Source organism: Lissotriton helveticus, chromosome 7 (assembly GCF_964261635.1).
Source record: "Lissotriton helveticus chromosome 7, aLisHel1.1, whole genome shotgun sequence".
NCBI lineage: Eukaryota > Metazoa > Chordata > Amphibia > Caudata > Salamandridae > Lissotriton > Lissotriton helveticus.
This window is the reverse complement of record NC_136068.1, coordinates 292181378-292253466: the sequence shown is the minus strand read 5'-3', so window position 1 is coordinate 292253466 and position 72089 is coordinate 292181378.

Genomic DNA, 72089 nt, shown 5'->3' with positions numbered 1-72089 from the left:
TTAAAATATACACGAAAGCATACAGAGCCGCGTGCTCTTACCTTCGATGCTGCCTTTCATTCATGATGACGCCTGCGGCCTCCGAGTGGTTTCCAGCTTCTCCTATGACGTACCAACACGCTACAGTCATAAAGGAGCACAAACTCATCTTGAACCACCCGGCTTGCCGTCGCCCTACGTGCCTCCATTTTGCTTTGCACCACCGGACCTTCAAGAATTTCATGTATGCTGCCAACCACGTTATTAAGATATGGTTAATCTCCTCAAACTCAATTTTGGTTTACCTCAGCTGCACATTATTATTCAACGCAGGTTGTACCTTATTAAATTGACGAAGGTGTTTTACTTCACAGCTGTCATTGACTTGCACTTCTATTCCATTTTCCTTGATGGTGATAGTCAACGGTGACTACATTAATTATTTTAGTTTCTTATTTTATTATTCTCACAGGTTCTCCATTAGTATATTGGATTTTATAAGCTATGCACAGTACAAGTGATTATTTGGTGCATTCTTTTCTGCTTATTCAATGTTTTGTTTAGTATAAAGAATATTTTAAAGTAAATAGTTCTGTTTCTCTTATGAATTGAATACATTTTCCGGTTTATTAATTGATTACTGACGTCAGTTTCAAGGGTTCAGTGCACTATAAATTATTTATTTGATTATTTATTCAAAGTTTAACTTGGTGTTGACATTTATTTTTATTGAATTCAACATTTTTTGCATAATTAATGAGTGGACACTTTTGTCTACACCCATGGGTTTAAAGTGATGTTTTATGACAAAAAATTCAATTTATGCAGGTTATATATGTAAACACTAATTGTCTACGCCTATTGGTGTAAAATGTTAATTTTAACATTATTCAATTTATGCATATTTAATGAGTAGGCACTATTTGTCTACGCATTTCAGTTTAAAATATATTAATGTCATTTATTCAATTTTTTACAAGTTGTAATAGTGGACACTATTTGTCTACGCCTATTGGTTTGAGATTTAATTCATACATAAATGTCGGGTTAGAGTGATAAAAATTATCATTATTTTATTGATGCATGCTTTATTATTGGACAATATTTATGTCTACAGCTAGCTTAGTTGGGTTAAAATGAAAATGTTTTTCATTATTTAATTGATGCATACTTTATTAATGGACAATATTTATGTCTACAGCTGCCAGTTTAAAATAAGAAAATTTTGACGTCATTCTTTGAATTTAGCGCTGTTTTATGATAGTTTTGCTCGAGCTCTCTCTCTATGTTAATATTATATCTTCTTTTTGCGCAAAATAGTTGTAATACTTTTGATTAATTCCTGGGCGTAGACGTACGTCACATGGAATTTTGGTTTTATGATATTCGTGATACTTAAGTTTTCATGCTTTAATAATATTGCTCTATTTATTATTATTGCTGTTTACATTTTCTTATTCTGTTTAGGTGTTATTCTTTTACTTTACTTGAATTTCACCTTTACTAGAATTCCTTATTATATTTATTCATTCTGGTTTATCTCTCACTACCTGGTTCATAGTTTCACTATTACGCCAGTCTGGCCAATTGGTGTGGTTAACGATCCCGTGAACCATGTATTCTATCTTCTTCTTATTAATGTTTTTCTGCAATAAGAAAAGGGGATGTGTGTTCCTTGTGTCTTGTATTTTATTTCATTAACTTTTTCTATATTATTCCTCTTCTAGACATATCTATTCTAATTCTTATTAGTTCTGTTTTCTACATTACCTCTTCCTCCTGTTTAGTGCATACCGTTATTCACATCTCTCTTCTCTAGTGTAAGAAAAGGGGATATGTTGTATAGTGTATTTTAATCTCCCTATCTGTCATCTATCTTCTCATGCTTTCCAGCTTGCCTGTATTTAGAATGTTATAGATGTCATAGAATACTTACTAGAGATGAGCCTTCACTTGATGATGGAAGGCTGAGCATCCAGGAGGGCAGCTCCTGGTGGGGCTAACTTAATTACTTATTCAACCATTTAACTACCATCTTGATTCACCTGTACCATCTGTAACTTCAGCTACAATAAATGACAACTTGGAACTACACCCTGACTCCATGAAGATTATTACATTATTACATTATTACAACTTGCCTGTTGCATCCTGCTACAGCAAGTGCCGAATGAAGCCGACCCTCCAGCAGACGCACTGAGAGAGACGCTGTCTTTTCTCTTGCCGAGAAATCCAGCTCCAGTATTTCCAAGCTCCCCTTGCGGGGTGTTGGATAATCGAGTCCCGAGACAGAGAGATACCAGATCTCCTTCATTCGAAACCAAGGTACGGAGCTAAAGAGGATAGATTCTTGGCAAAGAATACTAAACTTATGCTACACCTCACTTACTTCTTCTCTCGTACTAGTCTTAGGTTAGGTACATCGGGGTAGGCATATTTTAGAAGCACCAGTTGAGTACTTATTATTTTATAATACTCTTCTTGTTGTATGCATTATACTTTATAGCCAGTCTTACGATTGTAGCAGTTCATTTCTTCTGCATGAGAAAGAAGACTGTTCAATAAATACTTTTATTGAAAACACCTGTCATTCTATTTCTCTGCACCTCTGGTGAAACAAAACATGCACGAATGACTGAGTAAAATATCTATCTATGGTTTCCACGACTCTGAAGATCAGTTTTATCTTGGGGAAACAAAGTTGTCATGTTTATGCAGTTGTCAGAAACGAATCCCTTCTTGTTTATTCGAGAAAGTTTCTAGTGACCTCTGAGCTAGCTGGCACTCACAATTAAGTCTAATATATTCGATAGAGCACTAGTAGAAGTAAGTCCTACGTCACATCTATAGGATATATTATTCCAATGCGCAGAGCCTATTGGAAATATAGGAACTACACTACTTGGCCCCCAACTTTTGGTAAGGCGCTAATTTAACGCTAGATACTAGAGTAACTCAGTCGTGCTTTTCACGGAGACCCCTTTTTCCCGTAAAATACTCCAATAGACGTCTGGAGTGGATGAAAGGTTAAAATATCCGCCATAACTGTGTAGGACGAAAAATCCTATGTATTAGTTTTTGGTTTTGTTCAACGTTGAAGGATACAGTGTTCCAAAAATATTGTGCTCCTTATCTTTGTTTCCTTGAAACTTGCTCTGCAAACTTTCAGTCAACAAAATGTTGGATAGCGACACCGAGAATGGTGGAGCTGCAAGAACTGTAGCCCAACCGGGTTTAGACGGTACAGGTTTCCAACAAAATGACCCGGATGCTATAATCATCCCGGAAAACTTAAGAAAAACAATAGCTATAAAGCTTGTAGAAAATGGCCTATCACCCAGAGGTGGTAGGGTTATATTTGTCATAGAGGCACATGAATATCGGCAGACAGAGGTATTTTATTCATGGATTATCTTTCCACAAGCAATTCCAACAACACATGTGTTCCACTTCTATAAGATAAAGGAACATCCAGCGGAATACATTCCTTTGTAGGACATTGAAATTCCATTAACTTACCAAGAGCATCCGCTCTGGTTTAAAGGCACCCTACAACATCAAAATCACATTACCAGGCTCGGTCCACTAGGTAGACCAGGAGCAGCATGGCCGGTACCAGCCAGCTATACACCACATCCTGTTATTGAACAAATGACAGAACCATAACTGTTAGCTCAGCGAAAACAATTAATTAAAATACATAGATAATTGGTACAATATGTCATGCGGACTCTAACAGTCCAACCTGCTATAAGAATTCCACAGCACACCCCTCATCAGGAGAAAACAAACAAAATTAACCACAGACTATACAATAAGTCATTGGTAAATTACCCACAAAAAGGGAACACATTCCATTCTGGTTAGCTCAAAAAATTACTCAAATCAAGGCAGTATTTCCCGGTAGTACACCTCATGAGAAACACAGGATTCTAACAATCTGTTTACCAATGGGGATCGCACCACACCTGGAGGACTGTGTCGCTTGGGGTACAGTCTTTGCTGCAATATACACAAAAACACATGGTGTTCCGTCTATGGGGGTAATACCAGATGTCCTGAAACAGATTCAAAACGAATACGGGGCAGAGCCTGCTTTAAATTTCGGTATGAAGTTACTGAAGGATTTCAAACAGGTCTCAGCTATAATATTAGCTAATATTAAAGGTGAAGTAGCATCCGTGGCAAACCGCCAGAAACTAAAAGAACTTGATGTAACTGAGCAACCATATGAACTGGCCAGAACAATAGAAAAATCATATGAAGAACTAGGTAGAGATAGTTTGGTTGGGAAACCAGTAAACCCCGAACTAACGGAAAATCCTGAAAAAGTGTTTATTAAAAACACTCTCACTACTCCTAAAAAGAAAATATTAGACAGACACTTCCTAAAGAGAAGCGTTCTCGAACCAGTGGTAGGTCTCCTCAAAAGGAGCCCTCTGAAAAGAGGTATAACCTCAGAAACAGGGATAATTTGAGAAAATCTGATAGATATCAAGATACTGATACACGTTCCTCTCGTACCTTTCAGACTTCCTCACAGAAATCGTAAAGAAGAGGGCGATCAGAACAAAAGGAAGAATGCGTGAAGTCCAAAGACGATCAACACGTTCCGAAAAATAAGAAAACTCAATTCACCAAAAAGAAGGTACATAGGGCCAGATGTAGGTAATTCATATTTACCGACTCTTAAATACCGAATTTTACCGATTCGGTATTTAAGAGTCGGTAAATATGAAGGGGGGAGATGTAGGTATTACAGATTCTGTAAATACCGAATCTTTAAGATTCGGTATTTACCAAATCTGTAAATATCGAATCGGTATTGCCCATTGATTCCTATGGGCCTTGAAGCCCGTAGGAATCAATGGGCAATACCGATTCTGTAATTACAGAATCGGTAAATACCGAATTTGGCAAGGGTGCAGGGGGGGTCATTTTGACACCCTCTGGCACCCCAAAAATAGGAATGTGCGCCATGTGGCACACAGACATGCCCTAAGGGCATGTCTGTCTGTCACATGGCTAGGTGTGCATGCACACATGTGCATGCACACCTGAATTCGGTATTTTAACACCCAATTGGATTGTGTGTTAAAATACCGAATTTGTAGGGCCTTTGGGACCCACCTACATCTGGGAATTACCGAATCGGTAAAAATACCGATTCGGTATTTTACAGAATCGGTAAATTTACCGAATCGGTAAGTTTACCGATTCTGTAAAAATATGCCCCTACATACCAATTCTTACATACCGGTCGGTAACGGCCGAAAATACCGATTTTCGGCCGTTACCGACCGACCTACATCTGGCCCCAAGTCTTTTAATCAGACATGTAGAGGATCTTGAGGACACAACTCAAGAATGCGGAGTTGGCCTAGACAATGCAGGACAGCGCAGCAGAAGTTACCATAGCTCGCAAGATCCTGTAGGATCATCTGGAGACAGTGGACCTGAATGAATACATTCAGGTTGAAACTGCTGAAACCAGGGTTAGTGTACCACATAAATTATATGAAGTAACACTCCAAATAGAGGGGGACATAACGAGAAAAATAAAAGCACTCTTTTGGGAAAAACGATCTAAGGGTTATGACATCCTTTTGGCTGAAAAAGACTGGCCACCTGAATTTGTCAGGGAGTACTCACATGGCGAAGAGATCATTATGCCAGTCTTCTCCAATCATATTCCTAGTCATAAAAAATACACCTATGCCAGAAAATGGGCATAGCCCAGGCTCCAGCATTATATAAAAACAATGTGGGATGGGATGAGGATTCTCCTCACCATAAGATCCAGTTAAAAAATCAACCAACTGCTCAGAAGCAGTATCCAGTTAAACAAGAATCAAAAAACAGGTCATGAGATCCTAGATCAACTTGAATACCAAGGGGTGATTGAAACATGCACCTCGTCCATGAGCAATCCTTTGTTTCCTGTTTCCAAACCAGACAATACATATCGTCTAGTTTTGGACTACATACATTTAAATTCCTGTTGCAAATCCTTTGCAGTACAAAATGCACACAGTGCACCACTGATGAATAACATAGTGCACAAAAAATATAAAACCACATTAGATATTTCAAACGGTTTCTTCTGTCAAAATATCGCACCTGAAAGCAGGTACTTGACCGTTTTCTCAGTTACGTGGACACGGCGTCACTTCTGTCGTCTCCCCCTGGGATTCAAGAATAGTCCAGGGTTATTTTCAGCCAGAGTAACAGAGTTACTACAAACGTATGATGATGAGGCATTATTGTATGTCAATGACATCTATCTTACAGACGATGATTTGGAACGGCACTTGAACAGGGTGAACACCATAATACTTGGCTTCGCCTCTGAAGGGTACAAATCAATTAAAAAAACCTCAAGGATTGCCCACCTCGGGGGGTGCTAGAGGGTGCACAAACGGAATGGCTGCCTGGTTGTGGGGCTCCTGATCCCTGGAACAAATATCCTGTATATATCCTTCGAAACTGGACTGTAACCTGGCCAAAACGACGGATTACTGAAGATTAAAACGTGACCCCAGACTCGACCCGCTTTTGAGAGTAATCGGACATTGTATGCCGGCTGTGGAGAGCGTAGACGTCTGCCTGGGACTGGTGCTGGAACTGGTGCGGCTGAGGTGGGCGGCGACTGACGCTGGGAGAGCCCAGGGATCGCCACGAGGGTGGTAGGCCCAGCCTAATAGCCGCGATCGGCCGCGCTGCTGCCCCCGATGTCTCGACTGTGATGTTGCCACCCCGTTTGCCGGAACTAGTTGGGCAGTGCATCGGACAGTGGGGAGGTGAATGAAATGAACAACGACAGCAGTGTCCTGTGGCCCTGTAGGCTGATATTGGCCCCCGGATGAGCGTTGCCTAGCGCTGACCTGAGGAGCAGGCGTTGTGACCCCTGCACCTCCCGCAGAGAAAGGCCGAGATGATCGCTGTGCCCACACAAGTGCTGGAGGAGTGTCGCTGCCCCCCCCTGGCTTCGTGGATAGGGCGACGGCGCTGGATGGCGAGGTCTGTGGCAGTAAACCCTGATATATGCTGGGCCTGTGAATGACCTAGGATCGGCATTTAACAGGCCTGACCCCTCTACGCTGACCTCCTTGCTGCAAATAAGGGGAAGTACACCGGTCCGTGGACTATTGGGATGTCCTATGGAGGTTGGAGCTCCGATCATCGCGGAGGGGGAGACAAGTGACTGAGCTGATTTGCGGCTGTGACCGGCGAAGTGTGTTTTGCTATTTACTGGATGAGCAACCCCCCCTAGCGCTGCGCCTTCTACTCAGAGGTGCGTTGGTGGTCCAGATCGAGGAACGGATTAGCGACTGCGACACACCTAACGCGGCAGATTTGAAAATTGGATACCAGTGGATGGCACATTACGGCGCACTACAATAAGAGGAGTGGAGAAGGTGTTACCCTGCGACAACAGCATTCAAAGCAGTGCGCACGCAAGTACTCTGGGACCTGTTGGCAATTGCGCGCCCCCGATATTCCACCCTAATTACTGGACTGACCTAGCTGATCAGCTGTTTATGATCAGCTGCCGCGGGGGAGTGAAAGTGCCAGAACCAAGATCAACAAATTGGCGAAGTGGTCGGTACGGCCGCCCGGGCTGGTAAAAGGAGGCCTGTGAAACTAAAATTGGCTGGAATCTGGTTTTTAATTTAAGCGTGGGCGTACATTCCGTTTTGCGGGCAAATTTGCGGATTATTGACGATTTCGCGATTCGCGAATCGCGCGAATTTACCCAATAATCCGCAAATTCGCAAGCTGCGAATTATTTTGCTTGGTCTTGGCTTGAAAAATACAATATCGCGCGCGGCGTTGACTTTGAGTCTGCTATGTTGTTTTTCTCCCAGTTTTGCGTGTGCTGCGCCATTTTTGATCTTGCTGCGTGATCGCGCTAGAGTTTTTCTAACACAATTACGTCATCACGGCTTGCCATCTTGCACGGCGGGAGTTTGACAATGCGAGTACGTTATAAAGACCTGCGACGGCGCGCAACTCACTTCCGGCGGGAGGTTTGAACAGCTCGCGTTCCCAAAATTGGAAAAATTGCAATTCTGCACAAGAAATCCACCGCAGGAAGCATAAACCTGGTGAAAATGATGATTTTGATCAGAATAACTACTCAGATTGACATTTGGCTGCGCTTTTTGCTGCAAGAGTCAATTTTTTGGGGGGGGGAAGGAAGTGCCCCAGAGTCTCCATCTTCCTGTTCCTGTCCCGCAGGCTCCTCCCAGTGCTTTGTCCATGTTCTGATCACTTTTCATTTGGCTGTGGAGCTTGAAGGATTACTTTTTCTGGCTGATGGTGGATATTTGTAGACTTTTTGGACTTTGAAGTTTGGATCACTTTTGGACTTGAGATTTTACAAGTAAGTTGGTGTTGTTTGTTTGGGGCATTGCAGTTGACGCAACTCCAGTTCTAAAACTTTTTTCACAACTTTAAGAAAATATATATTGTGGTGGGAAGCTAGCCACAGTATCCAGTGGGCCCAGGGTTACTCATGGGTGCATGATACAATTGTTTCTGTGATTTTTTTTTTAAACTGAATTCTCATTTAGGTCATGGAATTTTAGCTCACTGTTATATGTTGTTTTTTGTTTTAATTTTGGAGTGCCTGTAAAGCATCACTAGCCAGTAGGCCCAGGGGTACTCAGTGGTGCATGGGCCTAGTCTTTCTCTGGGGTGTCTTGAATTTAAACATCATTGAGGGCATGGATGGCATGGGATTGTGGTGATTTTTTGAGTGTTTTTCGATTTTTGGGGGTGTTGTTGGGCCTGGCCATGTGGGTGGGGACCATCTTGAGAATTTAAACATCATTGAGGGCATGGATGGCATGGGATTGTGGTGATTTTTTGAGTGTTTTTCGATTTTTGGGGGTGTTGTTGGGCCTGGCCATGTGGGTGGTGACCATCTTGAGGCCTGGAACAGGCAGGGCCTGGCCATGTGGTGGGGGTCAAGTGTTTTTTGATTGTTGGGGGTGTTGTTGGGGCCTGGCCATGTGGGAAGGGGCAATCTTGAGGCCTGGTACAGCCAGGGCCTGGCCATGTGGTGGGGGTCAAGGGGCCATTTTGAAGGCAGGCAGTGTGCTCAGGCCTGCACCCATTTTGCCTTGCTTTCATCCATTATGCCCAGGGTTACTCAGTGGTGCATGGACCAAGTCTTTCTGTGTGGTGTCTTGAATGTAAACATCATTGAGGGCATGGATGGCATTGAATTGTGGTGATTTTTGAGGGGTTTTCGACTTTTTGGGGTGCATAACTGATGTTCCTCTGTCTTCCATTGCTTTTAGGTGCACAAGAGAACCACCAGTGCCAGGAAGAAGTCCTGCAGCGGTGTGTGCAGCACAACGTCACGTGACGTCACGTGTGGCTACAGACAAGACAACTCTTCAACTCGTGCAACTGCGGCCTGCTGTTCTGACATCTCAAGAAGATGGCCCCAAAGAAATTTGGCCGTAGCGCCTCAGCGAAAAAAGTTTCCAGTGCCACTGCCAGTAAGAAGGAGCAGAAGAAGCAAGTGGCACCACCTACCAAGGAGACTGGTGTGCCCACAGACACCTTTTTTGGGGAAAAAAACGACTCCTGCAGAAGCAGCGGTGTCCGCCGGGGACCAAGCTGGAAGCAGCACCTCTGCTTCATTGGGCTCAGTGCCACCACGCAAACATAGGTCCAAGACCATGAGTGCTGCTGCGGCAGCCACTTTGGTTGTTCAATCACCATCGACCAGTGATGTTGGCTCATCACAAGAAAGTACCATCCATGAAAGTCAAAGTAGCACTTCCAACTTCAGCAGACATCACCAGTCCCCAGTTTGGGACTTCTTTACTGTTAGCCAAAGGGCGGAAAACATGGTCGTTTGTTCGATTTGTAAAACATTAGTTAGTCGGGGTAAGCTTGGTACCAACTATGGTACCGGAGGCCAGAGAGGTCATCTCAAGCAACACCAGACTATCATTTGGGAAGCACACATGAGGAAGATCGAGGTAGGCAAAAGAAAAACAAATCCAAATGTATCCCTTGATATTGCATCTGATGATCTGATCGTGCAGGGGGGAAGTGAAGAAGCGACAGACATTTTTTCTGGTACAACCAGTTCTGCTGGCAGCAGCACTGCAGTGGTATCGGCCACACCCTCTACCCCTGCAACATCTATGAGGCACACTAAGAGTGTGGGAGAGACACCTATGCGAAAAACTACATCAATGGGCCTAACTGGTTTGAAGAGGTCATCATCATCATCATCATCACGTAAAATGATCCAGCCCACCATTAGCAGAATGTTCTGGTCGGAGGCGCCATTTGAACGCAACCACCCAACGGTACGTCTGTATAACGCAAAGCTGGCTAAAATGCTAGCGCTGGACCTTCTACTTTTTTCTTTCGTGGAAGGGGTGGCATTTCTAGAATTAGTGGCAACAGTCTGCCCTAAATGGAAGGTTCCTAGACGGTCCTATTTTGCCAGAGTTGCGGTTCCAGCACTACATCAAGATGTGCTGGAGGTGATTGGGGCAGCTTTGCAGAAGAGTGCTGTTCACACTATCCACTTGACAACAGACATGTGGACCAGTTGCCAAGCCCTTGATTACATTTGCATCACTGCACACTGCGTCTCTTTTGCAGGGTCTTTTCCAGGGGTTAGAGACAAGTCAAGTGCAGTTGTTGACCTGGACACAGTTTTTCAAGCTACTCGGAAACATGCAACATTAGCCATGTTTGCCATGGAGAAAACTCACACTGCAAAAAACATTTTGGAGGAGTTTAACAGTAAGGTCTCTGAATGGCTGCAACCAAGAAATCGCATAGTTGGTTATGTTTCCACGGATAATGGCAGTAATATAGTTAAGGCCATGCAGCAAGGTGACTATTTCAGAGTGCCGTGTTTGGCGCACTGTATAAACCTGGTCGTGCACGATTTCTTGAAAACTGAAAACACAGTCAAAAAGTTACTGACCACCTGCCGAAAAATCTGTGCACATTTCAGCCATTCTTTTATGGCCCGGAAGGAGCTGTGGGAGCATTCAACATGAACGTAAAGTGCCAGTCAAAGGACTCATCCAGGAGGTGGCAACACGTTGGAACTCAACCTTTTACATGCTTGAGCGTCTGTCTGAGCAGTGGATGGTAATCACTGACTATGTCTTTAAACTAGGTTCTGATCATAAAGACAAGAGGCTAGAGTTGGAGGAATGGAAGCTAGTTAAAAGCCTGACAGACTCCTGCTTTTGGGTGGGGACTTTAATACCGTTTTGGATGGTGACCATGATCGTGTCCCGCCGAGGACACTACCCCCGGCACGGCAGTGGCTAGGTGAGTTCTTAGATTCCTTGGGTATGGTTGATGCCTGGCGCCTCTTGAATCCTACACTTAGGAGTTATACTCATCTTTCTGCTGCTCATGGATCCATTTCACGGCTTGACCACGTTATTTTACCGGCCGCGATGGCTGATAGTGTGCGGGAAGCGCGCCATCTGGGTAGGGGTATATTAGATCATTCCCCGGTCTGGGTCCGTATTGACATGGGACGGCCCATGGTTGGCAGGGTCGCACCTATTAATGCCTGGCATCTTCGAGACCCCGTTCTTAAGAAGGAACTGTGTGGTGCCTCCGAGCGTTACTTTCAGCATAATCGGGGGACGGTAGACTCGGCCCAGACACTGTGGGAGGCATACAAAACGGTCCTGCGTGGTGAGGCGCTGTCTCTCATTGCCAGTAAGAAGGAGAGGCGTTTGGCGGATATAACGGCGGCAGAGGCGGAGGTTATACGTTTGGAGAGGGAAGCCGCGACTTCTGCGACGGCTGAGGTCCGACATCATTGGCGTCTTAAACAAGACGAGTACCGTGAGTTGTCCAGAGAGTCGGCGGTGACGCAACATAACGATGTCAGAGTAGAATTTACGAACATGGGGACAGGGCCGGTAAGCTCATAGCCTGGCTAGAACGGGGAGATCGCGCGTCCCAGTTGGTCCCTGAGCTTGAGAGTGATGGTCCTGAGACTGTGAAAGATCCGCAGTTGATAGCTGACTCTTTTGGTTCTTATTATAAGAACGTCTATTCTTCATCGTATGTGCATGATTGTTCTGAACACGAGGAGTTGCTCCGAGATATTATTATGCCGGCATTGTCTGACGATGATCGAAAGTATTTGGATTCCCCGCTCACGGATGACGAAATCGGGGGAGCCATTAGGAGTATTAACTCGGGTAAGGCGACGGGTCCTAATGGTATCCCCATTGAACTGAGAAATTAAATGCACAGAAGATAGCACCACACCTGCGTACTATGTTTCTGGAAAGCCGAGAGGTCGGGGTTCTCCCCTACGATCAACGGATTGCTAATATTGTTGTGATTCCCAAACCGGGTAAGCACCGTGCTTCTCTCTCCTCTTATCGTCCTATTTCCCTGTTGAACGCGGAGCCTAAGATACTGGCTAAGCTGCTGGCAATCAGGCTAGTCAAGGTGATATCTACTTTAGTGCATCCAGACCAGTCGGGCTTCATGCCACGCCGTAACACCGCCCTCAATCTGAGACACCTACATGGCGTCCTAGGTAGAGCGCATACACTGTCACACTCCGCGGCCCTGGTGTCCCTTGATGCCTCCATGGCCTTTGACCGGATTGAATGGTTGTATCTCTTTGCTGTATTGGAGAAGCTGGGTTTCGGACCTGTTTTTATCGGATGGGTACGTTTACTCTATGCTGCTCCCTTGGCCCGAGTGATAGTGAACAACTGTCAATCAGACGATTTTGAGTTAGGGAGGGGGACGTGGCAGGGTTGTCCGTTGTCGCCCCTTCTGTTTGCATTAGCTCTGGAACCCCTGGCGGCTTGGATTCGGTGGGAAGGGATGATACGCGGCTTGCGGTGGTCCCCTGCGTGAGAGGATAAGATCTCTTTGTATTCTGATGATGTATCTCTTTATCTCTCTACGCCCCGTTCCTCCCTTGACGTTTTTCTCGATATTCTTAGGGTGTTCGGTGAATTCTCGGGTTTCACTATAAACTGGTCGAAGTCTTTGATGTGGATGTTGTCGGGCGATCCACCGGTGATTCCGCAGAACTGTCCGCTCCAGGTGACTACTACCGGTTTTGTGTATCTGGGTATCTATATTTCCCTTGATGCCAAAGCAAGGTACGCAAATAACTTGCAACCGCCCTTGGTCAGATAGCGCACTGAGGTGGAGCGTTGGCGGGCGTTACCCCTGTCTCTTTTGGGTAGAGCAGTACTCTTCAAGATGTTAGCCCTTCCGCGCTTTTTGTATGTTCTTCAAAACACTATGGACTCGGTGCCTGCCAGGTACTTTAGGGAGATTGAGACACTCCAGAGATCCCTCCTTTGGGGTGGCAGGTCCCGTATTGCCTACACTAAACTTACCCTCGCCTGGTACGATGGCGGTATTGGTCTTCCCGATTTGGGGAAATACTATTGGGCTTCCCAACTAGCAGCAATCAACCAAATAGTTTACCGTCTTCCTGACGACCCTCGATATGCTATAGATCGTGACCTGTCCCCTGGGGGAAACTTTCTCCGAACATTATATAATCGGCCGGGGTGATTTTCCCTCACGGGCCCTACTTTACACGCAGTGAGAGTCTGGCATGCAGCTAATAAGTGCCTGGGTTGGGAGGGACGGCTGACCCTTGCGACCCCTCTTTTCGACTCTGCCAAATTGGGTAATTTGTGGACTACCAAGCGTTTTGACAAGTGGAAGTTGATTGGGCTCAGTCAAATAAAAGATGTTTGGGGAAGGGGGAGTTACTGACTTTTGAAGCACTGCAAGAGAGCCACCACCTCCACGCTAGGGAACACTTTCGCTATTTGCAGGTCAGACATGCCCTCTTGTCTCATGTTCTGTTGGGAGATTCCCTCCCGGATGCCTCCCCCTCGAGGATCGTGTCTTGGATGGACACCTACCTATTAAGACAATCTCCCTGGTCTACCGTAAACTGATTAATCACATGGGTGATCCGCTGCAGTCTCTCCGAGAGGCTTGGATGGCTGATGGGCTGGAGGTTGACGATGAAGACTGGGTTGAGGCGGTTTCTTCCCCAAGGGTTGTAGCGGTGCAAATGAGATTGCGTTTGGTACAGTTAAAGATCTTGCATAGATCTTATGTGACCGGTCCTTGGTTGGTGAAAATGTGGTGGACGACGAATGGTGATTGCAAGCGGGGCTGTGGGGAGGTTGCTACCTTTCTCCACATTCTGTGGCATTGTAATTCCATTCAGGCCTATTGGCGAGATATACACGAGGTCATGGGGTCTGTTTTGAGTGGTGAAGTACGATTGGAAGTGCGTAGATGTCTCTTAAACATCTGGGAGCCTACAGACCTTAATCAGTACCTGAAACAGTGGGTCACGCTTGCCTGCATGGTCGCAAAACGCAACACAGCGCAGCTGTGGGGGGCCACTCAACCACCTCGGCGTGCAAAGTGGTCTCAGGATCTCGATTGGTGTATGTTCAGGGAGCGGGCGGTTTACGTGGCGAGGGGCTGCTCTGAGAAATGGACGAAGATATGGGGACCATGGAACATTTATCGGGGAAATATTTGTGTTCCTCCGGCCAGGCGGACTGACTCTGACGCCCTGGATTCCCCGATCCCCGGCTTTGAATACTCTGCTTTTATCCTGTTGCCAGACGTCCCTTGCTCCTAGCACTTTGTACCACTGTCGATTTATTACCAATGCATTGTTATGTTTGTTTCATGTTTATTGTTAATAAAAAGAAATATAAAAAAAAAAAAGCCTGACAGACTTGCTTCGTCCTTTTGAGGTCTTCGCGCGTGAAGTCAGCAGGGAGGACTGTTCTTTGAGCAGAGCTATCCCATTGTTGGTCATGCTAGAGCACCAACTGAAGGACGTGTTTTCAACGTTCAGAGATGATGTTGGAAAGCAAGATGCATATCGGTTGACAGAGAACTTATTAAGCCGCCTAGTTGCCAATGGAAGGCTTCAAAACATACATACAGAACAACATTACATTTGTGCCACTATTCTGGATCTACGGTACAAAAAGGCAGTGGCCAGCAAAGCATTCATTCCTTTTGATGAAGCAGATGTTTCAAAGTACAAACATTGGCTAGCTGTGTCAGCCAGTCGGTTCGAAAAAGAGCGGCAGAAAATTCAAGGAGCTGTCAGAAGTCCAACTGAATCAGCAGGCCATCAAGCTTCAAGTTCCACTTCTTAATCTGTGGGCGAAGGTAGTCCATTCCCTCACAGCCATTAACGACACCAGCAGCAACCGTATCATCATCCCCACCTGCACCAGGCCCAGCCATAATATTGTCGGAAGCGGATTGGCTAACTCATAAAGGGTTTCTTTATTCCAGTGCTGAGAAGGCCACAGATGGTACGCAAAGTGGAGCAACCGTGGAGAACCTTGAGCTGATGGTGCAGGCCTATCTGGATGAGCCAACACAGGTCTTTGCTAATATGAACCCATTGCTGTATTTGTACAGGAAAATGGATCTATGGCCACTGATCACCAACCTGGCTATAAATTATTTGTCTTGCCCACTCACAAGTGTGTCTTCTGAACGTGTTTTCAGTGCTGCTGGTGTCATTGTAACTTCAAAAAGGACCCGCCTCTCCGCCAAAAATGTGGAGAGGTTAACACTGATCAAGATGAATCAGCACTTGATACCACCAGATTACAAAGTACGTGAATGCACGCAGGAAGCAGAGGACACCGACTTAGGTGACAGAAGTTCTTCTCTGTTACCTGACCTACTCCCATCTCAATTCATGGATTTTGAGGACGAGCTCTACTTCCCTGACACCGAGCCCTGAAAATGATTTCCTTTTTTTCATCCTTATTTACTTTTATTCCTGTGTGTCTTTCTTTGTTTTGCAACTTTTACCACAACAAAACTCTAATCACCTAATCAGTCCATCAGCAGCACTGTCTTCATCTTATATTCCTTATTGATTTGAAGGTGCCTCAGTCTGTATTCCTGAGGTTCACAAGTTCACAACTCAATCATGCTCCTTTATACTCCTCCTCCAGACTCCCCCTATCCATTTCCCTCAGCGTTTAGGTCCTGTTCTGTCCCTGTCCTCAGCTGCCCAGCAAGTAGTGGGTAGCTGCTACGTTTAGGTTTTGGTGCAGTGGCCCAACCTGGACTTTGATGTAAGTTCTGTGCTAAGGTAATTTCTGCAAATTCTGCTGTGCTGCACCTCTGAATGGGTTTTGATGCATCATGTGCCTTGTTCTTACACCTCTGAATGTGTTGTTTATGCATCATGTGTTCCCCTGTGCTGCACCTCTGAATGTGTTTTGAATCTTTGATGCATCATGTGCCTTGTTCTTACACCGCTGAATGTATGTTTGTGCATCATGTGTTTTGTTCCCAGGCCTATACCCCTAAATGTAGGGTTGCGTAGGTGGTACTTACCGGTTACCAGTAGTTACTGGTAGTGGGCTAAAGTGATTTATACTCTATGTTCTAAGTGCTAATTCGAACAGTATTTCTAGTTATAAAAGTGCTGATTCCTGACAGTGGTCCAGGTGGCCCTGTATTGTACATATCCCCTGTAAATTCTGCCCGTGCCTGTTGGCACATTGTAAAGTGTGTGTGTTTATCTAATGTGTTTTGGTGTAATACAAAGGCTATTTTTATACATAACCTTGTGTGGAGTTTCCTTTGTGGTGGGCCTTGGGTGTTGTTGCTGGGGGTGCATGCGCAAACACTTAACTCACATTGCCTCCGAGTTTAGCCTTACTGCTCGTGCTACGTTACCAAGGGGGTGAGCAGGGGTTATCTTGGCGCGTAACTCCCTTGCCCTGACGTGGAAGTGGTGGTCTCTGACTGACTTTGGCGCAAGCCCTGGCCGGCCAGGGATCCCATTTCTAACATTGGCTCGTTCATAATGATGTTGGCAATGTTTTAGGGGGGTTTGGTGTTCTTTGGTCCAGAATTGGCAGAATTGTGGACTTTTTGGGTGTTTTGCGGGCGCGTGTGTTTGGGTGAAAACTAGTCGTAGACCTTCCTTCTTCTTCTTCTTCTTCAAAGAGCGCAGTGGTTCGATTTTGTTCTGCCTTGCTGAGATTCTTGTGAATCGCTGGAACAAGTGACTGTCCAGGTGAGTTTCAAGAGGATCGAAGTAGTGGAAGTGCTGAAAACAGCAATGTTTTGTAAACAGCGCAATTTGCCATGTTTTGAATATACCAGTATTGCATGTTTTTGTGGTGCTGTTTGGGGGGCTTCTAGGTTTCTGTGGGTGGGTTTTAGGGTCTGGGAGCACTGCTGGCACAGTCTAATGTTGATTGCATTTGTTTTTCAGTAAATCCATGGTGGAAAAGGGAGTTAGGGCCTAGCTGCAGAGCGTATTTGGACTGAATTCCAGGTATGCCCATTTTTGCTTTTTGCCTGTTTGGGGGTGTTCTGCTTTTTGGCGGGTGGCCGCAGGGGTCTGGGGGCATAGCTCGGAAGGTCTAATATCGGATAAAAGTGTTTTGGATAAAATCCATGGTGAAAAAGTTTTTGCGTTTTTGCTCACTTGCCTGTCTTTGGGGTGGTGTTTGGGGGGCTTCTGGGTTTCTGTGGGTGGGTTTTGGGGTCTGGCAGCACTGCTGGCACAGTATAATGTTAATTGCATTTGTTTTTCAGGAAATCCATGGTGGAAGAGGGGAGTTAGGGCCTAGCTGCAGAGCGTATTTGGACTGAATTCCAGGTATGCCCATTTTTGCTTTTTGCCTGTTTGGGGGTGTTCTGCTTTTTGGCAGGTGGCTGCAGGGGTCTGGGAGCATAGCTCAGAAGGTCTAATATCGGATAAAAGTGTTTTGGGTAAAATCCATGTTGAAAAAGTTTTTGCATTTTTGCTCACTTGCCTGTCTTTGGGGTGCTGTTTGGGGGGCTTCTGGGTTTCTGTGGGTTGGTTTTGGGGTCTGGGAGCAAGCACTGCTGGCACAGTCTAATGTTGATTGCATTTGTTTTTCAGGAAATCCATGGTGGAAAAGGGGAATTAGGGCCTAGCTGCAGAGCGTATTTGGACTGAATTCCAGGTATGCCTGTTTTTGCTTTTTGCCTGTTTTGGGGGTGTTAAACTTGTTTCTGACTGGGTTGACGGGTCTGGGGGCATTGCTGTGAAGGTCTAATACTCGATAAAAGTGGTTTGGAGAAAATCGGAGGTGAAAAGGTTTTTCCATTTTCAGGAATTTCGCTCACTTTAGCGTTTTCGGGGGGCTGTTTGGGGGGGTTCCTTGTGTTTGTGGGTGGGTTTGGGATCCTGGAGCAATGCTGGGTATGGATACTTTTGATTGCAAGAGGTTTGAAGTAAATCCATGGTGGCAAAGGGGAGTTAGGGCCTAGCTGCAGAGCTCGCATGGAGTGATTTTGGAATGAGGCCAAAATAATTCTAAGTACCTATTTTTGTACTTTTTCTTTTTGCCTGTTTGGCGGTGTTAAACTTGTTTCCGCCTGGGTTGACGGGTCTGGGGGCATTGCTGGGAAGGTCTAATACCGGATGAAAGTGGTTTGGATAAAATCGGAGGTGAAAACGTTTTTCCATTTTCAGGAATTATGCTCACTTTAGCGTTTTCGGGGTGCTGTTTGGGGGGGTTCCTGGTGTTTGTGGGAGAGTTTTGGGGTCTTGGAGCAACGCTGGGTATAGATACTTTTGATTGCAAGTGGTTTGAAGAAAATCTATGGTGGCAAAGGGGAGTTAGGGCCTAGCTGCAGAGCGCGCACGGAGTGATTTTGGAAATGTGCCTAAAAATTTCTAAGTCCCCATTTTTGTAGTTTTGCTTTTTGGCTGTTTGGGGGTCTTCTACTTGTTTTCGCCTGGGTTGACGGGTCTGGGGGCATGGCTGTGAAGGTCTAATACCGGATGAACGTGGTTTGGATAAAATACATGGTGAAAAAGATTTTCACTTTTTAGCGTTTTCGCTCACTTCCGTGTTTTCGGGGGCCTGTTTGGGGGTTCCTGGTGTTTGGGGGTGGGGTTTGGGGTCTTGGAGCAACGCTGGGTATGGATACTTTTGATTGCAAGTGGTTTGAAGCAAATCCATGGTGGCAAAGGGGAGTTATGCCTAGCTGCAGAGCGCGCACGGAGTGATTTTGGAAATTTGCCTAAAAAAGTCCCCATTTTTTTATTTTTGCTTTTTGGCTGTTTGGGGTCTTCTACTTGTTTCCGCCTGGGTTGACGGGTCTGGGGGCATTGCTGGGAACCTCTAATACCGGATAAAAGTGGTTTGGAGAAAATCGGAGGTGAAAAAGTTTTTTCGTTTTTACTCACTTGCTTGTCTTTGGGGTGTTGTTTGGGGGGGTTCCTGGTGTTTGGGGGTGGGTTTGGGGGTCTGGGAGCACTGCTGGCACAGTCTAATGTTGATTGCATTTGTTTTTCAGGAAATCCATGGTGGAAAACGGGAGTTATGGCCTAGCTGCACAGCGCGCTTGGAGTGATTTTGGAATGAGGCCTAAATATTTCTACGTGTGAGCTTTTCCGGTTTTGCTTTTTGGCTGTTTGGGGGTCTTCTGCTTTTTTTCGCCTGGGTTGACGGGTCTGGGGGCATTGCTAGGAAGGTCTAAAACCGGATAAAAGTGTTTTGGATGAAATCCGTGGTGAAAAAGTTTTTCACTTTACAGAGTATTCGCTCACTTTCGTGTTTTCGGGGGCCTGCTTGGGGGGGTTCCTGGTGTTTGAGGGGTTGGGGGGGCTTGGAGCAACGCTGGGTATGGTTAGTTTTGATTGCAAGAGGTTTGAAGCAAATCCATGGTGGCAAAGGGGAGTTGGGGCCTAGTTGAAGAAAGCGTTTGACAATATTTTTAACTTAGGGCTCGTTAGGGTTAGCAGTATTGCAAGTGTTTGGGGGTGTTAGAGATTTTGGCAACTGGGTTCTGGGGTCTACTCTTGGAGCACTTGTCGAGAAATGTCTACTTTTGGTTGCAAGTGGTTTGAAGAGCATCCATGGTGGGAAAGGGGGATTTGGGCCTGCTTTACTTTCGAAGTACGTTTTGTCACCATTTTCCACTAGGCCTCAGACAGGTAGCAGTATTGCACGTTTTTGTGGTATGATTGGGGGTATTCTACATTTTAGTGCCTGTGTTAGGGTCTGGGAGCACTGCTGGGAAGGTCTAATTTTGTTCTAAAATCGTAGTTTACACTACACCTAGCTTGAGGGGAATGATCCGCAACATTTGCCCATACTTATTTATCCTTCAAAAGGAGACTCAGAGTACGCCCTTTCGAAACTATTGTAATGTCGATTCTGAAACTGAAACTGTGACTTTTTGCACTACACAGCGTACGTACCTTATATTTTTTTCTCGGTGGTGTTTTAATATCACTTCCTGTTTTTCCATCAACATTTACAGGACGGCTTTCACCCTGTGCAATGGAACAAAGGATGAAGTCAGGCTTCACATTAGCGACCCTGCAACAATAGTAGTATGGATTGTCCTCCTATCCAATCAAAAAGTAAACTAGTATCTTATTCTTTCTTGGTGGTCATTGAAAATTTCTTGTTGGGAATTGTCAAAGCATAAACATTTAGAAGACTTCAAAAGACATTATGGACAACCCAGAGGACTGCACTCAGTGCATAGAGCTATTGATGAATAGAATGGGAGTTTCGTTTAACACCTTTTGCCAACTGTGCAAGCTTAGTTGGCTACACAGACAGACTAATAATAATAATCTAGTAGTACCACAGGGAGTCATAGTAGAGGCAGGATAAGAATTTAGAAACAGTCTACAAGACGATGTAGGAAAAATCGAATGAGGAACGTTAGTAAAAAATAGGTACTCTAAAAGGTAGGGAAGTATAAATAATGATATTAACATGAAAACTTACTGGGGCCAGCTTGTTGGGGGTACTTGCCACAAACATTTCTACCTGCCTGGCTGGACCCACGGACACCTTGCTCTTCTGCTCCGCTCTCCCCCACTGTTTATTACATAAAGCACACAGCAGCCAAAAAAGCAAAAACACAAGCCCTACCTCAGAACAAAGGATACGGGCTATAATCAGTAATGAAAATGTTTTGATCATAAACTACAAGTCCCATGACCACCTTTAGGATAGTCCACAATATAGTCCTTTCTTAGTTTCCATAATCCCTAGGAAAGACGTCCCTCCTATGACCACTTCCTCTTTCTTCGCGCGAGACGCGCCATGAGGTCACTGGTCCTGTTTGACGCCATTGTTTCCTAGGAGAAAAACACCACAGCGTCAGCGGTGATCAATCAATCATCTTTGAGCATGCAAACAACACCAGTTCCACAGTGTAAAACCTCTTAGTCACAGAAACTGGAAAACCTGAGTACTTACTGCAGTACGGGCGGGTTCGTCTCCGCAGATGACCAGGTAGGGATAATCCTCGCCTGCGTGTCCTTAATAGAATTGAAACTTACCATTACAAACTGCTAGGCAAATTTTGATTCTATGTCAGGACCGGAGGCTTCATATTATGCTAATTTAAAGCTTACTCACCACCAAATGTGCAATAGCCACCACCGGCTTAAAATAAAACCTCTTGAAGGTGGAATCCGAGGACCAATCTGCAGCACGCATCAAGTCCTCCAACCTGGCTCCCAATGAGAAAGCCTTTGAAGCCATGGCCCCTCTCGCCGAGTGGGCACCGAACTGTTTGGTATCAATACCATCTTCCTGCATGATCCACCGTACCCATCTGGCAATGGTGGGAGATGAGACAGCCTTGTGCGGCTTCCGCAGCGCAATAAGCAACTGTCGTTCGCCCGGTGGGCGAAGCTCCAGAGTCAAGTCCTCATAGGCCTTTAAGCATTGAACCACACACAAATTTGGGGCGTCCGCAAAATACGGATAGGAGATTGTCCTCGAGGCGCATTTAGTGCGGCGCCCTACCGTGAAGACCACACCCTCCGGGGAGAAGACCCTCGCCGAGACATCCAACGCACGGATGTCCGACCCCAGTATACAACATACCAGGCACAAAAGCATTGCCAACTTTGCCGAAAGCTCTTTCAAAGACAGGTGCAAGAGACAAGAAAAAATTCAGGACTAGATTGACATCCCAAGAACCGAATAAAGCGGTTCTGGTGGCAAAGAGAGGCGAATTCCCCTCAAAAGCCGAAAGACAAAAGGATGTTCCCCAATCGGCATTCTCGCCACCGGTTGGTGGCCCGCCGAAATTGCTGTACGCATCGCATTGATAGTCCGGTAGGCAAGGCCAGCCGAAGCTGATTCCGCCAAGAAATTTAACACCGCAACGACGCCTGCGACCACGGGATCCAGGTCCCTTCGAAGACACCAACGGGACCATTTATTCCATGCGGAGCGATATCGCTTGGTCGTACTATCGGCCCAGGCCTTTGAGAGGAAATTCTCAGCTGGTCTCCAAAGGCCAGGGAGCGACCAACGTCGCACGAAAGCCTCCATGCCATGAGGCGGAGAGAGCTCTGCGTGATCAGACGATGTGGATCCCCGTCCGCGTTGAGAAGAAGATGTGGAAACCAGGGGAGTAGGATTGGAAAATCCCAAGAAAGTTCCAGAAGAACCGGAAACCAGACTTAAGATCTCCACCAGGGAGTCACCATGACCACATCCGCCTGCTGGCGGCGAAGGTGGGCCACCGCCCTCAACACCATTGAAAATGGGGGAAAAGCGTACGACCTCTCCTGACTCCAGTCCTGCAGAAAGGCGTCCGTGGCTTCCGCCAGCGGGTCCGGCCTCCAGCTGAAGAAGCGTGGGAGTTGATGGTCCAGGCGGGACGCAAAGAGGTCCACCGAGAACGGGCCCCAAAGGATGCCCAGCCACCTGAAAACCTGCGGGTCCAGCTCCACTGGCTGGAGTCCCGCAAGTGGCGGGAATGCCAGTCCGCCACTTGATTGTCCTGACCCGGCAAGTATTCCGCCGTTACCAATACCCGATGTGCCAGACAATAGTCCCAAAACTCCTTTGCCAAATCCGCTAGGGTTTTGGAACGAGGTCCGCCCAAATGGTTCACGTAACGAACCACAGAGATGTTGTCCATTCGGAGCAGGACGCAGGAGCGAACAGTGTCTTTGGTCCAACAGTGGACTGCGAAGGACCCCGCCAGCAGTTCTAAGCCGTTGATATGCAGACCCTGTTCCTCGGACGACCAGACGCCGCCTGTGGAAAAATTGCCACAGCGGGCGCCCCAACCTGCCCTGCTGGCGTCGGACTCTATCATCAAGTCCGGGACTGGCCCAAAAATCGCCCGGCCGTTCCAGGCCTCCATGTGGGTGAGCCACCAGCCCATTTCCTCCTTCACCTCGGCCGACAGAGGGACCACCTGATCGTAAATCCGACCTCGACGGAGGTGGTGCACTTTGAGCCGCTGAAGGGCCCGGTAATGAAGGGGCCCCGGGAAGATCGCCTGGATGGAGGAAGACAGCAGTCCTACCACTCATGCAATCTGGCGCAGAGACGTGTGTGATCTCGAGATCGTCTGGCGCAAAGTGTGGTGTATTTTCCCCAGTTTCTTGGACGGAAGGCTCAGGGAGCATTTGACTGAATCCACGGTAAAGCCGAGGAAGACTACTGTCTGAGAAGGGTTGAGAATCGACTTCTCGCTGTTGACCACGAACCCAAGCCCCTGGAGCAAAGACACCATTTGCTGTAGCTGCCCGTTCAACCTCTCGGGGCAGTGAGCCATCAACAGGATGTCGTCTAAATAGACTATCATTTGCACCCCTTGACCCCGCAAGAGCTCCACGGCCGGATGTAGCAACTTGGTGAAACACCACGGTGCCGAGGAAAGCCCGAATGGAAGGGCGGTAAACTCGAAAATCTGGTCCCTCCAACTGAACTGCAGAAAGCGACGATGAGGAGGGTGAATAGGTACCACCAAGTACGCATCCTTGAGGTCCAACCAGACCATCCAATCGTTCGGGAGCAGCACGTCCCGTAAAAGATGGATTCCTTCCATCTTGAAATGCCGGTAAACCAACCAACCGTTGAATTCTTTGAGGTTGATTACCGCACGCTTCCCCCCATCCGCATTGTCCACAGAAAAAATATTGCTCAGAAATCCCGCAGGGTGTCGTGTCGATCGACAAATGGCGCCCTTGAGAAATAAATCGGAGACCTCTTGGTCGACCAGACGAGCATCTGCTTGAGAGAAAGCAATAGGGTGCGGCGGCTTGTCCTGACGGGGCTGGTCGTAAAAATCTATTCGAAAACCTCGGACTGTCTGTAAGACCCATGCGTCCGACGTGATCGCTGCCCAGGCCTCTGGAAATAAGGCTAAACGCCCCCCAACGCGGACCTGGTCCGCCGATATGACACTCACCGTTTGAGTTGTTGCCGGCGAAGTTCTTGAAGCCGCCACGACCTCTGAAGCGCTGGCCTCTGGTAGGATAGAAGGTGTTATAATTTGCTGAGGCATTGTACTGGCCTCGTCCGGAGCCCTGGTTTCTGTTGGTCGCTTGCTGACCACCACGGCCGGTCGCGCGGCCCCCCTGGAGAAACGCTGTTGGAAAACCTTCTTTATGCTCGTTTGTGCTCTTTCCAGGGACGTGAAGGTCGAGACAAACTTCCCTAATTCTTTGATAAAAGGGTTGCCGAAAAGGCCATCCTGGGCCACTGCCCCTGCTTCTGAGGAGGCCAGGTCTCCCAGCTTCGGGTCCAACTTAATTAGGAGAGACCGTCGGCGCTCAGTTGACAAGGTGCAATTTGCGTTACCCAGAAAGACTACCACTCGCTGGGCCCAGTTAGATAGGACCTCGGGGGAGATGGCGGCACCTGACTCTTTCGCCTCCTCAGCCATATCCAGGATCTTGGTTATAGGTCCTATGGCATCATGGAGCTTGTCCTGGCAGGAGCGCCAAGAGCGGTCAATCCCTTTGCGAGGATCTTTAACGAACTTCGCCAAAAAGGTGGCCATCTTAGGGTCTAGCTCGGGCGTCAGGGCCACTTTGCCCTCCAACGTAGGTCTAGGGCATTCCCCGCACAGACAGCTTCTAGCTTCCTTCTCGAGGGGCTTGCGTAGGCGACCCGCGACGAACTTCGCCACCTTCTCCCCAGGGTCCAGGCGGCCGACCGCGGATGCATGATTTCATCCGGGTCCAGCATACCCGAACTATCCTGAGGGAGCTCGGCGGCAGAGCCCGAAGGCCGCCAAGAACACACCGACCCGTCCTCCTCATCAGTGTCTACCGGGGAAGCCCCGCCCGAGGACGAGGGAATCTTCCCGTGGGCCCCGAGGGGCCCGGCGCTAGTGGGGGCGCAGGGGTGGGATCGGTCGCCTTGGCCAGGAATGCGTCACGCAAACGCTCAAAGGCGTCCCTGTCCACACCTTGTGCCACACTAGACGCCCCTTCCTTGCAAGCCTTCTTAGGGGCCGGGGGTTCACACCCTCCTGGCGCTGGCATAGTACTAGGGACCCCCAAATGTGCTTGGGTCACCCTCTCGCACTCCTGGGTAATGCGTGCAGAGAGCCGCTCCTGCATAGGCCCTACAATCTCCTGCACACAGCGGTAAATCGAACTATCTACTGCACCATAAAACTCGTCGTCAGTTAGATACCCCTGTGACTCCTCCTCTTCGTAATATTCCTCCTGGTTCAACATCACTAGGCTGTATGCCCACAGTCACTGTACCCCTGACAAGGAAGGTGGGGGCAACACAGAAGAGCAGGAGGGCAGGCAGTAGCCTTTGAACGTATTTGGGGCAGGACAAAGCTGCTAATATTATGGCCCGGTAGCACCAGAATGTAGGGGGCACCTAACCCTTAGAGCGCAGGCCCTCACACAGACCAGGCCGGAGCTGCCTCCCTGCGCGCTAGCAACTGACTAAAATTTGCAGGAAAAACGAAGGTGCCCAAGAAATACGCCTGCAGGCGGCAACGCGGTCAGAGCCGCTGTACGGACCCCACACGGGGTGTTTATGACAAGCAATGGGGCAATACAGACTCGGGTGCTCCGAGCGTAGAAGGTGAGGCAGTGAGGAAGCGCAGCGTCAGAACGTTCTCCTCAGCGCGGTCTCCCTGAAGAGAAACCCGCGCCGAGGAGAACGAGACGCTGTGGCTCCCTCTAGTGGCCGGAGGAGACCGCAACAAACAGGGAAATCACCGCGTAGGAGCAACGAGTGCTCCCGTGGCAAAACGGGGCTCTGAAAAGCAAAACAACAGAGCACAGTATAAACATTAAGAATATTCACTAAATCGTCCCCAAATAAGTCCTCCACAACCCCACAATATACGGGCAAAGTGTGGGGAGAATAAGAAAACCACTTAACTGCTGCGAAGCAGCGAAGAAAAGAGGAAGTAGTCATAGGAGGGACGTCTTTCCTAGGGATTCCTTCACCAGCCTTGAAATGTAATTCATTTACAGTTGCTATGACCTTATTCTCCCCAGCAAGTGTGTGGAATTATTGCTGTCATTTACTCACACATCAATGAAAACCACACAGCCCGGGGGAAGAGGGTTAGGGTTTGGAAATTGGATGGGAATGGGATTTTCTGGCAAGTTTTGTTGAGAGAGGAAAAAAAAACACAGCATGGACAAACAACAAATGAAGATAAACAAATCTTTGGATACGAAGATATCCATAAATATTTTAAGGGGCATAAAGGAAGTGCATGCACTTCTGCAGGCATGAAGGTGATTGCTAAATGGATGGTTAGGTTACTTTAACTATGTAGTACTTTCTAATGAATGAAAGAATGCGACAGTACAGTGCCGCAGTAATTATGCTTTTTTACTTGCCTATCTCTGCACTCGGAGAAACACTTTGTTCATTAAATTAGTTTGAAAAATAGCAAAGTAAAACTATACAATAGCTGGAGGGATGAATTTAGAAGCAGAGAGCAAAGAAATGCAGTCACACTCATAGAAGTTCACTGCAATAACAATACTTAAAAGATAAGTAGAAATGAATGGATACTGTTACTGTATGTTGTTGTACTTGTCCTGTTGAATTTGGGAAGTTGCATGCATCAAGCCATTCCTCTTATTTGCGGTACTTCTCCGTGCCATCTGACGCTCCGTCGATCAATGTTGGTGACCAGAAGACACCCTGTCCACTGCCTGCCTGGCGGATGTTGAATTGCGGGTCGCTAATGTGAAACCTGACTTCATCCTTTTTTTCCCATTGCACAGGCTGAAACCCGGCCTGTAATTATTGATGGAAAAACAGGAAGAGCTATTAGAACACCACTGACAAATAAATATAAGGTATGTACGCTGTGTAGTGCAAAAAGTCACACTTTGAGTTTCCTAATAGACAGTACAATATTTTTGAAAGTGCGTACTCTGTCTGAGACTCCTTTTGAAGGATAAATAAGTATGGGTGAATTAATTTAGCGGATCTTTCCCCTCAAGCTAGGTGTACTGTAAACTGTGTTTTAGAACAAAATTAGACCTTCCCAGCAGTGCTCCCAGACCCTTACTAAACCCAGTCGCAAAAATGTAGAAGACCCCCAATCAGATCTAAAAAAACGTGCGATACTGCTACCTGTCAGAGGCCTAGTAGTAAATGGTGACAAAACGTACTTTGAAAGTAAAGTAGGCCCAAATCGCCCCTTACCCACCATGGATTGTATTCAAATCACTTGCAAACAAGCAAAAGTATCCATACCCAGCATTGCTCCAAGACTCGCAAACCCCCCCACAAACACCAGGAACCCCCACAAACAGCCCCCCGAAAACGGTAGAGTGGGCGAAATCTCAGAAAATGCAAAAACTTTTTCCCCAGGGATTGTCTCCAAAACACTTTCTTTCGGGTATTAGACCTTCCCAGCAATGGCCCCAGAACTGTCAACCCGAGCAAAAATAAGTTTAACACCCCCAACAAGCCAAAAGGCAAAACCCGGGAAAAGCCACACTTGGAAAACTTTGGCCCTACCTGGAATTCAGCCCAAATGCGCTCTGCAGCTAGGCCCCAACTCCCCTTTTCCACCATGGATTTCCTGTAAAACAAATGCAATCAACATTAGAATGTTTCAGCAGTGCTTACAGACCCCAAAGCCCACCCCCAACAACCTAAAAGCCCCCCAAACAGCACCCCAAAGACAGGCAAGTGATCAAAAGTGCAAAAACTTTTTCTGCTCCGATTTTCTCCAAACCACTTTTAGCCAGTATTACACCTTCCAAGCAAGGCTCCCAGACCCGTGAACCTGGGCAAAAACAAGTTTAACCCCCCCAAAAAGCCAAAAAGCAAAACCGGGAAAGCCACACTTAGGAAACTTTGGGCCTACCTGGAATTCAGTCCAAATGCGCTCTGCAGCTAGGCCCCAACTCCCCTTTTCCACCATGGATTTCCTGTAAAACAAATGCAATCAACATTAGAATGAGCCAGCAGTGCTCACAGACCCCAAAACCCACCCCAACAACCTAAAACCCCCCCAAACAGCACCCCAAAGACAGGCAAGTGATCAAAAGCACAAAAACTTTTTCTGCTCCGATTTGCTCCAAACCACTTTTAGCCGGTATTAGACCTTCACAGAAATGCCCCAGCCCCGTCAACTCACCCGCAAAGAAGTAGAACACCCCCACAAGTGCAGAGTCTTTCTTCATTGGGCGTAATCCAGCCATCTGCTTTGAGGGAAATAGGAGTCTGGAGGAGGAGGATAGAGGAGCGTGTTCTTGTGAACTTGTGAACCTGAGGAATGCAGACTGCGGCACCTTCAAATCAATAAGCAAATAAGTGAAGACAGTTCTGCTGATGGGCTTGTTTTTGTTATTAGGTGATGAAAGTTTTTTTTATATAGATTTTGCAAAACAAAGAAAGACAGACACACAGGAATAAAAGTGAATAAGGACGAAAAAGAAAGTTAGTGATTCATTGACTCATTTTCAGGGCTCGGTGTCAGGAAAGAAGAGCTCGTCCTCAAACTCTGCGAATTCAGACGGGAGTAGGTCAGTTAACAGAGAAGAACTTCCCTCATCTAAGTTGGTGTCCTCCTCGTCTTCTTCCTGCGTCCATTCTCGTATTTTGTAATCTGGTGGTATGAAGTGCTGATTCATCTTGATCATTGTTAACCTCTCCACATTTTTGGGCGAGAGGCGGGTCCTTTTGGGAGTTACAATGCCACCAGCAGCACTGAAAACATGTTCAGAAGACACACTTGCGAGTGGGCAAGACAAGTAATTTATAGCCAGGTTGGTGATCTCTGGCCACACATCTGTTTTCCCATGCCAATACGCCAATGGGTCATGATGAACAGAGACCTCTGTTCAGTCATTCAGATAGGCCTGCACCATCGACTCAAGGTTCTCCAGGGTTCCTCCACTTTGCTTACTTTTTTCTGGGACATTTTGAGAAGCAACCCCAAGCTGAATTAGCCAATCCTCTTCTTCACACAATATTACTGTTGTGTCTGGTGCAGATGATACGGTTGCTGGTGTCGTTAACGGCTGAGAGGGAAAATCTCTCACTTCTGCCACAGCCACAGATGCAGAAGTGGATTTTTTTGACTCCGGATGGCCTGCTGATGCTGATGTACTGCCTTTTCCTTCAATTTCCTGCCGTTCTCTTTCAAACCAGTGACTGACACAGCTAGCCAATGTTTGTACTTTGTAACATCTGCGTCATCAAAAGGAAAGAATACTCTGCCTGCCACTGCCTTTTTGTACTGTGGATCCAGACTAGTAGCATAAATGTAATGCTGTTCTGTGTGGATCTTTTCAAGACGTTCATCGCGAAGTAGGCACTGTAATAACTTCTCCGCCAACTCAAATGCTTCTTGCTTTCCATCTTTTTGAAACGTAGAAGACACCGCCTTCGGTTGGTGCTCTTGCATGCGCAACAATGGGATAGCTTTTCCCAAATTACAGTCCTCCCTGCTGACTGCACGCGTGAAGACCTCAAAAGGACGAAGCATGTCTGTCAGGCTTTTAACTAGCTCCCATTGCTCCACCTGTATCCTCAGGTCTGTCATAGGTGTACCCAGTTTAAAGAAATACTGATCGACTACCGCATACTGCTCATACAGACGCTCAAGCATGTAGAAGGTTGAGTTCCAACGTGTTACCACCTCCTGCATGAGTGCTTTCACTGGCACTTTACGTTCATGTTGCAGGCACCTAAGCTGCTTCCACGCCATAAAAGAATGATTGAAATGTGTGCACATTCTTTGGCAGGTGGTCAGTAACTCGTAGACTGGACTTTCTTCACTCAAGAATTTTTTAACAACCAGGTTTATACAGTGCGCCAAACACGGCACTCTGAAATAGTTACCCTTATCCATGGCCTTAACTACATTGGCGCCATTATCCGTGGAAACATAACCAATCATGCGTTTTCTTGGGGACAGCCATTGAAAGACCTTTGTGTTAAACTCATGCAAAATGTTTTCTCCTGTATGATTTTTCTCCATGGCAAACATGGCTAGTGTTGCATGTTTCCGAGCAGCTTTATAAACTTTGTCCGTGTCAACACCTGCGTTTATCTTTGCTTTAACCCCTGAAAAAGAGACCCAGTGTGCAGTGATGCACATGTAATCAAGGGCTTGGCAACTGATCCACATGTCTATTGTCAGATGTATAGTGTGAACAGCACTTTTCTGCAAAGCTGCCCCAATCACCTCCAGCACATCTTCATGTGGTGCTGGAACCGCAACTCTGGCAAAATAGAACCGGCTAGGAACCTTCCATTTAGGGCAGAGCGTTGCCACCATTTCAAGAAAACCCACCCCTTCCACAAAAGAAAAAGGTAGAAGGTCCAACGCTAGCATTTTAGCCAGCTTAGTGTTATACAGACGTGCCATTGGGTGGTTGCGTTCAAATGACGCATCTGAAAACAACACGCTTCTAATGGTGGGCTGGGCCATTTTACGGGATGATGATGACTTCTTCGACCCAGTGACGCTCAGTGGTGATGAACTTTTTCGCATTGGCGTCTCACTCTCCCACACTCTTAGTGTGGCTCATATATCTTGCAGGGGGTGTGCTGTTGACAGGGGTACTGGGTGTAACTGAAGAAATGTTTGACGCTTCTTCCTCCTCGTCATCATCAGATGAAACATCAACGGATACAATTTGTTGACTTGCAATTCGGGCTGCCTTGATCTCCCTTGTTGCGCATGCCATTTGACAGTGTGCTGTCTCTCAAGATGACCTCTCAGGCCTCCGGTACCATAGTTGGTACCAACCTTACAATGACTAACTCGAACCTTACAAATGGTACAAATGGCTATGTTTTCCCTTGTTGGGCTAACACTAAAGAAGTCCCAAACTGCGGACTTCAAATGTCTGTGGGGGGCAGAGGAGGCGATACTGGGAATGCTAAAGCCAGATGAAGTGGAGGATGTGTGTTGCCGAAATTTACTACGTTGTGCACTTACAGCACCACTAATTGAGGAAATGGAGGTCGAGGTGGATGGAGGACCCTTCTGGCGAGAAAATATGGAAGCTGTAGGTGGTGGTGTACTAGTTAACTGCATTGGTGGTGGTCCCATTGACACGTCGCCAACATCACGCTCAGCAGCATTTTGGAATAGGGTAATAATGTTTGTTTGCTGCATGCCCGCTGAGGCTGGAGTGACGTCTATGATGACTGCGTCATCGTCGTGAGAGTCTTCATCAGCAGGAACATACGCCACTTCTTGTTCAGCGTCATCATCACACTCCATAACTATGAGACTTTCGGGGACCTTCCTTTTACGCTTAGCTACCTTTGTCAGATCATGGTGTGCCTCATTCTCAGACGGCACTGGTGGTTCCCAATTTTCATCCATATCATCAGAAGGAAGGGGGCTTGAAGAAGATGTAGACACCATCCTTGATCTTTTCCTTGCTGGGGATCTGGAAGACAATGAATCATCAGGAGGAGTGGCTTCCTCATATGATACCTCGGCTTGAATGCCCGATTTCCTGATGTGCCCCTACTTCGGGAGGAACAACTATTGTGGGCACTTCTGCCGGCTCCATGCACCTCTGCTTGCGCCTCTCCTTGCGCCGCCTCTCCTTCCACATGTACTTGGGCTTGTACTTGCACATCTGGTTGTTGTTGCGGCTGTGGTTGTTGAACACTCGTCAGATGAGTTGCAACAACCTGTGTTGATTGAGGGATGCTGCTACTTTCTTGCGATGAGGCAACATCACTGGTCGATGGTGATTGAACAACTATACTGGCTGCCTCTGCAGCACTCAAGGGCTTGAACCTAAGTTGGCGTGCTGGTGGTGGCACTGAGCCCAATGGAGCGGAGGTGCTGCTCCCAGCTTGGTCCCCAGCAGACCCCGCTGCTGCTGCAGGCGTACTTTTTTCCCCAAAAAATGCGGCGGTCGGCACACCAGTCTCCTTGGTAAGTGGCACCACTTGCTTCTTCTGCTCCTTACTGGCAACTTCTTGCTAGAGGAGCTACGGGCAACTTTTTTTAGGGCCATCTTCTTCAGATGACAGAACAGCAGGCACAAGTTGCAGAGTTGTCTGTGGCCACACGTAACGCTGTGCTGCACACACCGCAGCAGGACTTCTTTCTGGCACTGATGAGGAACGATGAGGCTGATGATTCGTCTTTCTGTACCTAAAAGCAAACGAAGCCAGAGGAACACCAGTTAAATAAATGTTGCATATGTAGAGCTTCAATTAATAGTTTGCAAGTAAGCATTTTTATTATACCCACCCCCCAAAATGGAATGACCAATAAAATGCACCACTGACAGAGTACCCCTGTGCATAATGGATGAAAGCATGGCAGACTGGGTGCAGGCCTATGGCACAACAAAGCACACTGCCTGGCTTCAAAAGGGCCCCTAGACCCCCACCTATATGGCCATGCCCCATCAACACCCCAAAAATCGATAAACACATACACATCACCACAATCCAATGCCATCCATGCCCTCCATGATGTTTACATTAAAGAGACCCCACAGAAAGACTAGGCCCATGCACCACTGAGTAACCCTGGGCATAATGGATGAAAGCAAGGCACATTAGATGCAGGCCTATGGCACAAAGCACACTGCCTGGATTCAAAATGGCCCCTTGACCCCCACCACATGGCCAGGCCCTGTCTGTACCAGTCCTCAAAATGCCCCCCACCCACATGGCCATGCCCCATCAACCCCCCAAAAAATCGAAAAACACACAACAATCACCACAATCCAATGCCATCCATGCCCTCCATGATGTTTACATTCAAAACACCCCACGGAAAGACTAGGCCCATGCACCACTGAGTACCCCTGGGCAAAAGGACCCAACAACAGCCAAAAAATCGAAAAACACACAAAAATCACCACAATCCAATGCCATCCATGCCCTCAATGATGTTTACATTCAAGACACCCCACAGAAAGACTAGGCCCATGCACCACTGAGTACCCCTGGCCAAAAGGCCCCACCAACAGCCAAAAAATCGAAAAAAACACAAATATCACCACAATCCCATGCCATCCATGCCCTCCATGATGTTTACATTAAAGAGACCCCACAGAAAGACTAGGCCCATGCACCACTGAGTAACCCTGGGCATAATGGATGAAAGCAAGGCACATTGGATGCAGGCCTATGGCACAAAGCACACTGCCTGGATTCAAAATGGCCCCTTGACCCCCACCACATGGCCAGGCCCTGCCTGTACCAGTCCTCAAAATTGCCCCCACCCACATGGCAATGCCCCACAAACACCCCAATAAATAGAAAAACACATAAAAATCACCACAATTCAATGCCATCCATGCCCTCAATGATGTTTACATTCAAGACACCCCACAGAAAGACTAGGCCCATGCACCACTGAGTACCCCTGGGCAAAAGGCCCCACCAACAGCCCAAAAATCGAAAAACACACAAAAATCACCACAATCCCATGCCATCCATGCCCTCCATGATGTTTACATTAAAGAGACCCCACAGAAAGACTAGGCCCATGCACCACTGAGTAACCCTGGGCATAATGGATGAAAGCAAGGCACATTGGATGCAGGCCTATGGCACAAAGCACACTGCCTGGATTCAAAATAGCCCTCGACCCCCACCACATGGCCAGGCCCTGCCTGTACCAGTCCTCAAAATGTCCCCCGCCCACATGGCCATGCCCCATCAACACCCCAAAAACTCGAAAAAACACACAAAAATCACCACAATCCAATGCCATCCATGCCCTCCATGATGTTTACATTCAAGACACCCCACAGAAAGACTTGGCCCATGCACCACTGAGTACCCCTGGGCAAAAGGCCCCAACAACAGCCAAAAAATCGAAAAACACACAAAAATCACCACAATCCAATGCCATCCATGCCCTCCATGATGTTTACATTAATGAGACCCCACAGAAAGACTCAGTCCATGCACCACTGAGTACCCCTGGGCAAAAGGCCCCAACAACAGCCAAAAAATCGAAACACACACAAAAACTGGATTCAAGCAAGCCTGGCTGATGACGGCTGGAATGCCAGAAACCGGTCCTAGGATGTTTGTTTCCAGTCCAGGGAAGACATGGCTTGGCAGTTCAGGCTGGACTGTTTCCATGAGGCACAGGGTCAGACTGATTTGCATATGGCCATGTCTTAACTAGGGTGGCAGAGTGGGCTAAAGATTGGTGATGGATTAAACCAAGATCTGTTGACTGGGTGTGAGTGTTTGATTGGTTCAGATGCTCCGTCCATCACCACCCCCTTTTGTTCCGCTTCCAACAAAGATAGTGGTAAAACGTTACCAAAAGGCTTTCCACTCAAGTACTCATATATAACTGATGCAAATAAAGGTTCCTTTTGCTCGAATCCCTGGAGTGGGGAATAGAGTAATTCCAAACGTGGAACACAGATTAGGACTAATTTTAGCAGCACATGAAGGGCTCGCCTCTGCACACGCAGGTGTTTCCGCAGCAGTGTCATTATTAAAGCAAAGATACTGGTGGCCGCGTATCAGGAAACAGACCCGAAACTATGTTTTGGAATGTGGAACCTGCCAGAAAATAAAAGTTTCAACAGTGAAATGCCCTTCTCAGACGCTCCTTTTAATTTCAGATAACCCATTAGCATGTGTTTACCTGGATCACTGTGGTCCCCTACAAAGGGGTGGTAACTATAAGTATATCATGGTCGCAGTAGATTCATGCTCAAGATTCATTTGGATGTGGCCTCAGCGCTCGGCCGATGCCCGAACTGTTATTAAAGATTTGTGAGTCTTTATCGGCACATACGCAATCGGCACACTACATTCTGACCAGGGTCCTGCTTTTAGCTCTCAAGCTTACAAGGAGGCCATGGCCAGTTTGGGCGTTGCATTGCGGTTTTCAAGTCCATTCCATCCTGTGGGAAATCCTGTAGTGGAAAGAAAAAACCATGACATAAAGCAATTAAGCATGGGCGTAAAATCCGTTCCGCTCGCGGATTTTGCGGATTTTCGGTAAATTCGCAATCCGCGAACTCTCGCGAACTTGCCGAAAATTCGTAAAATCCGTGCGAAGCGGATTTTTTGCTTGGTCGCACTTGCCAACTAGAATACTATACAATTTCGCGGGAGTAAACATTTGCGAACACGTAGATGCGGCGGGCAGTGACAATCTCGCAATTGCGAGATTGCAAAATTTGCAATTTCGCACAAGAAATCCACCAGCAGGCAGCATAAACCTTGAAAATTATGATTTTTATCAGAATAACTTCTCAGGTTGACATTTGCCTGCACTTTTTCTTTGCAAGGAGTCCATTTTGGGGGGTGGGGGTGGGAGGAAGGAAGTGCCCCACAGTCTCCAACTTCCTGTTCCTGTCCACCAGGCTCCTCCTAGTGCTTTCTTCATGTGCTGGTCACTTTGATTTGGATCTTGACCTGGAAGGATTACTTTTTGTGGATGCTGCTGGATATTTGGATTTTTGCAACACTGAAAGCACTCAGCAGGTGCAAAAGTTCAATCTTATCATTAGTAACCATTCCCTGTAGTGCTTCCTGAGGGGCCCCTTCAGAGTTCATTTGCCTACTTGCAACTATTCTATGACCCTGCTCTGACCCTCACAGCAGGCTCAGAGAATAGCTACAAGTATACAACAAAGGTCCTGTTAAAAAAATTACACTGCAACAGAAAGCAATTACAAACAAAACTGAAAGCACTCAGCAGGTGCAAAAGTTCAATCTTATCATTAGTAACCATTCCCTGTAGTGCTTCCTGAGGGGCCCCTTCAGAGTTCAGTTGCCTACTTGCAACTATAGGCCACAAAGGTCCTGTGAAAAAAAAGTGCACTGCAACAGAAAGCAAATTACAGATAAAGAAGCAGGTACCAGCCAGACTGGAAGTTTAAATTCAGTGACACATTAATCAACCCCAAATTAATTCATGTCAGTTGAAGCAGGGCAGGTGTGCTTGCTTTTTTTCACCCCCATAATCTACAGTGATAAACCAACCAGAGGGTGGCAGTGATGTACCAGAGGGTGGCATGGGTGTACCAGAGGGTGGCAGTGGTGAAACAGAGGGTGCTGTGAACCTTTGATGATGAACCAGATGTAGAAACAACATAGTCGCGGCCGTTGCGAGCCGACAAGTAAGTTCGCAATTGCGAACTGGTACAGAACCCTCGCGAACTGGCAGAAATCGTTGCGAACACAAAAAATAAAAAATAATCCGCAAATTCGCGAGAGTTCGCGGATTTAGCGGATTGCGAATCCGTAAATACGCAAGTTCGCGGATTGCCAATTCGCAAAATCCGCCCATGCTTAAAAGTAATCTATAACAGCTAGGGCATTAGGCTTGGGTGATGGGTGGGTCAAACATCTAATAAATGTCCAACATAGTCTTAACAATCTGCCAAGAAATTCTCTGGGTGGAATCACTCCATACTTTTTGGTACTAGAATGATGGTCGAAGACCTCGATCATCATACTTCAGTGGTAGAACAAAAACACTTTGATATCAAAGACCGTTTGGCTGTTTTGCAGGAGTTACATGAAACAAGAAGTCTAAGCAACACATTACAGAAGCCAACGACTACTGAAGAAAAAACACCTGTCCCAGCAAGATCTGTCTGGAATACAAAGATTGGGGATCTGGTCAGAGAGAAAAAAGCGGATAAGAAGGAGTTTGGGCCTTCCTACAGAAACCAGTACCTGTACTAGCAGTAAACGGATCAAGAACAGTGTTACTACCGCCCCTTGCTGGAAGAAAGGCGAACCAGTTCGTATCAATTGACCTGGTAAAACCACACCATGTGGCCGATAATAAGTAGTAGGTCCAGTGGACTCCAAAGATGTAGCAGATGATCAAATCTTGCTACTATCCAAGAGGTTCAAACAGAAAGACTCATCACCTTTGAAGAATCTGCAGTGAGAGAAGATGGACTATGCAACAAAGTCATGGAACTTGTGCGTCCTGAAACCCAAATAACAGTTTGTCAAGAAACTCCGGTCTACAATGATGTAGCATCTGACTATACTAATATGTCAAGGGAACAAGCGGCTCCAGCGATTTCAAATAATCCGGATGGGATGCCAACTATTGACAGAACTGCCTCTGGCTATTTCATCAACTTTGATACCTTTTCTTAGGATCACAGTGAGCCTGAAACAATGCCAACACATAAAACTTTCATGGAACAAGTAACAGAACTTTTTCACCAGCTTGCAAATACATATCTGATTTCACCATTGGTTGAGGTTTGGATTGTTTTAGGTGTACTTTTTCTCCTACTATGGCTCATTCTTGTTTTAAGTTTGGGAAAGCTGATAGATGGAAAATATAGTAAAATGGATACAGCAAGTAAGAACATCAACTTGCTCCTGAAGCCACACAAATCATCTCATCGTGAACAAAGAGACCTGTCATCAGTAAACATCACAGCCGTTCCTCTACCTGGTGGTATAGCATGGGACAGAACTGATTATTACATTTATGGTCCTGTCAAGCTGCTGAAGATTCCTCACCAATTTAAGGTTTCCTTGAGTGATTTTGTTTCACCCACTACATTTTCTGATGATTGGGACTTTGAGACTGTTATTGACATGATGGCAGACTTAGAATTGTCAGCAACATTTGCAAAACATGAACACTTAGAAGGTTCATCAAATTGTGAAGAAATGTATTGTTTTAATTATTTTGGTCATCATTATTTGCACAAATCTGCAAACCCTAGAAATGTTTTAACTTATAATCAATGGGGGCATTGTCCAATGCCACCAAGGGTAGCTCTAAAACATTGTATAAAACATTTCCATACTTCTCAGGTTTTAATGTCACAAATCCAGAAACTTTTTACTTTAAAAATGTTATTAAGACAGGCATGAAAATTATGTTGACTAATACTAAGCAAATGTATTCTGCGGCCTTTTATGCTCAGTTGTCAACATTAGGTTTTGATTTTTGGAAAGACAACATTGAGACAAAAACTGTCTGGGGCACAAAAGACAGACAGGTACAAGGTTTAGAAGCCCTATTTAGAGCCTGCATCATCCCAGAACAAATAATCTTTTTAAATTAAACTGTTCAACAGACATCTTGGCATGGCTAAGATAAAAGACTTAGGCAAACCGTCCATATCTAAGCCCACACCTGATAGTAATAGAACTACAGATGAAGAGGTAGACGAAAACTACATTTTACAACAAAACAGAACCAATCCTGATTGGAAAAAATGATTAATCTGGCCCATAGACACAAATAACTGTCAAGATAGATTCCTGAACAAGACACAAGGCTTTACAGTAACTAGACCAGATCCAAGATATATCCAGAGACAACATCCTGGGATAATAACAACTTACAGTGTAGGAAAACTGTGCCTTGAGTGGCTACAAAAATCCGCACTCTCAGATATAAAACAGCACTTAACTTTACTTAAAGATGGCATTGATTTGAGAGAATTCTTACTAGGATCTCGAAAAAAATGTCATAAACGTTTCATGTACGCCTGTATTTACGCTGCTTATAATGAAGCATGGAAAGTCACACAAATGGAAACTGCTGAACGAATACAAGAAATTTATCGTATTAATTTAGAGAAAGCTCTCTCTGTAGTTGACAATGGGTTAACAACTCTGTCATACAAAATGTATTCTTTGGACAGCATTGTATCCTCTGTCGTAGACATAATGGAACAAGACTTGCTCATGTTACATCATGGACAGTCTCAATTGCGTTCTATAATGCTGCTAGGCTGGATGTTACAACACCTTCGTTCAGGCTATGTGCCTTGGTGTCTAATCAACACCACGTCATTGTTTACTGGATTTAACCTTACAGATAAACAAATTTGGCACAGAGGGGAGCAGACTATACGCTGCTGAGCATAGAAAAACCGGAGAGATTACCATTAACCGTTTCTGAGAAACTATCCGTTGAATGGATAATACATGGCACCATCACGATACCAGTGATGATTTTCCAGTTTCAGTATTGCTTAAAACACATACCAGCAGGTCTGTAAGAATGATTCCTAGACTGTATAGGTACTAACTGAGTATTTAAAAGACTGTTTCAATGCTATGTAGCTGCTTAGAGGTCTGCATGCATAGTGCACAGAATATTGTAGCTGTACTAGTTATTCTGGCTAGGCCATTCCTTAGGTACATGACTAGAAACTAGAATATTTCAGTGCTGCAAAGAGAGTACATGTTGAATTTATAAGTGCTTAGGTATTGGCAGAGTGATAGGATACGTAGATAGTGCTGGTTGAGTGATTGGAGAAATACATAGCACAGACAGAAGGATTTCAACACCGCATGGGTATTAACTGGGTATTTAGAAGAGCATATTAATAGTATGTAGCTTGTTAGAGATTTGCATGCATAGTGTACAAAACATTGTACCTGTACTTGGGTTAGTGGCTAGGTCATTCCTTAAGTATATGACTAATAACTGGAGTAATTTCAGTGCTGCAAAGAGAGTGCATGCTAAATTTATAAGTGCTTAGGCATTGGAATAGTGTTGGATACGCACATAGGGCCTCATTTATGAAAAGTGACGCATCGCTGCGTTAAAACAGCGATGCGTCACTTTTCACTGCGCATTCCTTGCGCCACTAATGATGCGTCATATTTAATGTATGGCGCATCATGTCACAAGGAGTTACAGATACATCAGTATTTCTGACGTATCTGTAAGCGCAAAAGTGGCGCATTGCTGGAGTGTGTCACAAAAGTGACGCAACTCCATCAATGCGTCCTTTCACATGGGACAAGCCCCATGGCAAAGGGCCTGCGTCAGTCTTACGCCTGCTGTGAGACAGGCGCAAGATTTTGACACAACGGCGTCCTAAAAGTGACGCTGTGAAATCTCATAGATTTCACTGCGTCACTTCCACGACCCTTCCTTGCGTCAATACGCCCCCCTTGCATACATTATACCTGGCGCAGGTATAATGTGGCGCAGGGGTTTACAAAGTGACGCATCTACCTAGATGCGTCACTTTGTAAATATGGTGCAACAAGGCACATTATTTACGCTGCTGGTGCGTCACAAAAAGTGACGCACCGGCTGCGTAAATGTGACGCACTGCCTCATAAATGAGGCCCATAGTGCTGGATAGGTGAATGGACATGTGCATGGGACAGATAGAAGGATTCCTCGACTGCATAGGTACTAACTGAGTATTTAAAAGACTGTATCAATGCTATATAGCTGATTAGAGGTCGCATGTATAGTGCACAGAATATTGTAGCTGTACTAGTATTGGTGTGTATATGGTTTCGAGAATGGTAGTCTGTATTTTAGGGTGTGAGGAGGTGCATCAGATGATCACGTGGATGATGTCATCAGTGATGTCATTTGAGATGTCATCAGTGATGTCACTGCCCATGTCATGAGTGATGTAATATGTGACGTCATCAGCAGTGCATTGCAGGGGCATGAGTTATAGTTATCACAACTAACTATAATGGCCGAATTTCTCTTGTTTTGTATGAGTGAAATGTCCAACTAACTATGACGTCCATGAAACCTGTGTTTTTTTCAGTGAATTTCTGAGGTTTTTTTAAATGCTAATTTCTAACTATAATGACCCTGAAACTTGTGTTTTTTTCAGTGAATTTTATATAAATGTATTTAATCTTCTTTCACTCTTACAAGGAAGGAATCAGCACTCAGGTTGTAGTTTGGAAGTATTTATTCTGCAAAGGATGTGATCCACGCGTTTTGGCTCGTCCGAACCTTGATAATGATACAAGACGTCATTGTAGCATCTTTATTTAAATGTACAAATGCCTCCAGTTGCCAACATTAACAAAGGACTACATATTACTTTAATCCAAAAAGCTGGCAGCCATATTGGCCTGGTCACGATGTGAAAATTCAGGAATTGATACAATAAAGAAAGGAAAACAAGTGTTAATGTGCACACAATGTCATTTCAGCATATCTTGATCCGTGACCGTCATACCTGTATGTTCTTCAACGTGACTTATTCATAATAAACATATTTAAGATTGCAAACATCAACATAAACAATGGACTATACATTACTTTAAAGTGAAAGGCTATCAGCCATATTAATCTGGGCACATTGCGTATTATAATGGTTCTTACACGAATGAAAAGATAAAAAAGGGGTGTTAATATACACACACTATCGCTAAATAAAGTTCGTGCGATTATAGTTCCATTCCATTCACAGATCATTTGAGATGTCAAGAGTGATGTCATGAGTGATGTAACTGACCATGTTATGAATGATGTAATGTTTGAGGTCATTAGCAGTTTATTGCGGGGGCATAAGTTATAGTTAGCTCAGGTAACTATAACTGCTGAATTCCACTGGTTGTGTTCAAGTGAAATCTGAGTCTCACTATACCGTCCCTGTAATCTTAGTTTTTTTCAGCAAATTTCTAGGTTTTTTTTAACGTTAAGTAAGATGTATATCACAATGGATGGTGCGGGGTTGGAAGCAGGGCCTGGCATTGTGCTGCCCCCACCCAAGCTTGCTGCTCCTGCCTTCCCTCCTCCTAGCCATCCATTGTCCAAGTCAATGTCCCTGCTCCCTTATTACAGCCCTGTGTGGCCATTGTTCTGCCACTGGCCTTCCCGCCTTCTCTGAACAGTTAGCTTGCTGCCCCATCCACCTCCTCCCTATTCTCTGTTGTTTGAATCCATGCACTAGCCTCCTCCTTCCTGCCATGCATGGTCTGATGTGCTGCCACTGCCCCCCATTTAGCATGATGTACCAGTCCACTCCTCCTGCCCTCCATTGCCCAGTTCTATTCCCCATCATTGACCTCCTGCTTAGTGTCTGTGCTTAGCTTGCTGCCCCTATTCTCCTCCCCCCTGCCCTTTGATGTCTGTGTGCATGCCCCTGTTCCATCCTTTATGCCCACCATGTTCCATGGACCTGCTACTCCTATATACTCTGAGTGTTCTGTTGAGCTGCCACTCCCCTCCCACCTGCATAGCATTGTCAAATGACTGTAACCTGTCCCTGCCACCTCTACCCTGCCTGTCCACATTCCATGCCCCTATCCCTTTCTCCTGTCCTCCATGGTCTATTTTACTGCCACACCCTTCTGCCCTGCCTGGTCTGTTGTGCTGCAACTGCTCCTCCTGCCTACCCCATGTTGTCTTTTGCTTTCAGTTTTTCACTTTGATTCCATCAAGAAGGTATTCAGATATGTCACAGATGTGCCATAAATTCTAAATGTTAGCACTCTAGTTGCTCATTAGATAACTGTAGTAAAGCTACTGCTCACCACAGAAGTCTGCTGCTGGTATTAAAAGTGCATGTTTCAGTCTGCATGTCAGAATTTTTTAATGAAATAGAAGAGGTTTGAGATGTCACTCAAAATGTGCTGTAATTTTTCTTTCTTCAGCACTAATCATAATTTCTATGGCAAAATGAACCCCCTCATTGTGTTCCTTTTTAAATAGTTTAAGTGTTACCAGTTTATTCCAACCAATATGGCTTCAGGTGTGCCATACTTTTGTCATAAGTAAGACAGTAAGCACTCTAATTGTTCTTAAGAACACTCTGGGACATTCTGTCATTGAGCTATACATCGGCTACATCTGGATGATATTTGTGCTACATTTGGGCTCTTTTGTCTCTGGTGGCCATCTTGGGAGAGTTATTTGTTATGAAGTTTCCTAATTTCCTCATTTACTGCAGTCTCCTCAGTAGGAAATACTTTAGTTGTTTACTTTGCTTCCATCAAGAAGGCATTCAGATGTGTCACAAATTTGAGGTAAATTCTGAATGTTTGCACTCTAATTGCTCATTAGATCACTGTAGTAAAGCTACTGCTCACCAGGGAAGTCTGATTCTCGTATTCAAAGTGCATGTTTCAGTCTGCATGTCAGAATTTTTTAATGAAATAGAAGAGGATTTGAGAAGTTAACATGTGTCCAAATCTTTCTTTCTGCAGCGCTAATCATAATTTCCATGGCAAAATGAACCCCCTCATTTTGTTCCTTTGCAAATTAAATTTTTTAAGTGTTACCACTTTATTCTAATCAAGATGGGTTCAGGTGTGCCATACTTTTGTCATAAGTAAGACTGTTAGAGCTCTAGTTGTTCTTTAGAACACTCTGGGACATGCTGTCATTGGGCTATACTTAGGCTACATCTGGGTGATATTTGTGCTACATTTGGGTTCTTTTGTCTCTGGTGTCCATCTTGGGAGACTTATTTGTTATGAAATTTCCTAATTTCCTCATTTATTACAGTCTCCTCAGTAGGAAATACTTTCAGTTTTGTACTTTGATTCCATCAAGAAGGCATTCAGATGTGTCACACATTTACCATAAATTCAGAATGTTAGCACTCTAGTTGCTTATTAGATCACTTTAGTAAAACTACTGCTCACCAGGGAAGTCTTCTGCTGGTATTGAAAGTGCATGTTTCAGTATGCATGTCAGAATTTTGTAATGAAATGGAAGATGATTTGAGAAGTCACTCAAAATGTGCCCCACATTTTTTTTTTCTGCAGCACTAATCATACTTTCTATGGCAAAATGAACCCACTCATTTTGTTCCTTTTTAAATTAAATGTTTTAAGAGTTACCACTTTATTCCAATCAAGATGGCTTCAGGTATGCGATATGTTTGTCATAAGTAGGACTGTTAGCGCTCTAGTTGTTCTTTAGAACACTCTGGGAAGCTGCAGTAGAACCCAAAGGAATCAACTGACAGTATCTGCCCTTGTTGGATGTACATGTTTTACTGAGACTGTCAGACTTCATTCTCATATGACTGAGAAAGATAATGTGAATTTACATAAAATATGCTCTCAGTTTAACTTATAGATCTCCTTCCAAACCTCTATGGGAAAAGCATGAGAAAATAGTTTTCTCTCAAACATTATTAATGATATCCCAGCAGAAGGCTTTTTCACAGTCCTATCACCTTAGAACACACTACAATTCCTAAAATGAGTACCATCAACAAATGTTTTATAATATAACTAAAGTCTTAAAAACTTCTATTAACTGCAATGCTTTCTAATGAGGTGTTATCAGGGATTTTGGTCCCAAGATGGCTGCCAACCCTTCTTGGATGAAGTGCTGACAGCCAATCAGATCTCACAATGAGATGTGTGGTTAGGCTCCGCCCAGATATATATATTTCTTTTTCCATTAATATTGAAAAAAATTATTGAACAGATTTAAACCGTTTACCAAAAAGAGTTCTTTCTAAAACAAGGGCTACCATTTTGGCAAATTTGGTGTAATTCCATTCAGCAGTTTGGGCTGTAGCCGTGTCTAAAGTTTCCTATGGAAAATAACATTGAGGAAAACACGTTTTGGGACCACCCTTTTTTCTCGGACCCCGCCAAACTTTCCGGATAGGAGCGGACCAGAGCTGGCCATACGTTTTGAAAATGTTGCAAAGATTCATCAACTGGCACCAAAGTTATTGCAAATAGAATGTTGCGGATATCCTATGGAAAATAGGTCCTAACTATAACTACCTACTGGCGACCACCAGTAGGTAATATATATATATATTTATATATATTACCTACTGGCGGTCTCCACCCTCCAAGGCTTTTTAAATTGTGGGAGGGGGGTTGCGGGCCCCCATTCTGGAGCAGTCAAGGGCCCTGGGGAACACCACTCCCAAGGATCGGCTCCTGCTGTGTCTCGGGGTGCCTACCCCGGGACACTGCTGTTTGGTATGGCAGCGGCAGAAGTCGAGGTTCCTGCTCTGTCATATCAAACTTGAGGGCATATTAACAAGGGCCATTTCACTGCATTAAAAAAAAAAAGGCAAAAATGGGGTGAAAATGATATTGCCCTGTTTACTGTTTAGGCGTATATTCAACGTTGGGGACCTTGGGTGGAGCCCCAATGTCTCTATGCTCCTAGCCAGCTCCCCACCTCCTTCTGAAGCCACTTTACTTTTCCACACAGGGACCTGCTAATATGCAGCTCCCTGTGGGTAAAAGCAATCTGCTTTACATTTTGAAAGAGTGAGCAGGTTTCCCTGTTCTCTCTCTCAAAATCCAAACCAAGTTTGCTATGGCAGGGCGGGAGCTTCAGCTCACACCCTGCTGTAGCAAACAGCAGTGTAGAAAAAATCTTCCAAAGGATTTTCAAGTCCATTATCGCCGTTGTAGCTGCAGTTTGCTGCCGTCCTTGTAAATATGGCCCTAAGTTTTGGAATGTCGACAATCCCGTCTCCCATTTAAATAGCCACAAAGTATTTAATGAAACGTAAAGTAGCAGTGTCTGATTGGGATCGATAAAGATTTGCCCATTGTTGAGTACAGAGTAGGCAAATTGTACATGGGGTTTTGTAACGCCAGTGGCTATTGCTCGTGCCCTCTCTTGGGGATAATTTGAGGAGTTGTGTACTTCTTTTGCTCCTAATGTACACAGTGTTCTGTTGTCTCTGTTTGCTTTCTCCTCTGTCATGTAGAGGACTTTGAGTAAATATGACGGTTTCTGTACAGCCAGCACCTTTAAACCCTACCCCCAAATTGCTTACTGCCTGTTACCATAGTAACAGTTCATGGAACACTCAATTGAGCACACAGGTCTCACGTTGAGCACATAATGCTGCTAACCCAAACAGCAAGTGTGCTTGACTTTAAAAAAAAATTCATAGGAACCATTAATCGCAGCTACAGCCGCTGGTAAAGAGCTGGTAAAACAGATAGCCCCGGTATTACACTTCTAGTTATAAACATCATGCTTTTCTTAGAAAAACTTTGAGCCCCATCAGTTATTCTTTTACAAATTAAGGGGTATAATTTTATCAGCTTCCTTGTAAATATGCCCCCAAGTACTGTGGTAAATAAATAAATAATACCTCTATTTTTGAATGGATAAATGAATAACAGATAGCTCAATAAATAAGAGTCAAGATTCGAGGTAGTAGGAGTTTTGCAGGTTTAATACAGCATAAAGGACAGGAACAGGACAACCTGCACAGGAATAGGATGGCAGCTGCCTGGGGGCAGGATCTGGAATGGCTAGCCCCTTTTAATAACAGTGCACAAGTATATATACATTAGAACAATTACATAGCATTTCATTGCAACAGGCGTAGCAGTGGGAGGGGCCTATAACAGTCGCGAAAGATAAGGGTGAAAGTAGGTGTAGCAAGAGGCGTATACATAGACATGTGATGTAAACGTAACAGAATATGTCATAAATGGGGCGGAAACATGGAGGGGGCTACCTAAGGAGCCGGGACCTCTAACCTGATGGTGCGCGCAAACTGGCAATGACGTGTTACTAGGAGAAACTGGGGGCTATGAACTCTGTGCTAGGAGCAGAGACTGAAGTCTGGAGAGTCAGGGCGACATGTACCTAAACAGTATCTAGTATCTGATGTTTAGAGAACATGTTGATATAAACTAAGAATCAGGAGGGGAAAGGCTAACAGACTCTAAAGACTGGAGCATGCATTATTCTACATGTAGTACGTGATGAAGAATATTAAAGGACCATTAAATACAATATTTCTCTTACATGAAGACGTAAAGGCTAGACTATGACGGAAACTATTGATGCGATTCAGTAGCTTTAGGAATGCAGAGAAGGAGGACTGGACTGATAACTAGAATCATAACATACTCTTGGCAGACTCAGAGACAGAGCCAGGCTGAACCGGGCACTGTGAGGCAGGAAGTAAGTGAAGGGTCAGGAACACAGGTGGGGGCTGTATCGCTCCTCAGCGAGGCTCAGGAGACAGGAGCCGAATCTGGTGTCCAGGCCCTTTTGAGGCCTAGGAACGGGGACTTTACAATGAAATAACGTGCACACTGAGAAACGTGGCAACGTAGCTTTACATAGGCCTGATATTCGTAGTATTCACGAGAACTGGAAACTGGCATACTAGAGATGGACACAACTGTAATTGCGTCTTTAATCGAACATGGGGAATACATATGCATATTAATCATGCACACATAACATATGATGGAGGACGCGTAGGGACACAGAACATGGCAGAATTTACTTTTCCACATTCCCTCCTTGTCACTACGTTTCCATCAGGAAACATCAATATTCATGATACCATCTATCATCTCATACAGCATCATTTGCTCGTCTCGAATTTTCTTGGAACGGGATTTAGAACGGGGCTTGGGACTAGGAATACAAGAGGTAGCGCAAATGCCGCAAATCGCAGGGCCACATTGTATACAGAGGCAGCAACTGAATATGATCGCTACTGCAATACCTAGAAAGGACAATACTTTCCATCCCCAGGCGGAAATTATATTCCAGAACCAACCGGACCATGTCCAGGTGCCTGGATCTTGGTGTAACAGATGGGCAATTTTATGAAGTCTGGTTATAGCTGAATAAACAGACGGCGCGTTATTAGGGATGAAAATGCAGCAACTAGATCCGATGACTCTACATGCCCCGCCCCTATCGGCCAGGATGACGTCAAGGACGAGACGATTCTGGAGCACGACAAATCTCATAGCAGATTGCTCTTCAGTTAAATTACCTAGAGCAGAGGCAGTCTCATTCACTACGGCTTCAAGGGTTCTTGTTAACCTACGGATTAGCTTACTATTCTGGATAGGTCCTATAAAGAAAAAGAAACCTCTATTGAAATCTGTATACTGTTCTAGAGCAGTTTCAGTATAATCGACAATTGGGGACTCGATCTCCCTTCTATGTCTAATGTGTACTAGATGTGTGTTTCTATGATAATCAGATGGGGCTAGAAAAACAGGTGGCAGTAGGAAGGCAATATAACAGGTTCCCTCCCAATCGAGGGGCAGACGAACATATGCGGTCTGACCACAAATAAAATAAGAATGACGTGAAGCTTTGAAAATAGATTTCCCACTGTCACTATACTTGACAATAGTAGTACAATCACTATGTCCTACATGTACGGAACCATTATTTCGGACACATAATTCGCCTTTGACTGGTAGTATTGAAATAGCAGGTAAGTCTGGAGTAGTATCAGACTGAACATTCAGGACCATGAAATTCGAAGAATAATTACCTAAATTATAAACCTCATTCTCTAGATCTAACCCTGTTCTGTGGGGAAGACCTTGCTTGTCTGGGAAACATGTACTGTTAAGAAAAGACATATCTGTTGAGGATGACGTTAACGTGGACCATGCTCCACACGAACCATTATGTGAAAATGGATAAGGAAAGAGTGGCAGAACTCCCTTCGGGGTCTGGAAAGGGGGGAGTCGACCACACACCCAACAATTAGTGGCATTGCTGGTCTGGTGTGAATAATGTAACATGCGGATAAAGGAATTGTTACGCATAGCGAGGCGATAAGAGAGTTCATGAGGAGGCAGATCACTAAACGTGTGCTCTACTGTAACATTAGAAGACTTATTTACATGAGAAACTGGAAAATACAGATAAAATGCATAACTTGTGCAGGAAATCATAATGCTGAGAAACAATATGAAACTTAGAAAAACGATACATCGGATTGAGTTTTGACTAACTCTCTCACTATGGGGGTCTATTTTATACATGTCAGAAACCGGTCTAACCGTTTCACCTAGGGGAGGACTTAGACAATCAAACTGGCTGACTTATTTTACTAGACCTTAACTTTTTCTTATACTCCTGTTGCGGAGTTTTCTCTAACAGGGGGGGTTCAGTAACATTGTCTTTTGCGGGACAGTCCTTAAGAGTAGTACTTTGGCAGTCTTTCAAATGCTCGGAAATGTTCTTTGAAACGGGCTTCAATCCATAAAACTTTTTGATATGCGAAAGATGCACCCAGCCTTTTCTTCCCTCCAACTTCACGGCTGTACGGGTGGCCAGGAGGACCTGTCGGGGCTCCTTCCAGCGAGGCTCCAGCGGACTTGAACGATCAAAGTTTCTCACTAGGACCATGGATCCGGGAACGATTTCATGCGGTGCCACCTCGGTATTGTCTGGAAATGCGGCGGCAACCTGTGAACGACAAGAGTTGAGGGCAGACATCAAGGAAGCTAGGTAATCTGTCAGCATATTACTTGAAACATCGGTAATACTTCGGGGCCTAGGTGTACCCCACATGTTAGGGGGACGGCCGAATACGACCTCGTACGGGGACAGGCCTGATCTGGAATGTGCGACCATGCGCATGTAAAATAAAGCAACTGGCAGAGCTACTAGCCAGTCCACACCTTTCTCTTGGCATACTTTTGCAATTCTGATTTTCAGGGTTTGATTATGTCTCTCTACGAGACCGGCTGCTTCAGGATGGCGTACACAATGGAACTTCCACTGGTACCCTAACAACAGGGAAACATGTTTCATCAACTCAGATGAGAATGGCTGGCCGTTATCAGAATATACGACTCTAGGGAGTCCATAACGGGGGAAGAACTCACGAACCAACTGCTTAGCAGTAGTCGTGGCTGTGTAATCTGGAACTGGATATGCCTCCGTCCACCTGGACAAAGCGCATACAACTACGAGGACATACTTGAAACCTCGACATCGCTCCATCTGAATGTAATCCATCTGGAGGACTTCAAAAGGGTGGTCAGGGGGCTGGAATCCACCTTGTTCCACCGGGACACTTTTACCTGGATTAAACTGGCAACATATCATACAGGTACGGACTTTCTGCTTGGCTGCAGCTCGTAAATGTTTGTTGAACCAAATGTTCTGGATACTGTCTAACATTGCTTTTTCTCCTAAATGTGCTGGACTATGTGCGGTATTGATAATGACTTGAACCATAGAGTCGGGGAGAAACCATGTGGCTCTACCCTTCGTTAACCATCCCTGACCAGTCTGGACCCCTCCTTGTTCGGACCATTTCTTGATTTCATCGGGAGTAGCATGTAACTGTATATCTATGACATCTTGAGTAGGGTCCTTAACTGTCATACATGTAGTCGGATCTGGAGTAAGTGTCTGTATCGGGTTAACTGAAATGTCTGGAGTCTGTGCTGTAAGCTTGGCTGTGCGATCTGCTAGATCATTACCTTGGGAAATAGTGTCAGTAACTTTCGTATGTGCTTTGCCTTTCATGATAGCAATGGATGTCGGTAAGTGTATGGCATCTAACAGAGCTTGAATAAGGAGACCATGCTGAATCTTGGTACCATGAGAAGTCATGAAACATCTCTCCTGCCAGAGCACTCCGAAGTCGTGTACGACTCCAAATGCGTAGCGTGAATCTGTGTAAACATTAACTTTCAGGTTCTTAGCGTGTATGCAGGCTTGAGTCAGAGCAACTAGCTCTGCTGCTTGAGCAGACAGGGTGTCAATACGGTGTGTCTCTATAACTTCAGTGTCAGTAGTCACTGCATACGCGGCGACTAGTTCTCCTGTACTTGTTCTCATGCATGAACCATCCACATAAAGTGTCAGGTCGGGATCTGGTAATGGAATATCTGTCAGATCTTGTCTTGGTTTTGTCGTAATGTTGACTACTTCCACACAGTCGTGTGTGGCAGGATTTGGATTAACTGATGGTAACAGTGTAGCAGGATTTAGGACGTTGCAGCGTCTGATTTCTATGTGCGGCTGGAACAGTGTCAGTTCATAACCTGTTAAACGTGCAATTGTCAAGTGCTGAGTTTGTGTTCGGTTTAAAAGAACTTCCACGGAGTGTGGAACTTGTACTGTCAGGGAGTGTCCTAATACTATGGAATCACTTTGTCTGATAGCTAGTGCTGTGGCTGCAACTGACTTGAGGCACGCAGGCAAAGCCTGGGCTACAGGATCTAATGTGCTCGAAAAATAAGCACAAGGCTTGTATTGTCCTGCTTGATCTTGTGTGAGAACAGATAATGCTGTACCTTCACGTTCAGTGACGAAAAGTGTAAAAGGCTTACTGTAGTTCGGTGTAGCTAGAACTGGAGCTTGGCATAGGGCTTTCTTTAACTCATTGAAACTAAGTGTATGTTCAGATGTCCAAGGGAGGACAGTCGATACGGCTGCCTCCTGGGTCGTTAACTGTATCAGTGGTTTAGCTAGAAATGCATACTGAGGAATCCATTGTCTGCAATAAGAAGTAAGGCCGATAAAAGCACGTACCTCCTTCTGGGTCTTTGGCTGAGGAAGACTCGCTATTAACTGGATACGGTCTGGTGTCAACTGCCTACCCCACTTGGACAGTAAGTGGCCTAAGTAGATCACTTGCTGGACACAGAATTGAAGCTTCGAAGGGGATACCTTGTGCCCCATCTCGGCTAGAAAATACAAGACTGTAAGTGATGCTCGCTCGCAATCACGTTCAGAACGGGCTGTGATCAGTAGATCATCGACATACTGGAGCAGGGCAGTGTCAGTTGGCATGTGAATGTGGTCTAGTTGTCTCTTAAGTGCTTGACTGTAAATACTAGGACTTTCTGTGAAACCTTGAGGAGCGCGTGTGAACATATAGCTCCTTCCATTTAAACAAAATCCGAAAAGAAACTGGCTGTCTGGATGAATGGGGACACTGAAAAACGCGTTCTTGAGGTCTATGACTGTAAAAAATGAAGCTTTGGAATCAATGGCTGTCAATAGGGAAGAGATATCTGGGACAACTGGGTACTGGGGAATAATACATTTATTAAGTTCTCGAAGGTCAATCACTAATCGATATACTGGAGGTGCATTTGGATCAGTACGTTTCATGACTGGAATGATCGGAGAATTACATACATTGGATTCAGTTTCTACAATTACTCCTTGAGCCATGAGCTCGTCAATAATTTTGGATAAGGCTGCTACAGCCTCAGGTGGCAATCTGTACTGTCTGATTCGTGGTAACACTACACCTGGCTTAAGAGTCACACGATGGGGTGTGATTTGCATAAAACCTACATCAGTTGGACCTTGCGCCCATAGATGTTGCGGAACATTAGACAATCTCGGATCAAAATCTCGTAATACATAGTGACCCTTGAAGTCACGTAGGAACAATCGTATTCCCTCTGGGGAACAGCATATAACTGCACCTAACTCTTTCAGTGTTTTAATGCCTAATAGATTTTCTGGACATGACTTAGTAAGTAACAGATCAGTAGTGCGGGACAATGGACCTACTTCTAGAGTAACTGGCTTTGATATTTCATTTACAATAGGCTTTCCTGAAAATCCAAGGGAAACATTTCTAGAGCCTGAGAGCGGAGCCCCTGGAACTTCGGCGTGACTTATAGTGGTCCTACTTGCCCCTGTATCAATCAGAAACTTTCTATCTTTCCCTAATACTTGACTGTGAATATAGGGACCTTCTTGATCTACAGGTATCTCGATGAGAGGCAAGCCTACCTCCCTCTCTAGGCTGTTTCATGAATACGGTTGATACTCTGGATACTCTGACTGAGCATACTGGTACATCTGCTGTGTAACATGCTGTGTTGCAGCAATAGGCTGCGGTACTGTAACTGTCTGTTGTGCATTCTGTGGCTGAGGAGTCTGTGACACTTGCTCTTGTCTAGGCGGACGTGGTCTTTCTTTAGTCTTACCGGTAGCTATGTTATGTTTCAGAACTGCACACTCGTTTATAAAATGACCTGGCTGTTTACAATAGTTGCCGTTTCCTTTAACGGGAGCTGCAGGATGACTGGCTTGATTCGGACCCCTCTTCTGGTTATCCTGAGGAACAGATTGTGCAACTAGTACTTTCATTTTTGTGTCTTTCATACGTTTTCTCTCATGTTCTTGCTCTTCTCTGATTCTATTCTGGTGATATTGAAGCATCTGCAACATCTGGGACGGAGTACTAGCTTGCCAGGTACTTTCGACTTTCAAAACTCGGTTCTTGACTTGTGGACTTGAATTCTCGACTAATTTAGTAACAAAAAGGTGAGGGTATGACTCGCTGCTTGTCTTGAGGCCACTGTTTATGGTAAAACATTTTTCAAATCTAGAATAAAAATCACTAGTATCTTCATCTTGTTTCTGTTTACAGGCTGAGATTGCATCCCAGTCTTCCTTTCTAGTAGCTAATAATCTGGGCAAAACTTGTATTAACAATTCTGGTAATTCTTTACATTTATCTCCAAGACCGGTACCTGGTACTCGTGCCTTATCTTCAGCTTCTAGGACTGCCCAATCGATCTTTTTCTCTCCCACCTCCCAATCTTTTTCCTTGAGTTTCTCATATACCCCTGCGGGCAATAGGACTTTTAACATTTTAATAATATCTGGATACGTGTATTCTCCCATATGGAGCATGTCTTTTAATTCTCGGTGGAACCCTGCTGGATCTTTATCATGACAGGGAATTAACTTTTTCATCTCTAAGAGTTCCATCTTTGTGATCGGGGTGTAAACAAACACTCGTTGCATTTCACCACCCTCTGTCTTAACTGGATGCACTTCTTGTAACGGGTTCTGTCTGTCTATGTAAAAGGGTTTACTTTCTGGGGGTGAGACATGAACAAAATGCGGGTTCAAGAACGTTCTATATTTGTGGCGCTGTTCTAGAATGACACTAATTAAATCGGTACCTAAACCTTTCCATTTATACTGGAGTAACTCGTTCAGGACATCATGTAACGGACCCGGATCAGAATGTTGACCCTCATACAGAGTAATGAGGTGCTGGATCATATACATACCCGCCAGTCGTTGCTCGGCTGGGGGCAATTTCAGAAACATTTGTGCCACTATTTCGTCTGGAAAAGTGGTAGAATCAGTAACCCATCGGACTGCTGATCGGACTAGTTCTTGTTCATGCATAGTACTTAACTCGCTATAACCGATTCGTGATTTCAGAATGTGATCGGTAGCTTGAAATACTTGTTCTAGAGAACCTTGTTCTGGTGCCGGATGATGGAAAGTTGGCTTGTGTTCTAGGCGTAAATGGCGATCTGGAAATCTAGATTTTCCTACATACGCTATTCTGGCGGGATTCTCGTCCTCTACCTCTTCCGTAGGAGAGTCATTTTCTTTCTCGCTTACCTGTGCTGCCTTACGTTGATCGTGTAACCTTATTATTTCCTTACGAATTTTCTTGTACATACTCTCTATACTACCGATAGTTCTGTGCTTACCGTCGGCTATATTATCACTCCACCTTGTCAGGATTCTCATTTCGGCTGGATCTTTGGTCGGATAATCCCGTTCCCTTATCAAACAATTAATCAGAAACTTTAATAACATGAGCTGGATTTCAGCTTTCCTTTGAGACATGGCGTCACCAATACTTTCTGGATCATTCCCTGTACGGATGAAACGATATATTCTGTCTAGATCTTCTTTCATGTCTGGTAGGGTGTCTAAAAACCCGAGCACCCGTCTTACACGTATGGAATATAGAATCATACTATCATCACCTGTGACTGGATCATAGCGACATTCAGTAAGGACTTGTCGGATATCTGCAGCGGACTGATATTTGGGCGTACGCTGTGACGCACATTCATGTAACTCGGCCAACGTTTTACGTTGGTGTGGTGGCGGGGTACCTGGAGGACCTCCTCCTGCGGCCCCTAAACTGGAATCGTCGACTGATACTCTTCGTGCTGGCAGAGTGGGAAATTGAAATGCGGGCTGAACTTGTATGACGGGCTGGACCGGGGGTGCCGTAGCAGGTACTGCAAAGGGTGCCCCGGTGTCTGGAGGAGCAGGAATTGCCTGATTCACAGGGACTGGCGGAGCGGGATTTGCATATTCTGGGACCGTGTCGTCCAAATAGGACGAGATGAAAATATCAGCTGCGGTCGGTTTGTGACGTAGCTTAGTCGGAACTAATGGTGGCGGGAGATTACTGGATGCCTCCGGGGTCGCTTTTGGCAAGCCCTCGGCAAGAAGAGGATACATACCCTTAATAAGGGCGTTCCTCTCTCTGTCTGACTGTTCGGTTTTAACTCGTTCACCTATCTCGATTAATTCCTTTTCTTGGGCTCGTTCTAAGGATTCTCTACTTAGTTCTGACTTTCTGATTTCTTTTTCGGTCCTTTTATGAGATTCTTTGCGCCATAACTCAATGGCATCTTTCTGTGACTGTCTGGCTTTCTTTTTCCATAATGCCTCTTCCACTCTCATGATGCACTCGGCATCCCACGTACCTGATACGGGCCATCTATACTTTTCTTCCAATTCTTTGGTGTACTCTACCCATAAATCTAGATACAATATGGCGCTTATGCCATGCTTCTGATACATAAAATGACCTGGACTGTCCCTAGGCGGGACAGGAACTGCTGCTTCTAGCAGACCTTTTCTGGTTTTTAACTGACGAAGTTTAGAAAACAACGGCATGACTGAACTGTAATCTAGACACAATACAATACACAATGAACACGATAATTATACCACACTCATACCACGACATTAAAATACATGAAGAACATTTTAAAATAACAGTTCGAACAGAATACTACCTGGAATACGGAAAACAGAATACATGAATTTTCTCGAGAACAGAACTGACTAGAACAGGAACTAGATGCACTGCTAAAACAGTACGAAACTTACCGGTCTCACTAAGAGACACGTCAGGACCCGTATCCACCGAAGTGGACACTTCGTTTGGGATCCGTGTACCACCAAACCCCACGGACCAGAGTCAATTAGATTGACCCTGTCTAGATACTACCCCAGCAACAGTACTCACCGGGCAGCAAGAACGGAAGGCCTCGGACTGGACTGGACTGCTTCGACGCCGGACGGACGAACTTCAGACTTCTGTTACGGGTGGGCCTCCGGATACCTCGGACCTTGGACTCTCGGCTTGGGCTCTGGTCGGGACTCGCCGCGTTCCTCCACCGCCTCGTCTGGATGCTGGACCGCAACCTCCGTCTCCTCCGTGGGCCTGAGGGATACTTGAAGCAGAAATATCTGCACGTGCACGGTATGGTTCCGTCAAGGCTGCAGGGGATCAGGGGGCACGCGTGGCCTCACCGGCGCGTGGGGAAAGGGCAAGTCCCTATTCGGGCGCCATTATGTGGTAAATAAATAAATAATACCTCTATTTTTGAATGGATAAATGAATAACAGATAGCTCAATAAATAAGAGTCAAGATTCGAGGTAGTAGGAGTTTTGCAGGTTTAATACAGCATAAAGGACAGGAACAGGACAACCTGCACAGGAATAGGATGGCAGCTGCCTGGGGGCAGGATCTGGAATGGCTAGCCCCTTTTAATAACAGTGCACAAGTATATATACATTAGAACAATTACATAGCATTTCATTGCAACAGGCGTAGCAGTGGGAGGGGCCTATAACAGTCGCGAAAGATAAGGGTGAAAGTAGGTGTAGCAAGAGGCGTATACATAGACATGTGATGTAAACGTAACAGAATATGTCATAAATGGGGCGGAAACATGGAGGGGGCTACCTAAGGAGCCGGGACCTCTAACCTGATGGTGCGCGCAAACTGGCAATGACGTGTTACTAGGAGAAACTGGGGGCTATGAACTCTGTGCTAGGAGCAGAGACTGAAGTCTGGAGAGTCAGGGCGACATGTACCTAAACAGTATCTAGTATCTGATGTTTAGAGAACATGTTGATATAAACTAAGAATCAGGAGGGGAAAGGCTAACAGACTCTAAAGACTGGAGCATGCATTATTCTACATGTAGTACGTGATGAAGAATATTAAAGGACCATTAAATACAATATTTCTCTTACATGAAGACGTAAAGGCTAGACTATGACGGAAACTATTGATGCGATTCAGTAGCTTTAGGAATGCAGAGAAGGAGGACTGGACTGATAACTAGAATCATAACATACTCTTGGCAGACTCAGAGACAGAGCCAGGCTGAACCGGGCACTGTGAGGCAGGAAGTAAGTGAAGGGTCAGGAACACAGGTGGGGGCTGTATCGCTCCTCAGGGAGGCTCAGGAGACAGGAGCCGAATCTGGTGTCCAGGCCCTTTTGAGGCCTAGGAACGGGGACTTTACAATGAAATAACGTGCACACTGAGAAACGTGGCAACGTAGCTTTACATAGGCCTGATATTCGTAGTATTCACGAGAACTGGAAACTGGCATACTAGAGATGGACACAACTGTAATTGCGTCTTTAATCGAACATGGGGAATACATATGCATATTAATCATGCACACATAACATATGATGGAGGACGCGTAGGGACACAGAACATGGCAGAATTTACTTTTCCACAGTACTGTGTTAATGTCACATGTGATTTGGGCGCGCAAGGGTACAGAGACGTTTTGTAGTCTAGGAGACGGCCACCTTTTACTAATTGTTCGAGAAGGTCGAGGCAACTTAAGTCCAGAAATTGACATACTCAGGATCTTTATTTTAATATGCAGGGTGTGCCTCGGCAGTCTCTGAAGCCTCGGTGGTGCTAGGCAGTGCCTTAATTGTTTTGTAATCACACGGGCATTACTTATGGTGTTATAAAGTGATACACTCATAGAACTCTTGTAGTTGTATAATTTCTCAGGATTTATGTGCCTAAGAGTTACTTACATTCTTTTTTTTAGGTGCACTGTATGGTTTAATAGTTTTGATTTTAAAATCTTCTCTAAGTAGATGATTATCACACTAAATAATAGTCAAATGTCAGAAAAAGAAGAAGTATAAACTCAGATTTTTTTTTTTAATTCCTTTTATAAACCAGAAATTAATAAATAGAAATGTAACTTTAATAGAACAGTATAATAAACAAAACATGAGATGGACTCCAGTGGTAGCAACGTAAGTAACCTGCAAAACAAAAATGAAACATAAGTATGTGTGCTATATCGAAAAGGTAAAAAAAGCTAGTGGGTGGAAGTGAGAAGGGGAGGTTGAGTTAAAAGTAGAGAGGCAGGAGCAGATAGAGCGTCAGCTTATTGCACTCAGTCTTTAGTGTTTACTGTTCGTCACTTGTTTGTCTAGGATGCAGGGATGTGCGAGATAGAGTGTGGTTTAAGAAGTCCTTAAAATTAAATACATGAAGCCAGAGATCGCCGTTGTTTGATAATATAGTCCTACATTATTACTTACTGTAAAATCGCTTGTATGCACCTGTGCACCTAGAGTGCTGCATCCCAGTCCCGAACCCGCAATGTGCTCAATTGAAGGTCTTGCACAATGAGGCTTCACAGCTCACCTGCCACCACTGATGTTCCATGACGTGTTGCTGCAAGCTCCGAGTCCGGGATATATTTGTATGGAAGAGTAGGTCATCACAATGGAACGGTGTCTTGATACTTGGAGTTGGAATGCACGAGAAAACACAAGGTTAAATTATAATATATCATGCTAATGATAATATACATACGAATAGCGTGTATGCTAGAAGCTTAATGTTCGCATGTGATGCAGTGGCGGGAGCCTGTGTGCATGTACACTCAGTAAGGAAGTAACTAAAGTGTCCTAAAAGCTAATGTCACGTGTCTGTAGAACAGCGCTTGTTGCTGACTGAGGTCTATAGAAAGGTCCAGTAGGTCCTTAAAATTAGATCGATGTGATTGAATGAAGTGAGAGATTACATCATTACGGAAGGCAAGATCGCTTTTTCTCACATGCACACTCAGGGTAGTGCACCCCACCCCTCCCGCAGAATCGCGCTCAACAGGAGTCTTTAGGGCAGCGCTGCTTGTAGGCTTAATCCTATCATATGGTATAGCTGGTATTTAAAATGAGACAGAGATGTGACTGAATGAGGTCAAAGATCACACATTAACATAACACTTGGCAATATTGCTTATTCACACGTGTGCAGTCTGTCTGATGCATCCCACCCCCCTCGTAGGTCCGCGTTGAAGAGGTGTCTGTAGGGAAGTGCCCGCTGTCTCAGATCTATAATATGGTCTAGCAGGTCTTTAAACCTATTCAGAGATGACACAGAATGAGGTGAGAGATCACGTCATTATGCAGGACAATATCGTTTGTTCGCACAGTGTTTAATTGGAGGCCTTGTGTACCTAGGTCGCTATGCTTACCTTTTGCATATACTGCATTTAGCAGAGGTCACAACTTGAATTCTGCTTTGCATCTATTGTAGTGCAGTTCCTACATTCCCAATAGGCTCTGCACATTGGAATAATATATCCTATAGATGTGACGTAGGACTCATGTCTACTAGGTCTCTATCGAATAAATTAGACCTAATTGTGAGTGCCAGCTAGCTCAGAGGTCACTAGAAACTTCCTTGAATAAACAAGAAGGGATTAGTTTCTTACAACCACATAAACATGACCACTTTGTTTCCCCAAGATAAAACTGATCTTCAGAGTCGTGGAAACAATAGATAGATATTTTACTCAGTCATTCGTGCATGCTTCGTTTCACCAGAGGTGCAGAGAAATAGAGAGACGGGCGTTTTCAATAAAAGTATTTATTGAACAGTCTTCTTTCTCATGCAGAAGAAATGAACTGCTACAACTGTAAGACTGGCTGTAAAGTATAATGCATAATACTGTAAAAGCATGTTATGGTTTCTAAGCCATAAAATACATACATAAATAAATAAAGACTAAAAGGACTCAACTGGTGCTTCTAAAATACGCCTACCCAAGTACCTAACCTAAGTTTAGGACGAGGGAAGAAGTAAGTGAGGTGTAGCATAAGATTAGTATTCTTTGCCAAGAATCTATCCAAGATTTCTCTTAGGGTCTAATCAGCTCCGTACCTTGGTTTAGAATGAAGGAGTTCAGGTATCTCTCTGTCTCGGGACTCAATTTCCCAACACCCTGCAAGGGGAGCTTGGAAACACTGGAGCTGGATTTCTCGGCAAGAGAAAAGACAGCATCTCTCTAAGTGCGTCTGCTGGAGAGTCGGCTTCCTTCGGCACTTGGTGTAGCAGGATGCATCAGGCAAGTAGATAGCCGAACTGCTCCAAATCACCGTGTGTTTGCTTGGGCAAGTGTGGGCATATATATACCTTGAAGGTGCCGAGTTTGATGTAAAGGTGGACATAATAACGTCATCAAAGAGTCTCAGTTCTTTGAAAACTCCATGAGTTCTTGGACAAATTATTATTCAAGCAAGGGGAAGTCCCTAACTGCTGAAGTGAGTTTTCCAAGAAATCGTTGTGGATTTTCAGAACTAGTGGAAGTAGCCATGCCGTATTTGTACTGCATGAGCTATGTCTAAATATGATTTATGATTTCTATGCCCATATAAGCATATGGTGATTTATACCTATATAAGGGCATGAATCGGGAAAATTACACTAGGGTCCTAAAATGCTATACAACACCAACTCCACTTTATTATGTTCGACATTACTAAATTTAAGTACTAAAACATATCTAAAGCATGTGTTTACAATCCCACCCAAAAATACATAAAATGCCTTTAAAAACGGCTGTACACCTAAAATGAGCATTTGCACAGTACGCATTTAAAAGCAGTGATTCAAATGTAAGCATATAATATGCTATTGGCAATGCTAACTCAATGAATCACGAAAATTACATTTATGAAATGGCTCTTAGTACAGAAAGAAAAAGAAATCAACACCATTCCATAGCATGATATATAAACTATTTTGGTTTGTGGATAAGGTAAATATTGTTTCTAGTAAGTATTCAAAGAATTCTTGTTCTCTAAGAATAGTTCTACTTTAAGCAGATTGCTTTGCGCCAAAAAAAGAAAAAAGTTCAATTATGGAAAAAATCTAATCAAATCGTAGAAAAATAGAGTTCCAAAGTTTTACATTTTTGTTTTGAAAAAGCAAAGGTCGAATTCAGAGTTGATAGGACGCTGTGCGCTAATTTCAAAAGTTATTCTCGGTGTCAGGAGAAAACATTAAATCTTCTAAGCTGGCAAAGAAATCGACTACCACAGTAGGTGAAAGTTGAACCACTTCATTAAGTAGATCAATTGTGCACAGATGAGAAGCATCGCCGTCAGCATCAGTCGCATTAGCAATGTTCGCAGTAGATGGTACCTGTGTGCCTGTTGGTCCACGTATCTTACCCTCAGCTGAAATTGCCGGTGAGACCTAAATGAATGCCGTGATCAGGATTGGTAGCTGTTGGGGGCAACAAAATGCATGAGCCGTTACTGAACCAAGCAAAGCGTCAACGTCCGTTGGCAGGGCTAATGAAAGTGTTAGACAGATATCAAACACGCACTCCTCTCCACAAAGCAGGCATTGTTGAACAGGTATGATGCAATCTTGCCAGATTGGTCTGAATAATAGGAACCATGTGGTATTCAGATCTCTCAAACGAGCCAAGCCAAGAATCTGTGTTATGCGTTCACGATACTGCATTGCCAGAAGAGTGTTCTCAATAGTAATCTGGGTATCGCTGGTGACTGGACTTGCCATATTGGAGCAGGAGGAATAAATATAGTATTCCAGCTACGAGTCCCAAAACGAGAGGCAGGCCGCCGAACACAGAGTGCATGAAGTTTGGAAAAATGCCTAGGACTACTTCATAGGGTGCTAATTGTCCCGAAAAAATCGTCTTAAATACATGTACAATACCACTGGTATCAGACATGTTTAAGATATGACCTAACATTTCTGCGAAATGTATAGGGCAGTTTTTTGATAATAAGGCATGTATCTGCGCAGAGGACCTTGCAACTTGCAGATCATACGTCTCTCTGGACGAGGTCAGTGGCACAGTTTTTTGTAAAAGAATGGCTTTCATTCTGCTTAAAATATCAACTCGTATAGAAGAGATGTTCAGTGAAGGCCATAGTGGCGACTCCCTGTCTCTCTTAGTTTTCGGAAACAATCCATACTAATATTATAAAGAGAGAACCCAAACCTTTGAGGCGGGTAATCTCAGTAACCACAGCACCAATCACAACACCCAATACAGCGTTGGAAAGGGCAGTTGCAGCAGAAGGACTTAGGCTATGCAGACAGCCACCATATATATATTTTTTTTTTTGCAGAGTTTTATATAGTGCGAACTTGACCCGAACTGAATCAGGTATCAGAGTGCTTTACATAGCACCAGTTACATTACATGAGGACACACATTCATTTTTGTTAGGCACAGGGAGATTAAATGATTTGCCCAGAATCACAGGATGTTTGGCGTCGTTACCAAGACTCGAACCCAAATCCTCAGGTCAGAGCTCGAGCTCCTTAGCCGTTAGGCCAACTCCTCTATACATTTAAAAGGTAAAAGAACCGTGCCAGCAAAGTAGTCCCTTGTGGGTGTGTCTGCGTTGTGCTGTTGGCGTGGGCTGGGGGCATGACTAATGCTGGGGGCGTGTGATACGGCCATCACATTGTGGGCTGTGGGCGTGTGATGGGGCAGCATCAAGGGGCACGCTGGGGATGTGACACGCTGGGGGCGTGAGAAACGCTGGGGGCGTCTGTTCGGCCTTCATGCCATGTGAACGCAATAGCGCCGCATCGAGGGGCACGCCGGGGGCGTGAGAAACGCTGGGGGCGTGTGCTACGTTCCGCCCTTCATGCCATGTGGGTCATACATTAATCAGAAGATCGTCTACTGTGGCCGTGTGCTTGGGGCGTGACAAACGCGTTCACCTGGAGGCCTGGTAAGTAACGTTACTTCAGCCTCTCCTGCGCGCTGTTACTGAACTCTCTCATTCAACGAAATTACACGTGCATGCTACCATCAACCAGGGCTGCAGCTGGGCCTCAAGCGGGGGAACACACGCCTGCTAACATCAAACAGGCCTGCATATGGGCCTCAAGCGGGGGAACACGCAAATGAGCATGTCTGCGGGGACAATTACTGCAGCCTCTCCCACTCGCTGTCAATCACCTCTCTCATTAAACGGATTTACCCGCGGCTGATAAATCTCTGATTCAACGACACTACATGCGCCTGCTAACATCAACCAGGGCTGTAGCCGGGCTAAGGCGGCGGATCACTACAACAATTACACGAGCCTGCTAACATCAATCAGGGCTGCAGCTGGGCCTTCTCCGTCCCTATTCTAATGAAACAAATAATTTTGTCTACCGCGAGATTTTAAAATAAATTGCCCTTGCCAAATACACACATTACACACATTCTATTTCATACCCGGACAACGTCGGGACGGGCTGCTAGTACTTGCATACAACAAGTGACCCTCGCTGCCACACACTAACGAGATAGGCTATTCCTGGCATCATTACACAACAGCTGTGATCATTCAACATTATGTAGCTCCCATTGGAAAGATGCCTAAAAATTGGATCTATCACTGCTGCCGGGGAACCCTGCAGGCGGCATGATAAGTTGTTTGAAGAATCATCACAGGCTCCATATAAATTAATGCCCTTACATAGAAGTGTACCGCTCAATGTGGTTTTGCATTTTTTACCACTAAGAAGTACCTCCTTTTCCCCACTCCAACATTTCTGTGTGTATGGTAAATCCCAGGTCGACTTTATGTCCCATGCCATTATCCATTCATCCATCCAGCACTAGCTATGTATACTATCACTTCACCAATACCTAAGCACTTATAAATTGAGCATGCACTCTCTTTGCAGCACTGAAATTACTCCAGTTATTAGTCATACACTTAAAGAATGGCCTAGCCACTAATACAAGTGCAGGTACAATATTTTGTAACCTATGCATGTAGACCTTTAACCAGCTACATACTATTCATTTGCTCTTCTAAATATCCAGTTAATACATATGCAGTGTGGGAATCCTCCTGTCTGTCCCATGCAATTCTCCGTTCAACCATCCAGCACTGTCTACATATCCTATCACTCCACCTATACCTAAGCACTTATAAATTCAGTACACACATTCTTTGCAACACTGACATTTCGCCAGTTATTAGTCGTATACTTAAGGAATGGCGTTGTCACTAACACAAGTGCAGGTACAATATTTTGTACACTATGCATGCACACCTCTAACCAGTTACAAACTATTGATATGCTCTTCTAAATACCCATTTAGTACCTATGCAGTGTAGGAATCCTCCTGTCTGCCCATGCATTTCTCCAATCACCCATCCAGCACTATCTACTTATCCTACTACTCCACCAATACCTAAGCACTTGTAAATTCACTATACACTCTGTTTGTAAAACTGTAAATATTTTAGTTACTAGTCATGAACTTATGGAATGGCCTAGCTACTATAACAAGTATAGCTATAATATTCTGTGCACTATCCAAGCAGACCTATAACTAGCTACATACTACTGATACACTCTTCTAAATACCCAGTTAGTACTTACTCATGCAGTGTAGGAATCGTCCAGTCTGTCCCATGCACTTCTTTAATCACTTATCTACCACTATCTACTTATCCTATCACTCCACCAATACGTAAGCACTGATAAATTAAGTGTTCACTCTGTTTGCAGCACTGTCATCATTCCAGTTACTAGGGGAATTCTTATAAAAATGACCTAGGCACCAACACAAGTACACATAAAATATTCTGTAAATAATCCCTACAAATCTCTAAGCAGATACATACTATTGGTCCACTCCATTAAATACCTCTTGTCAGTCTCATGCAATTCTTCAATCACCTATCTAGCAATAAGTTCTTATTGTATCAGTCTGCCAATACCTAAGCACTTATGGCGCAGATTTACAAGCACCCTGCGCCACCAGTACGTCACTTTTTGTAACATAGTGATGGTGCCAGGCACTCCTTCATATTTACAAGGAGAGGAAAAGCCACCCTGCGTGGTTTTTCCTCTCCTTTTAAATACGACCCCTTCATACACAGAACTTTGATTTGGAGGAGCGTTCCATAGGTGTTGCTGTGGGTTTTCCCAAGCACCACCCATAGAACAAGACACATCCCCAGATTTATGAGAAATCGTAAATCTGGAGATGTGTGTGAATGCTGCACCATCCAAGAGTTGGTGTACCAAGGCTCAACGAGGAGAATTGTTTTCATTTCTCCACATTTTTTCCTCTTTCAATGCATGCTGCATTCCACAGCATACATTGAAATAGGAAAATGCCTTTACTGATTTTTTTTGCGCAGGAAGGTGTCCCTTTCTGCACAAAAACAATCTCCGCACGACACAGCCATCCTTGCACCATGGTGCAAAGGTGCCTGTGTCACCGTATGGCTGCAGTTTGTGCTGCAGTGCAGAGGGAAACATAGAGTTGCAACATATCTATGTACATATGTCTCATCCCTGTGCTTCGGAAGTGCCACAGTGCAGTGCAGCTAAAGAGCTTGCAGTGTCATGCTGCAGTACTTCCTCATAAATCTTCATCTATAAATTGACCATACACTACTAATGCATTCTTTCAGCCAATCATGCTGTATACATATATTCGACCAAACTTTCACACATTACCTTGCAATTACAGTTCTTTCTTTAACGAGATAAGGTATTTCTGCTAAGAACTCTTTTTTCTTTTGTATTTTTTTAATTTTTTGACCAACTTTGTATTTTTTGAGTGTTTTTTCAAAAAATGAACAAAAAAAAGAATGAATAAAACAGGAAAATTTTGGAATTACTTATTCCAAAAACAAACAAAAGAAAATTAACAACGATGGTTGCGTTGCGCAGCAAAAACTGCATCCACCGACTGCTCACCGAAGCATATAAGTTTCTTACACTTCACGCAGTGTTGCTCGAGAAATGTAAATTCTGGCCTAATGTCCATTGCAGGTGTTCCTGGGGATGCTCCAGAAGTACTTGCCACAGCAGTTGAGGGGTTCAAAGCAGCTCGCCTCATTTCCTCCTGAGCAAGATTGAGAGGATCTGTGGTCGGGAGATGCTTGTACATAGAAGCAGTGCCACAAGAGGGTTTTATTCACTGCCTCTTGACAGGACTCGGTCACAAATTTTGCACAACACCTTTCTTGCATTTACTTACTTCTCTCCAGGTGGAAAAGTGAAGAATTTCCACACAACAGATTCCGGCCTTTGTGGACGTGGTGCCTCCTGCAGGAATTCTTCTTCAGAAGATACTTCCTCGTGCTGCTGTCCAGTTGCCATTTTGTTTGATTTTTTAGAAAAACAACAAGCAAAAAGGGTTCTTGTAGGAAAAGAGATGTCTCTCTAAAGATGCTCCAATAAGAATGATTAAAATTGGTGGGGTACTGCAATAGTTGCAGTGGGAAATGTTATGAACCAATTAAAATTTTTTTTTTGAGGTCACATGGGATCCGTGCACTATGCGCTCACGAAGCGCGTACTCGACAAAACTTCGCAAAAATATATTTAAGAATAATCTAAATTTACTATAAGTACACAAAGTCAAAATTATGTTTATTATGACCGTAGTCTTTAAACAAACAAGCAGTGAGCATAACACACTAAGAGGAGTGTATACAGTAAAACCTATACTTATTTCTTAAAAAATTATTCTTTAAAACAATTCTACATTTCAATTCCAAAAATACATAGTCCAGTTATAAAATCCTAGTCCCTCTAAAAGTTACAAATGCCTTAAAACATGTTATAAAAAATTTAAAATCCTAATCACTTTTCTCACCATCCTATCAGATTCGGTCAATAAAACTTCATACAGAACTACATTTTCCCTAGGTTCTCAGTACCTCTGGGTCACCTTTAGAAATTTCCCTAGGGCGATTGCAATGTCAATGGAGGGTACTTCTGTTAGGAGGCTGGCTGCCTGCGTCCTTGTTTTAATTCCATATTTTAGGAAAACTGGGCGCAGCCATAGTTTTCTCTGTTCCAGGAGAAACAGGCAGTCCAACAGAATGTGCAGCCAGTCACACTTAGTTCTCAGGTTACACTTGCAGCGGCCTTCTTGATCTATGAATGTGACTTTGAGCTCTTTGTTTATTATCCATGGGTTAATCCCAATTCGACACCTCAGGATCTCTTGCCTAAGCCCACGGTTAGGTAGTCTATCAAGGTAGGGGAACCAGTTTCCGTTGGGCCAAGCCTTTAGCAAGTAAGTAAATAGCTTTATTTCGAAATGTTTCATTTCATAAAAGCATTACAATAAGACAAATACAAGATAAAAACAATAATTGACTTTAAAATCACAAGAAAAAATCATTTGAAAAGTGCAATATACAGCAATGCTAAAAGCGACCATCATAGGGCAAGCATAGGGACACATACTTAATCGACCTTAGGGGATAGAATGAGACACAGCAGTAAGTAACTAGGCCGATGGATCCAAAAATGGAACCATTTACTGGAGGATCATCATCCTTGCAGATCTTATCCTCCAGACCCAGCCCAAATATTTCGCCAGGCCACATGCGAACAAGGGTTGGGAATCTGATCTTAACAAATATAGGGCCTCCTGGTAAGACCGTGTACCCAGCCTCAAGCAAAGTGGTTTCAACCACCTACGGCGAGGACTAGAATACGCGGGACATACAAACATTAAATGGGAAATAGATTCGACACTGTTTGGACAGAAAGGGCAAGTTGATACAGTTTGCCAGGGGGGTTTCCAGTTTGCTGTCCATGATCCCACGGGCAGAACCCCGACCCTGAATTTAAAATACAACGCCCTGTCTGTTGGGTTAGAAATCACATCCAAATAGTGCTCTCTATGAGGACGGCCTTTGAATGACAAAAACTCCACCGCAGATCTACATAGGTTGGTTTGTTTAGGTCTCTCGTTATCCACCCACGCCCAAAATAATTTCTTTAGTAATTGTTTGGGTGGTGAGGATCTGTTGGCCCAGGCGTCAACCAGGCCAAGTTCACAAAGCAGACGCTTTACTTCCAGGAGCCAACCGATCTTATACCAACCCGAGGTGGAGAGAAGCTCGCGGAGAGCATCCGCATAGCTCGCGAGTTCAGGAACATTCCAAATGCGCGCCCACAGGAGAAGGGGGCGTAACTTCGCCTGCTCAGCTATGGAACGTGTACCAGTATCCAATAAAAGTGGGAGAGTTGGGGAGCTATGGGGAAGCCTCATTAAATCTTTGTGGAATTTGTTCTCAAGATGGAATAGAGTGTCAAATTTCTGAGTACCCCACAACTCTGCCCCATATAAAGCCGCACTCACAGCTTTTGCCCTATAAATGTCTAGTATCACCCCAATGGGCTTGAGCGAGGAGGCACGGTGTTCTTTCAGTAGGGCACCCGTGACCCTCCTATGAGCCAGAATGATCTTTTGGTGGTGCGCCTTCCAGCTCATAGAGTCACAAAGGCGGATTCCTAGATAATCGAATTCCCTTACCCTTTCTAAGGGAACTGAATCCAGGGATGGAGGGTGGACTGTCTTTCTAGGGGGATTCAACACCAGGAACTTAGTTTTGCTGATGTTAATAGCCAAGCCCCTGGTGTCACAGAAGCCCTGGAACCTAGTTAGCAAGGTTTGAAGGCCCACCGGGGATTTTGAAATCAGCAGGGTATCATCTGCAAACAGGAGTGTTGGTATCTTCCTGCCCGCCAGGGAAGGTGCGTCAGCTGGTAGCTGGAGCAGGTGCTCCACCACTCCGTTTAGATATAATGAAAACAGAGTGGGGGCTAGCACACACCCCTGGCGGACCCCCCTGTCTACAGAGATACGAGCTGTTTTTTCTCCCTGCGCACCCCATCTAATTCTGGCAAAATTTTCCTCATGGAATTTGATGATTAATGCCAGCAAATAAGCGGGCATGCCCAACCCCTCAAGAACTGCCCACAGTTGGTTACGTGGGACTAGGTCAAAGGCAGTCCGTAAATCTATAAAAGCAAGATACAGACTGCCCTTGCCCAGTTTAACCACTTTCCAATACAACATAAGGAAGCGGAATGTCTGCTCAATAGTGCCGGTACCAGATCTAAAGCCGGCCTGAAAGTCAGACAATACCTTTGCTTCCTCAGCCCATTGGAGAAGCCTCCCTAAAACCACCTTCCCTGCTACCTTCTGGGTGGAATCAAGCAGACTTATGGGTCGGTAGTTGGCAGGGTCATCCCTACACCCTTTTTTAAAAATTGGGACAACTTCTGCACCCCTCCAGGAATCCGGGAATCCTCCGCCCTCCATGGCCTCATTTAGGAGTTTGGCAATGAGTAGGCTCCACTCCTCTATATTTATACGCAGCAGGTCGCCCGGAACTCCATCTGGGCCCGCTGCCTTATTGGGCACAATACACCTAATTGCTACTTCTACCTCCTTGGCTGTAAAGGTAGAGTCAGAGTGTATGCTGTTAACCGATATTATGTGGCTTTCGCCCCTACAGTGGCCCCTGGCCCCCTGAGAATTAGTATAAAGTTTTGAAAAGTGGGCCAGCCAAGCGTCCCCTGTGATATTGCAAGTCAGCAATGAATCAACCGGCCTGTCCCTACCTCTAAACAAGGCCCAAAAGGCCCTTGAGTCCTTCCTGGAACCCGCATCCATTAGTTCGCTCCAGAAGTTGGTTTCGTGAGTTGCCCTTGCTACCTCTTGGGCTTTTCTATATTCCTTCCTAGCAGAGGAGATCAACACAGGATCTTTCAAGCCGACTGCTCGAATAAGGTTGCTTTTGGCCAGACGACAGGCAGGTGAATACCATTGATCTCTGCCCCTTAATACAGTTCTCCGCCTAGCCCCACCCCTTCCCTGGGGAACTGAAAACAGGTTACCAAGTAGTGCGATAATCTCCGTGAAGGTTGTTAAAACTGCTTCATCGGAGTCCAACGTACTCAAGGTGCCCTTGGCTTCCAGCATTATGGTTCTTGCTTGGGCCATTCTTGATTCATCCAAAGCAACTTTGGCCCATTTCAGCCGTCTGCCACAGTTGGATGGGACAACTTCATTGGATGATTTCCAGGTGGAACGAGGCGATGCTAGATCCCCTGCCTCCCGTGGGAGAGCAAGTGATAAGACCAAGGGGTTATGGTCACTGTCCGCTGTTTGTTGGACCTCCATATCGAGAAAATACTCCCACAAATTGTGGTTCAACAATATATAATCTATTCTAGAGGTGTGGCCCACCCTATTAAAGGTGTGCGCACCCCTAGTGTCTGATTTGGAACGGCCGTTTGTGGCTCTTAGGGCATATTCCAAGCAGAGAGAGTTGAAATCGATAGCCTTCTGTGACCATTTTTTAATGGGGTCGAGATCAAGCAAGGGAATACCTCTCTTGGCATCATCCTCCCACGTGTCCAAGATATCTTCAGAGGCCAGCGGTTCGAAGCAACAATTAAAATCGCCAGCCAAAAGGATAAAGGAATCAATCTCACAACCCCGAAGCTCCTCTTCAACTCCAGAAGAGGATAGAGGAGAAGAGTCCCCCCCCCGACCCCCCCTGACGTACAGGTTAAGCAATTCCATAGTCCTACCCCCCGGGCACCGAATGGTGAGTCTCAGCAGGTCTGGCGATTGGGTGTTGATATGTTTTATGGTAAGCCCCAGAGAGATACTGGCCCAGACGAGAAGGCCACCAGAAGGGCGTCCTTTACTGCCTTTTGGCCTGGAGGCCGGCACATGGTACGTTGCAAAACCAACCCTGTGCACGGGCTCCAGGCACCAGGTTTCCTGTAGGAGACAGATCCCAAAAGGCTCCACAAAAGAATGCCAATCAGGTTTATCTAGATTGCGCACTAGCCCCGCCACATTCCAACTTAAGATCTTAAGCGAGGACATGCCTACCAAGCTTATGCAAGGTTGGGCGGCAGTAGCTGGGTACACAACGTCGAAACCGTCAGGCTTGGGATGCTGAGAATGAGCCACAATTTCCAGCGAATCCTGGGCTAGCAAGATCGCTGCTGAGGAAGAACTAGCATTGCCATCAAGCGGCGGGCGATGCAGCAAACCCCGAGCAGGGGTGGCCAGGGGCGTGACCTGGGGCAGAGGACCAATGCCCCCCCTGCCCAAGGTAGTATACAGTGGTGAAGAGACAGCCTCCACCTGCGGGGTATTAGGTTTGAGAGATGGAGCCAGAACAGGGGGTGTTACACGTCAATCTACATCTTCAAGGCTGGCAAACCTGTTAGAGGTTGTGATACCAAGCCAGCCACTAGCTGTATTATGGGCCCTGGGAGCAAACCCCCAGCTGGGCTGCTGGGGAACCAGAGTCCAATTACCCCCCTGAGGGTGGACCATCCGGGGTGGATAAAAGAATGACAAGGGCCTCGGGGCAATAGAAGAGCCCTCATTCTGGCTCACCCAGGAGCAGATGTAATTGGCCGTAAAAACATCATCGAACGTTACGACTATGCAGTCCCCGGGGATTGATTTCATGGTTGTTCCCACCCACGGGACTCTGCGAACCATTGTGACTCTGCTCTTCCTACCATTTGGGATGGGTCTATGGGAATTGAGCCAATGCATGACTTTGTTATGGAGGGATTGCTGATGTTCAAAGAGGCCATTCTGTATTTCAGGCACCCCCGTCAATACTGCCACATAATCGTTGGCTTCAGGTGGAAGGTCGATATAACCCCCTCGGAAGTTGCTCCGAAGGCTTGGACCCCCCAAAGAACGAATGCTAAGTTTGTTTTGGGAGGTTTGCGCAGAACGAGAACTAAACCTAGTGGGATTCTGTGTTCTCGCATTGGCCGGGTTGGCACGAACATATGGTTGAGTAGTAGGGGCATTAGAGATGTTGGCCCTAGGCTGGGGAGCCGGGGTTGCAATGTCAGCTCTCTTGGTCCGTGGTTTGGGAATGGGCTGAGTGGAACGAGGCGCAGTGAGGTTAGGCTGAGAACCCAAAACGACCGTGGGGGGGGGAATAGCTGCCTGGTCAACTCTATTGTTATCTATCAAACCCTGGTGTTCAAGGCCTCTCAGGCCAAGAGTGGCCAAGGCAATAATACTTTTCTCCATCTCAAGGAGGTTGTTCTCTATTCGAGAGAGCCTTAAATCCAGGGGAGACAATAGGCCTTTAAGGGTGTCCCAGACTACTCCTATAAATTCTGATTCCCTCCCTTCTTGGTCGTTTGGGGCAGAGTCCGGTCTCCTGCCAGATAGAGACCCACCAGATGCCACAGAAGCAGTCCCCTCGTTATTAGCACACCAAGCAGTCTGGGGGGCAATGGAGGGCATCCCTGTGCTACCAATAACTGGTGTGTTACCCATAACGGACGCATTACCTCCCCTCTTCAGAATCTTTTTATATGGGGGGGAAATGCTAGGTGAGCGTTTTCTTTTTTTAGTGTTGCCAGGGATACTATCTAGTCCTCCATAGGTAGTGGAGGCAAAAGAAGAATCTGGCGAGTTTGGGGAAGAGG